The sequence below is a fragment of the Varanus komodoensis genome, unplaced genomic scaffold (genome assembly GCF_004798865.1).
Source record: "Varanus komodoensis strain SLA01 unplaced genomic scaffold, ASM479886v1 scaffold11, whole genome shotgun sequence".
In the NCBI taxonomy this organism is placed as follows: domain Eukaryota; kingdom Metazoa; phylum Chordata; class Lepidosauria; order Squamata; family Varanidae; genus Varanus; species Varanus komodoensis.
In genome coordinates, this window is record NW_025335317.1 from 24,249,531 (window position 1) to 24,317,584 (window position 68,054).

General features: G+C 42.5%; 3 protein-coding genes across 3 annotated transcripts in view; all 3 read left to right on the forward strand.

Moving 5' to 3' along the window:
* LOC123018217 (lysosomal acid lipase/cholesteryl ester hydrolase-like) overlaps positions 1–9,307 on the forward strand; it is a 19,379-nt gene extending 10,072 nt beyond the window's left edge. The window contains exons 6-9 of the mRNA XM_044420075.1: positions 3,313–3,459; positions 5,534–5,605; positions 6,651–6,716; positions 9,017–9,307. Coding sequence (XP_044276010.1) covers positions 3,313–3,459; positions 5,534–5,605; positions 6,651–6,716; positions 9,017–9,307 — 576 coding nt within the window. The remainder of the gene's footprint in view (positions 1–3,312; positions 3,460–5,533; positions 5,606–6,650; positions 6,717–9,016) is intronic.
* Positions 9,308–15,817: 6,510 nt separating this feature from the next.
* On the forward strand, positions 15,818–29,967 carry LOC123018218 (lipase member M-like). The gene is made up of 9 exons (XM_044420077.1): positions 15,818–15,934; positions 17,091–17,208; positions 17,886–18,084; positions 19,349–19,458; positions 20,163–20,299; positions 21,743–21,889; positions 27,778–27,849; positions 28,459–28,530; positions 29,734–29,967. The coding sequence occupies exons 1-9, from the start codon at positions 15,830–15,832 to the stop codon at positions 29,965–29,967; spliced, it is 1,194 nt and encodes a 397-aa protein (XP_044276012.1). The 5' UTR covers positions 15,818–15,829.
* A 5,913-nt stretch (positions 29,968–35,880) lies between these two features.
* Positions 35,881–60,155, forward strand: LOC123018219 (lipase member N-like). Its single transcript, XM_044420078.1, has 10 exons — positions 35,881–36,008; positions 39,185–39,311; positions 45,385–45,502; positions 48,106–48,304; positions 50,141–50,250; positions 50,644–50,780; positions 54,567–54,707; positions 57,390–57,461; positions 59,308–59,379; positions 59,925–60,155. The coding sequence occupies exons 1-10, from the start codon at positions 35,881–35,883 to the stop codon at positions 60,153–60,155; spliced, it is 1,335 nt and encodes a 444-aa protein (XP_044276013.1).
* The last annotated feature ends 7,899 nt before the right edge of the window (positions 60,156–68,054 follow it).

Here is a 68,054-nt window from a genome sequence, read left to right on the forward strand (position 1 = left end):
GCCTCGGGGTGGCTTACAACAATAAATTAAAAAATAATTATAATATTAAATTAAAAATATAAAGATTAGATTAAAAATACAAAAATACAATATAAAATAAGCCGCCCTGGCCAGATGAAATCCAATAATATTAACAGTTAAAATGCCGCTTAAATAAAAAGGTCTTCGCCTGGCGCCGAAAAACAAATGACGGCGGCGCCAGGCAGACCTCTCTGGGGAGCGCATTCCATAACTTAGGCGCCACCACAGAGAAAGCCCTTCTCCGAGTACCCACCCTCCTAATTTCTTTCACGGAGGGTTCCCAGAGAAGGGCCTCTCCCGCCAATCTCAAGGGGCGGCCGGGCATATATGGATGTAAGCGCTCCTTCAGGTAACCAGGACCCAAGCCGTTTAGGGCTTTATAGGTCATCACCAACACCAATATATTAGCATATTGACTCATCATTTCAACATTTTTCTTGTGTGTGTTTAGTGATGGGTAATCACCCACTGCAATCCTCTTTGTAAATATTGAGTTTGAGGTGGGCGGGAGGCAGAATCCTGACTGGATGAAATCAAAGGGTTTATTTGGTCCATAGACCTTTTCACAAATTAGTATAATATTAAAACAATAAGAGTTATACAACAAAACAGAGTCTGAATGCACACTCTTGAAAGCATCAATTAAAACATGCATATATACAATTTAAAAAGGAGATCATACCATTGATCTCCCAGGAGTATCATTTGTTTAATTCCATCCAATAGCCACAGACCCTGGAAAGCAGGTGGTGTAGTTCAAAACAATTTCTAAAAACACAAATATTTCACTGCTTGCTCTGTTTGAACCTTTTTAATGCAAGCCAACAGTTATGATACACAAAATAGTGTAGTTATACAATGGCCCCTAATAGCAGTATGTAAATTACATTCCAAGAAAACATGTTCTGCTTTAGCAACATGTCCTGACCATCAAGGACACAGTCTTCATGTAAATAGATTTTTTTACAACAATTCTTCCATAACTGCTGATGGAGGGCAAATAACACAAGCAGTTATATATGCTCTCCTGGAGTTAACTAAAGCTAGAAGCTGGAAGCAGCTTGCCAATACATAGTCTGATATTGCCTGTTTATACACAGTTTGTCTTTGACTGTGCCGTCTCCAAATGAATATCCAGTAGGCTGCTTTTCATTTGTCACCTTGCCTATATAGATTACATGGTTTTACCTAAATTAGTGATACAGACTCAAATGCTTATATAAAATCCACACACACTAGATATAGTTCCCTTTGAGATGCTTTGGGATATTTCTCCTACAGATGATATTGAAGTATTCCCTGATCTAGGGCTGAACAATCCTTTCTGAAGCAGGCCTGCTCTGTCCCAGTGATATTTTTCTCCATTAATTTGAGTTACTGATAATCAGCATCAAACTTCCATATAACAGATAAAAGGCTTATGGAGCACTATTTTTCTGGATCTGTCTGTGCAATATCTCACTACCTTTCCTATAAAGTGGACCAATTATCACTTTTGTACAGCTGGAGACAATTGGGCCTGCTTTATCTCTGTGGTAAAAGGTTTCCACTATCCTTCCATGTTTTCCTTCAGTAATTCTGCTGGTATACAGCATTTTCAGGTATTTCATTAGATTTATCATTTCTAATTCTGTCACAGATTCTCATGAAAATGAACTCTTCACCTTCTTTTTCTAATAATACTCCCCCTTTTGCTTTGTTTATAGTGTTAAAAACAGAATGGAAGTGACTCTCCCACTGTTGCTGATAGGCAGCAAATACTAATTCCATTCATTCCACAAGGCCCTGAAAACAGTAGACCAAAAAATCCTACTCCTAGTACATGAGGCCTCTATCAAGAAAGACCAAATTTCCTTTTATTTCTCTTCAAGAATTGAGGCTGTATATTCATTTTTCTTTTCTTTTTATATTGCTTTTAAGTTGAAAGGAAGACACTGGAAGTACCAGTTAGATGCTCTATACTGGATAAGGCTCCTCTATAAATTTTAAGAGTATATTTTTCATCATACCAATAATAATCTAGCACTAATATTCTTTCTTTGCTGCCCTGCTTCTTTTGATATAAGTCAATCATATGAAGCAAGTGAATAATTCAAAAGACTAATTTATGGATTCTTTTAGTTCCCTCAGCTCTGGAAAATTCAAGACCACACACACATTTTTGTTCAACTCCATGGCCTATTTTAGGCAGCTTGTCTGTGCCTTCAACTGACCTCAGTGCAGCTGCATGTGCTGATGTTCATGTTGTTATGCACCATCAAATTGTCTCTGACTTATGGTGACCATACAAATAAAAGCCTTCCAAAATGTCCTATCCAGGACAGCCCTGCTTAGCTGCTATTTAATTAGACAATAAATGAATTCAATATTACTGAAGGAAGCTACAGGCTTGTCCCTGCTTCCTTCCAGTACTCCTTTAGCTTGCTTCCTTCATCCTCCAGCATGAACTGACAACACAGTTTGTTTCAGTGGACTGAGATTCCTCAGAATTTTCTAGCAAATGTTTCTGAGATTTGGTTGTGCTTATTATTGCTTAGTGGGTTTGCTTGTTTGTTTGTTCCTCCCAACTAGAATTCTACCTCCCTCCCAAGATCCCTGCTCCCAAATTTGCCAGCCACAATTATGGCAGAAAGGTTTTGGAAGCGTTTTCATTTAGTCCAAGTTCCTTCTCACTCATTTCTTTCTTCCCTTAATCACATTTATTTCATTTTCCAACCCCTTGCATATTTGTCTAAAGCTGGTCTTTATCACATGTTGTAAATTGAATCAACTCTTCCAAAATGCTGATTTTGCCGGTTAAGTCAATGAGGCCCAATAAATGCCAGGCTGCTCAGTGTTTTCCATGAGGAGCTTTCTTTGGCCAGGCAAGCATCCTTGTTTTGTTTTTCTGAGAAGGGCTGCTTTTGTTCCAAACTGGAACATACTAGTGAAAACACATTTTGAGCACTGGCAAAGGAAAAGAAATTGAGAGCCAGTGTGGTGTAGTGGTTAAGAGCATGGAACTGGGACTCAGGCGATCCTGGTTCTAGTCGCCGCTTGGCCATGGAGCCAACTGGGTGACTTTGGGCCAGTCACAAACTCTCAGCCCAACCTACCTCACAGGGTTGTTGTTGTGGGGATAAAGTGGAGGAGGAGAATGATGTAAGCTGCCTTGAGCCCTTTGCAGGAAAAGGGCAGGATATAAATAATAATAATAAAAAATTAATGAAGGGCCTCCTCTGCTGATCAGAAGCCACTATTAAAACCTGATCTAAAGAAATTCACAAGAAATGACGCATTTTTGTTTTACAGAAAATATGGGGCACAAAAGAATTCCAGTTTTTTAGTAAAAGGATGAAAACCATAAGTACTCAGTTGTGTAGCTATCCAGGAATAGACGAACTCTGTCTCCAACTAATTTATCTTTGTGCGGGTTTTAATGATGGAAACCTAAATGTGGTAAGTGAATTGTATGATTTTATTAAAATTCTAGCTAAATAAAATTATCAAGATTCCAAATAACCAAAATAGAAAGCAAAACAAATTACAGTCATTCCAGACTCCATTACAGGGCACTCACATGCAAATGGAAGGCTGAACAATATTCTTAATTGCCAAAATTCTCTGAATTCCACCTGGAAGCTTCATTTATCTTGTTTTTTGACTTCCTTTGCACTCTTTTTTCCAATTCTCTTGAATGAGAACATTGCACATCTCAAGCACAAAAATGCATTTTCTCTTTTTTTTTTAAGTGCACTGAAATACAAACATTTTTGGAAACCAAGACCTCATTTTTGTAGTTGCTTCTGCAACAGGTGTAAATAATTAGTTGAAAGATCAATTATGTTCTCTATCTGAACCACAATTGTTGAATTAAGATCTACAAAGTGAAGTAGTTCAGGCTCCTCCCTATACCAGCCTCATGCCCGTAGGGTATTTTTCTTTAGAGTAAAATAGCAATTGATCATTTCTTTAAAAGTTTAAAGGGTGAATCTTACAAGGCAAATTTCCAACAATTTATTCAGAATTGTTTTAATATATTATTTCACAAGATTGGATTTAGCTAGTGTGTACTTGTAGGAAGTTCACCTAATTCCAACTTCCTTACACTATGGGGTCATGAAATTAATTTTTTTTCTACTAAGTCTGTGGCATACTATTTATGTGATCACTTAGTAATCACAACACACTTATTGATAGTGTCAGATCATACATCTCCAAACAGTAGTGGTACAAATTTTCAGACATTTCAGTATCTGTTTTCTTTGTTATACGTAGTATGTAATGTGATATGTAGTTACTATTTTCTTCACGTTTACAGCAATGGACTGTTCACTTCTTTGCACATACATAAACTTCATTTACACTTCTGTAAGTTGCACCTCCAGTCCATGTTCTTTATTGTATGCTCAGAAATATTTTTTTAAATCTTTTATACAATTTGATATTTTTGGAAGTTAACTTTAATTTTGAGCTTGGTAAAAGTGAGGAGGTTCTTCAAATTGCAGCATTTTACTTACACCATGCTATCATTTAGAGCTGGGGTCCTCAAACTTTTTAACAGGGGGCCAGTTCACTGTCCCTCAGACTGTTGCGGGGGTCGGACTATAGTTTGAAAAAAAAATGACCGAATTCCTATGCACACTGCACATTAAAATAATTAAAATTAATTAAAATTAAAAAATTAATTTAAAAATTCAAAAATGTTTGCTCTGCTCCCACCGACCCTGGGGGCAGCCGCTCGATGGCGGTGGTGGCTCGCCCATTGAAGGCTGTGGCTCTCGCACCTCCGCCGCAAGCCGTGGCCGCCTCATCGAGCCTGGGGGCAACCTTCTATGGGCAAGCCGCAGCCTTCAAGCAGCTGCCCCCGGGCTCAGTGAGGCAGCCACAGCCTGGGGACATGGCTCACATAATTAACAATAGATTTAAAAAGTTATATTTTCTTACCTTCAATCCTCTTTTAGCATCTTTGTCTCTCTGTTCCACCCAACTCTCTTCTGTTTCCCGCTCCGTATTCTCAGTCTGTATATGCATGCAACGACGGGCGGGGGACGGGGGGGGAGATCAGGCACATGAGCAGTCAAGCTTTTACAATTAGGCACATGCACTGGCTCTCTGCTCATTTTCAAAGAATGCCTGCGCTGGCTCAGAGCTTTTGGACTCGCTCGGAGATCATTCTGAGGCGGGCTGGATGAATGAGCATAGATTGAGGACTCATGATTTAGAGCTTCTAATTTGTTGATACTGGAACCTGTGAAATAGCTTGTTCTCTCCCATCCTCTCAGTTATCATTTTGTACTCGTTAAATGCTTGGTTAACAATAAAATATGTATTGTTACTAAATGGCACTTTCTTCTAGCAAATTTTCTCACCTTTCTCACCTTTCAAATTTACTCTCACACACTGCCTCATTTATCACAGCAATCACAAATACAGTATCACAAATACTATAAACCCATTTAGTAATATTTATTATTCATTAGCTTCTTCAGATCTGCCAGAAAAGCACATTCTAAAACTATTGCTTTTTCAGAGTCGAGTAGATACATATTTGGGAATCTATCCTGATTTTTCTTCTGTAAAAACAATAGTTCACTGGAGCCAGGTAATGTTTAATGCTTTTTTTTCTTCTGTGTTTCAAAGGACTATACATAATATTTGCTCTTTGTCTGTAAGATAAATGAATTACACCTGACTTCCCCATCTAGTCTGCCAGTTTCCCCCCAGACCAGAAATTCCATTTTTCAGTACTCTGTAGAGAATAGCTACTACCAGTAGTAATTGTAGATAACAGCTTTTCCTTTCAAGAGAAAGGGAGGAGCTACTGATTCAGGCATGCTTACTTTTGGGGCTTGTCCTGTTTTCAGGTTGGTAGATCAGGAGAGACTTCTACTTTCTTCTGAGTAGATCTCCAGATCTACTATTTGGATGCTGTTTGAAAAAGCTGCTGAGTGATTCAGTCCTGCTTTCTTCTATTTAGTTCTGAGGGATAAGTAAATTAACAAAAATTGAACTTGTCACAGTTCTCCAGATTATGCAACAAAGCGCATTCTGATTCATATTCATAACAGGTTCTGAGGGGTTCTTTATAGTTTGCATGTAAACCATGCATATTTGGGTGCATGTTTTTCCCAGAAGTATGCATCAGTTTTGTGTCTTCTTTGAACAGATGCATTTTCTCCCCTTTATTAAAGTGTATTTGTGTGCAGTTTTCAAAATATGCATTGTGCCTTTTCAAATGTGTGCATAATGTCAAATGTGTTGCCAGTTTATGAAACGTATCACACACTTGGAAATGTATGAACTTGGACCACTGATTGCATCCAAGTCTGCTTTTGGATCCAGGATGTATGAATTGGGTAAACAACATTTGATAGTGAGCTGAAGTGAATTTCTTATACATCCCTATTTCTGAGCAGGTTTAAAATGGACAGTCCACTTTGCTCTTGTTATATGAACTTTACCTTTGGCCCACAAGACCTTTCCAAAGAGAAATCTGGCTCTTGGAAGAAAAAGGGTCTCCTCTGCCTTGTTTTGTGTCTAATATGCAACATCCTTTTTTAAAATTTTATCTTCTGTATTTTAAGTTTTATTTTATTTACCTTTTAAACTTACCAAATGAAATCTATGCATAATTCTTTTCTTTTTAGGTTTCTAAATCAAAAGAATTTAAATATTTTGACTATGGAGCTAAAAACAAAGCGATATATAACACGGTAAGGAAAGTGGCAGTGATCATGGTGATTTGCTGGATATTAAGTTTTCAGATGAAATGAGTGGTTTTGACTGCTGTTGAAAATTCATAGTTAGCATTGCTTTATAAACAGTTTTCCACATCTTGGAGAATGATGCAACACAGAAAACACATCAAAGCAGGAAAAATAATCTGTTGAAATGCTCTTCTAGATGTACAAAATAGCTATCCATGCTCCTTTAGGTCCTGGGCATTGCTTCTTTTCCACTTTTTACTGCACATTGTCCTTCTCTTCTGTAAACTGTCACATGCCTTTTCTCTTAATGACTCTACTCATGCCTACTTCCTCTGTCTCTTTCTGGTGCAACTTCCATTACATTCATTCTCTGTGCGTGTATGTATATATGTATAGGCAAAATCCGATCCAGATGCTGATAGCCTTCTAAACTCAGAGGAGCGCAGGTGTCCTTTGCAGGGTGAAGGTGACGTGGGGGTTGTAAGGAATGAAATCCAAGCAGTGGCGATATGGGAGGCAAAGTACCAAGCAGTAATACTTCATTACGTTCTTGCAAGGGCGGGCGCCCACCACACAGGCAGCGCGCCGTTTTCACACAAGACATTGCTTTTTAGTCCCTTTTCCTGGCTCGCAGACCCTGCCTCTTTTCTCCCATTGGCTGGGTTACTAAGAGTTCACAATCTTCTTCATCCGCCTACATCATACTACCCCTTGATTTGGTCCCCCTCCCACTCATACATCCCATGTTCATGCTAATGAGCCCATTACCTATGAGAGGTGTGTCAGTTATTATTCATAAGCCTAATAAGCGTGCGCACTACTTTCTAAGAGTTCACTAGGTCGTCTTGGCCTTGTAACCATCTCGCTTGATGACCACTTATTTCCCAAATCTTGTAGGAGGATGAGATAGGAAAACAGTCCTTCCTCCAAGCTCATTATGGCTAGTTGTAAGAGGCAATCAATTTCCTGCTCCCTTTGCAAAAGGTGATGATTTTGCCATTGTCCCTCCCCACCTCACCTCACTTGTGTTCTTCAGGGCTTTGATGTAAGAAGCACTAATATTTTTGTTACAACTTTCTACAGGGTTCTATCCTCAGGCCTTTTATTTCACCCTGGCTTCAATCTTCACCTTCCTACTTAGCAACAGTATTTTTTCATTTCTCACAGGGTTGCTTCTGCATCCTCTCACCCTGCAAAGTACTTAGACTGCCAATTTTGACCACGTATCTGCAGTGCTTTGTGGGCGGTGTGGGGAGAAAGAAGCTAAGGCACCCTGCAAATACCGCATGGCATGGCTCTGCCTGTCACTCCCTTCCTGCCCTGGAATGCTCACACTGCCCTGGCTGTGAGGTCACAGTTGTGACCTCAAGAAACAGCCAGCACAGTTTCTTTCTGCACCAGCTGTGAGGTGGGGTAGAAAGTTCTCAGACTGAGAGTCACATCTCTGACCTTAGTCTGACTTTCCAATGCTGGAGGTAGGATCCTAAAAGCTCCTCTGGCTTGTGACATACTATCTAGCAGTCATAGGATCAAGATGTTATTAATTTTCAACATATCAACATTGTTTTAAATGATAATGCTTAAATATTCCTACATGTAGGAAAGAACAATGCAGCTAATTAGGTTCTAACAGGACAATCCTATCCATGGGTGTTCATGGGTGTTAGAAAATTAATGCTTGCAGTGGGGGGGTGGGGACAGCTACAGGACTGGTCAAAACATTTCCTCTGGTTGGGAATGTTGGCACCTGGGAGGGTATGGGAAGTTCCCCTTTGAGTCTGGTGACAAAGCTTTAATCTCAGAAGAGGAGATCCAAACTTGGATTCCCTTTCCCTGCTCCTGCACAAAATCAGAAGGGGAGAGGATGAAGGGCATGGTGTGGGCTGAGCAAGGCAGGGTCTGAATCTGAAGGAGCTAAAGCCCTCCAAGCTCAGAACTATGTTCTCAGAACAGGGCAACATTCAGACCACACACAGCTATTATTTCATTCCTATTGCAACCAGTGGTAGAGAAATGGTTAAGACAATGCAGGAAAAGTTACTGATACTGCTCCACCCTCATTTTCTCCTGTGAACAGTGGACCAACAAAGCTTAGAAAATGTCAACATTCTTCAACTTCAGAGTGTTCTGGTACAAATCCTGGATGTGCTGTCATCTGTATGGCCATGGCATGCGTTCATGTAGCTTAAATATCCTACACCCATACCTTTCACATGGGAATTGTGATGAAATACCTGAAAAACAAGGTTCTTTGTCAAATTGATCGATGAAACTTATTTTCCTATTTTGCATCTTTCCTTCAACAGAGCAACCCTCCATTTTATAAAATAGAAGACATGATGGTGCCAACAGCCATATGGAGTGGTGGAACAGACATTGTTACAACTGCTAAGGATGCTGACCAATTGCGCCTTCGCATCTCCAATTTAGTTTTCAACAAGACTATACCTGAGTGGAACCATGCTGATTTTATCTGGGACACTGAGGCTCCAAAATACCTGTTCCCAGAAGTGCTTAATCTCATGCAGATGTACCAATATAATATTCCTTATCAAAGTGGACATTTCTTTTCATTTTCTGAGAGAAAATGCCTTTAAGATTCCCTTTCTTAATTAAACTGTACTTTTACAACTTGGTCTTCACCACTTGTTTCTTTCTAGTTGATTAAACTGCTGGGAAGGGGAACTGATTTACCAGACACAAGAAAGTTATTAAAAAAAACACAGCACGTAAGAAGGAAAAGCTGCTTTTTGCAGGGGCATTCAGAAATGTTTCTGGTTAAGATCTGAAATGTGTACAGATCCATATCTATATCTGCTCCATAGTGTAATCACGTTACATAACTATGACAAATTATGATTGCTTTTTAGTATGTTTTCAATCCAAAATGCCATGCTTTAAAATGGTGGAATTAGAATTACATATTGCTTTGGATAAGAACATTCTTGACCAGAATTATTTGCAGAAGTATTTGCAAAGTAGGAGCCATTTCAGGTTAGCAATATTATACTGAGAAGAACCCCAAAAGAAAACCAAATATATACACCAGCCATCAGAACAAGAACTCCTGTGACTGCTAAAGACATCAGTGGCATCTATTGAATATCTACCAAATCACTGGAATAATCATCAGCCATTAGGGATGGATGGACACCTGTGTTTTGCAGATTGTGTTGTACCTTTTATGCCACTGTATGCTATTGGAAGGAATCTGTTTTCATGGAAATGTGGTTTATATGAAGTTCCACAAATTTGCATTCCCCTATATGTGCAAATTTTCCCCAAATATGCATTTCTCCCTAATGCATATTTTCATAATTTAGTCTAAGGGGTAAACACATAGCTTTTCGTATTGTTTATTTTCCATATATTCTACAATTACATTTGTGTAAAGTTATGGAAAGTTTAAAAATAAGTCTGCAAGTCCTTGGAATCCAGATGGCTCAGGAAAAGCTTGTCCACTGTAGGATCCATGGCTCAGATTCTTAGACATTCAAGCACACCTGAATTTCAATTACAAATGTTAAAATTAGATCACACGATTTGGCTACTGTAGGTTTGTGTATAATGCTGTCCTGTCCTAGACAGGCCTGCAGCTTCCTTAATAGAAGAAAACTACCAACAATCGCACATTTGGCCTTCCTCTTCTGCTGCACATTTATCTATGCAGTTACTTTGCTTTTTTGTTCTCTTCATTTAAAAAAAATGTAATAATAAGTAAAAATAAAGCTAACTTGACTTCAGGGCATTCAGTGACGTGAACAACTGCAGCCGTCAGGAGCCGCTTGTGCCACAGGTGACCCTCCATGCTTGCTTGTCACCTTCTAAAAGGAAGCTCCTCTGCCTGCCTCTTAATTCTATCCGTTGGTGTCAGGTGCAGTTCAGCCCTGAGAGTAGAGAGAATTGGTACTAATGCTCCAATGAAGCATACTAATACTAAGCACAGAACAGCTTATTTTTGAACATGTATTTATGAATAACTGTCACCCATTGTGATTGCTTTTCAGTACATTTCCAAGCTAAAACATCATGCTTTAAAATTGCAGAATTAGAATTGCTTTGGCTAAAAAGCACCATACTTAGCCAGAATTCAGTATTCGCAAAGTAGGAGCCTTTTCAAGTTAGCAACAGCATACGAAGAAGAAAATAATTATGTACAGGACTCGACTATACAGACTAGCGTGGAGAAGCGTCTCCCTCAAAATATATCAAACTCAGCAAAGAAAAAATATTTAGAAGCCACTGAAATACATGAAAACCCAGTCAGCATGGCTGCAATCCAGCAGAGGCACCATTTCCCAGGGCCTCCTCCAGCATGGTAATGGTTACTGCCTTCTATCCCCACTGCCCTTCCCCTGGCAGGAGTCTCTATTTGATTGAAGTTCCTGCTTGTTCATAATATCATTGCAATCCAGCATGAATAAGAATGTGAAAACATGTAAGTTCTTATAGAGCAGTGGTGGCGAACCTACGGCACACATGCCACAGTGGGCACGCAAAGCCCTCTGTCAGCCCACGAGCCAAGTCGCCCCAGCAGCCGAGCATTGGATAACAGGGCACACGGGGGCCGTGCGCATGCTTGGAAAGGAGTAGCAGCACCAGGAGATGATGTCACGAGCCGCAACTCATTAGCCACGACTCCTCCAAGCTTTTCCATGTCTGGTCAGTACACTGCCAAGGATATATATATTTATATTGCTTGGACTGCCTATGAGTTTTAATACATTCATTTTTATTAACACAAGATTTTAGCTTTGAGTTTTCTTATGTATGAGTTGTTTTTTCTAAACCAAAACTACAGTATTCAGGTTTTATTGCAGTGTTGGCACTTTGTGATAAAGGGTCATCGGTGAGCACAGAGTCCATGGGGACAAAGCAGGCGCTACAGTTGACTGATTGGAGGCTGGGAAGGCCTCGGGAAGAGTGACCATGGGAAACTCTAAGGCAAAACTAAGGGAGGAGGAGGAAGGGAAAAAGGGAAGGAAACCCCGCCGAAAATTCCCCCTCACAGTCCAATGGGATGGTTGTTGTCTCATTGGGATGATCTGCCATACACTCCTGGAAAAGCCAGGGAGGTGGGCCAGACCGGGAGATAGAGGCCCCACCGGGAGAAAGGGAAAGGGAGGAACCGACTGCTCCTCTTCAGGAGAAGCAAGGTCCGGAAGGGATTGTCAGAAATAGACATCCCAGACTAGAAAGAGAAATAGATCAATGCAGAAAGGATGCCACCAGCCTGTCGGGGGACAGTGTCCAGAGAAAAAGAAAGGAGCCAAATGAGAACATGTATCCTTTGAGAAGTAGCACAGTGTTCATATTTCATTAGCATTATCTACTCATACTGCCACCTTCAGTGGGAGTTGTTATATGCAAGTGCATTCTCATTAATCACTTCCTTTATGTGCTTCAACAGTGAAATTTTTAGAAATGACACCTTTACACTAGCCAGGATTTTTCAAAAGATATTATACATTTTGTAGAAAAAATCTTGCTATTAAAAACAAATAAAGGAATTAGGGAACACACATAGAATGCCAATGTAACAACAAAGACCTGAAACATTCTAGGACCTGCCCCACAGATTGTCAAACCTCAGGCCTATGGGCCAGATCTTGCCCACCTAGGTCCCAACCGGACCCGCTAGTGTTTCTCAGGTAGCCAATCTCCATTCCCTTTGCCGCCTCAGGTCCATGTCTTCAGGAGGCTTGTGTTCTCCACCTGAGACATTTCCCTGTTCCCGTCCTTTGTCTGCCTCGTTCCCACAGGTGGGAGGGTGACTGGGCCTGTGGCTGTCCTTGAGCTACTTTCATCCAGGGCCGGGGGAGACTGGCACAGCGGTGGGGAGTGTGTGGTTGTAGGCCTCTCTGTTACAACAACAATTCTGTTATCAGAGTGTGAGCTCTGAGCCTGTCCTGGTTGAGCCAACTCCCCATCATCCTCAGCGTCTGAACTATCAGTCCCTCCAAAACAGGCCATCTCTCATGTGCACCTGGGAATCTTGTCAGAGAGTGCATGCATGCCAGAAATAATCAGGCAGGTACACTTCTGGAAAACAGCTCTGCATCTGTGACCCCCCATGTCTTCCTCCTTGACATGCCCACTCTCCCTTTGCTCTTTTTTCCCCTTTCTTAGTCAAAACTAAGCATTATTTATGCTAGTTTAATTGATTTCCAATGGGTCAGCTCAAATTATAACTAAGTCTGGATCACAACCAAATTGTTGTACAAATTCTCAATTAATTTGAAGCACTTTGAACGTGCTACTCAAAAGTATCATGTAGATGTTCCTTCTTCATACTTGGAACACAATATACCCATTTATTTAATGGATGGCTGAAGTAGTGAAAATTAAGGATATAATCCCAGCAGACAATGGAGGCTTGTTGCAGCAAAGCTTTTCCCAAAGGGACTGTGCCATACCTACATGAGAAGAACAATATATCCATAGACTTCTCTTTGTTTGGTTGGTTGACTTATCTACATCTTTTAATTGTACATTTATAATGTGCCAGTATAATATATCTGCTCTAGAGAGACAGCAAAGCCAAATTTGTTAGAGGCATGGACTGTGAACCTCTTTGAGAGTTAAGTGATACAAAGCATTTCAAGGTGGGTTGGCATTTCTCTCTGCCATATCCTTGATCAATTTGCCCCCAACAATGCCAATCTTCAAACATCAAGTTGTGCCTGTGATCATGTGTATGGAGACACTTGGGTTCTGCCTTGCTTCTAAGTATGCTAACCAGGCAATCAAATGATCATTTGTTTATTTGGCACTTAGATATTTCAGCCAAATTGTGAAAACTGGAATTCCACCATTCTTTGGTTCATTCAGACATTCACTTCAGTTCACATCTTAGTTCAAAGTGTGGAATTAAGTACATTCATAGTAAAATGTCGATGAAGCAATCTTCTCCTCCATCTGTATTTGGATGTTGTTGTTGTTGTTGTTGTTAGTTGCGAAGTCATGTCCAACCCATTGCAACCCCATGGACAACATTCCTCCAGGCCTTCCTGTCCTCCACCATCCCCCGGAGTCCACTCAAGCTCACACCAACTGCCTCAGTGACTCCATCTAGCCACCTCATTCTCTGCCGTCCCCTTCTTCTTTTGCTGTCAATTGTTCCCAGCATTATGGCACAAAATGTGAATCCATGAAACCTTACAAGGTATTTCCCCTGTACTACACAAAGAACCATGCTGGGCAACTGAAACTTCATTCTTCTGGTTACAGATCTGTTGGCATTTGAAAATCCTTCCCTTCGGCACCCCCAACACCTCCCATCTCACTAAAGAGGCTTAAACTTCCCCCTAAATCTACAACAACACATGAGAATACAGGGAATAATAATTGTCAGGGTCTAATTTCCAATGATTTCCTTTCACTATTACTGCCACATGGTAGCTGAAAGAGAATAGGCCATCACTTGATTAACTAAAAGGAAAGAGTTATATGAACACTGTCAACATTGTTTGAAAGGCTATAAGCATCTGGATTGTTATTAAAAGGAAGGAGTTATGTATGATTGGCGTTGCTGATCTGCTGTTTTTTCTTTCCTGTTATAAATAGCAAATATTTCCTTCATCATCTTCCCATTCGAACTTCTCAGCAGAGCAAGTGAATTACACATCAGGTTGGTTTTATCTATCATGTAATAGCTTTATATAGAGAAATGGTGATAAACGATATAATTTTTTTATCATCTCTCTCACTTTCTCTTGAAAACATTTGCATTCAGATTTGAGAGCATTTGAGAAATGAATGGATTTCTACTGGCTAGTAAACAATGATATGGCTTATCTTCTTTGTTCTTTATTCCTCTTTAATTTGATGAGCAAAAAGTTTGAGAAGAGGTTTCCATTTAGAAGAATTACATATTAAGGCTAGGCCCTAATTTGCAAAAATCAACCTCTTCTTCTTGTGGGTAGCATCCATAGATGTATAGATAATGGATAGGGAGATAGACACAAAATAATTCGTGACAATAGCTTAAATTAAGGTTATTCTAATAGTATAAATATCCAGGATTATCTCCTGGTAGATCTTCCTGGTATTGCCTGCCCAGTCCAGCACTCAGTTCTCATGGGGACAAACCAGCTGTTCACAGGATCCCCCAAGCAGGATGGATACTTGATCTCTGCCTGCTTGAGCTCCCCAGCTCCATCCAAGGTCCCTGATAGAATATCAATAAATGGAGGCATGCTGCCTCTGGTAATGGGCATAGCACAGAACCAGAGAGGCCAGTAACCACTGATAGCTTCCTCCTCTTCCCCCATGTATTTATATTTAAAGCTGTCCAAATTGGTGGCCATCACTGCTTCCATAGTGCATGAATTGCATAGTTTAACCGTGTGGTACATGATCAAGTACTTCTTTTGCCTGTCCTAAATCTCCCGCCAATCAACTTCATGGGGTGACCTTGGATTCTGGTATTTTAAGGGAAACAAGCAAGTCTCCCTCTCTATGTTCTCCAAAAGAGTTTGCGAAACCCAGCTTTTATATTCCCCAAACACCTGAAGTGCACCCTTGAAAGGCTTCTGTTGTATACTTCAAAACAGGAAGAGGCACAAGCCAGATAGGGCTCTAGCGGCAAATCTCCGGGACCAGGAGGTGGGCTCCCAATTGTTTTACAAGAGCTGCAACAGAAGGACTCTTCCCACCTAAACAGAGCTGCTGAAATGACGGACGCCCAGGTTAGCGTAGCTCAGCCTGCTTTAATTCTATGTGTGTGCCTTTTGTACCAGGCCCCAGCTGGTGGGTCTTTGGGCTTTTGTTGTTGTTCAGTCGCAAAGTCATGCCTGACTCTTCGCACCTCATGGAAAACATTCCTCCAGGCTCTCCTGTCCTCCACCATCCATTGGAGTCCAGCCAAGCCCACACCCACCATCCCAGTGACCCCATCCAGCTACCTCAACTTCTGCTGTCCCCTTCCTATACCTTCAATCATTGCCAGCATCAGCACTGTACTTTGGGCTTTATTTTACCTTTTTACTTTACTTTACTTTGGGCTTTACTTAAAACAAAGTGCACCCTGTGAGCCTGGCATTTACCCAGCCCTGCTTCAAACAGCCGCTGAAGTGAGAGCTCTCTGTGTCATGTATTAACAGCTACCAAGCAAGAGGATGAGGCCCTTCATTGTTGTGCTGTGCCTGTGCCTGGGACTGGTCCATTCAAGGGAACCCATGAGAACAAAAAGGGCTGTGGATCCAGACGCCTTTAGGAACATCGTAAGTGACCTGTTGCTGTTCGCTCAGAATCATGCATTGAATGCAGTGGAATGCATTGTCATTTCAGTAGCACAGTTTTAAAATCCAAAGGTGTTTTGCACACATTTCAAGGCCCCCATCTTCTAAATTCTTCCTCTCTCTTTGGACCTTGCACGCAAGGGGTGACTTTGGGCCAGGCTCTCATTCCCAGTCTAACCTACCTTACAGGATTTTTATTGTGAAAATAACATGGAATGCAAGATGACTATATGAGCTGCCTTTCCCTTAGAAGAGGGGGGAAAGCAGAATATAAGTGCAATGTAAAAATAATAATAGTGGATAATAACAATTAAAAATAATAAGAATACCGCTTTCTATGAACCATCTTTTTGCCTGGCATATTTTGTGTACTATGATTTAAGAAACTGGTACTCTGTTCTTCCTTTCCCAAAAAGAAGCACTCAAAGCCTATTGCGAAGGCACTCAGGTGGGGCCAGGAAAAGATAAGGAGGGGGGTGCATTTTAATTAAAACAGGTAGGACATTTAGAGTTTTCCCAAGCTTAGCAAGGATTATATTTTTAGGAGCCAGAGACCCGGACCTTAATTTGGGGTACTGGCCACAGGAATAAATAACAGATACCAATCACTATCAAGACATTATCTGCCCTTACTAAGTCAAATTATTCCTTATTCTGAAGTAGCCTATGGTCTCGGGTAGACCCATATGCGACCTGGCCAGCACCAGCCCACTTCTCTTTCTGTTAATGGGTAGTTAACAAAGATGCACAACATGGTGCTGCTGCTCTCAAGATGTTTATGACCCCTGAGAAGGCATGGCCAGTTTAACGGAATGAGACTGGTGAACAGCTTTGTTTTCTTTCATCACAGCTGTGGCTGTGGGGCAGTATAGAAATGAAAGAAATAAAATATTGCTGCTATTATTAATCAAATAAATATTACTAGGGCAGAGTATAGGAGAAGTAGTGGCTATTCATTTAGGATAATGGGTAACACAGCACTTATCCTAACTTTCTATCACTTTCTGAATACTGTGTGTTATTCAGTACTATTGTATATGCTGTTCCAGGCACATCTCCACATGGAATGCTGAAAGAAGAGAGTGAAATAATAGAAATCCTTCCAGAAAAACCATTAATTTTTCTCCCACTCTTACAGAGTGAACTCATTACCAGCAAAGGTTATCCTGCTGAGGAGCATACAGTGGTAACAAGAGATGGCTATATTCTCAGCATGAGCAGAATACCATTTGGCATTAAGAATCAGGGAAATTCAGGTATGATTCCTTAAGAAGAGGCAAAATAGAGAGAAGGTAGATGGAGACAAGTGTACTCAAGACGTGTTTGTTAGCCACATTCAAATCCCATCTTCCAGATCTGAATTGATGTACAGTTCTACTTACAGCAAATTAAATGCTTCAAAAGCTGTCACTCTTGGTCTTTTTCATCCCTGGAGTCAACATCTGATTACACTGGGCCGAGCACCCAAGACCTCAGTTGTGAACACAACTCAGCTAACAGATTACCTAACAATCCTACACATGTGTGAAGGGAAATAAGTCCCACTGAGTTCTGCAGAGCTGATTCCCAGGGAAGCTGATATAGAATTTTCAGCTATTAGCACCTTTTATTTTAATATTCTTCTCCTTGTTTCTACTGTTTAATGAAATGAACGTTTTCAGGTGCCATTTGTGAAAGGGAACTGATGAAGGTATAAGCACCCTGTAGGATATTGTCCTATTACCTCAATTGTCTCAGCTGATAGGTCTTTATTTCAGCTGTAACTGAAACAATTATTAGCATTAACACCTACCCCAATGAGACATGTATTTCAATTTCACATCAAGAGGGAAGGTTCTGAATATTAAATGGGTATCCAAATGATATTTATTCCAGTTCTTTAAAAAATGACATGGAAATATCAAGTAAAGAAATTATTTTCTTCCTTCTCCAGTTATGAAACCCGTGGTGTTTCTCCAGCATGGTTTCCTGGGAGATGGAAGCCAATGGGTCACAAACTTGGCCAACAACAGTTTGGGCTTCATACTTGCAGATGCTAACCATGATGTTTGGATTGGAAACACAAGAGGAAATATATTATCCAGAAGTCACCAACATCTGTCTGTAGATCAAGATGAATTTTGGGCTTTCAGGTATATTTAATCATTGTGAGCTCTGATAATTGCAACAAGAAACACACATTGTTAAATATCTCAAGACATTCTCTGCGTAATAATTGAGGTGCTATCCTTCTATCCTTGTGGCAGAAGGATTGCACCTCAATAATTTAGAAGCCTTTAGGGCAGCAGTCCTCAGACTTTTTCAGCAGGGGGCCAGTTGAAAGGTGCTGGTGCTAGCCACGGGCCGGAAAGGTGGTGCTGGCGTTGTACATGGGCCAGTGAGGGGGGGTGCGTGCAGGCGCGTACACTGAGGTGGGGGCAGGGCATGTGGCAAGGTGAGGTGTGGGCGGGCGGGCATGCATGGGGAGGGGAGGCAGGCGCACGAGGCAGCGGCTTGCTCACTTGGAGGTCGTTTTTTCCGAGCGAGCAAACCACGGCCTCCCTGCGTGCGGGGTGAGGTGGGTGGCGGCGGGCGCCTGCATGGGCGTGGTTGCAGCAGGACCAAATGGGCATGGCAGGCCAGATCCGGCCCCCGGGCCTTAGTCTGAGGACCCATGCTTTAGGACTTGTGAAGAGCCAGTGCAAGGTGAGAGGCATGGCTGCAACCATCTCTTCTACCACCACCCCACACACTTTGCATTTTATCGCCATTCCTGTTCGGGCTGGGGAGATGGAAGAAACCCAATTTCAACTTCAGGGGGAGGAAGTGAGCATAATTGTTTCTGTACCAGCTGCAAAGGGGAGGGCAGCAGTTTGGCTTTTGGAGGCAAAGAACCCAGATGTTGAAACTCCAAAAAATCCTAAGTCTGCCAGTTGGTGCCAGGAGGCCATAGGACCATGCCCTTTAAAATGCAAGAAGCTCTCTTCTTAGATAAACGCATACCCTTTCCTTCATTGTTTCAATCCATTAAGACTGTAATATCAGTGTTTCATAGGACTCCTTACTTGATATCCCTTTGTTTTTTTAAGAAGTATTAAATGCTAGAATGTGATGATATCAACAAAATGGGAAATAACTCAGTTCAGATTCTGAATTTGGCATTTTTAAATGTCTACCCCAATATTTCTTGTCAAGCTTAAATCATGTGCTAGACCAAAGAAGGACTTCTCACTATCCCTCTGCCACTCACCTGACAGTTCCTCCTGCAGTTGTGGGTGAGTGGTGGGGATGCTATGGCTGGAAGAATGCACAACAAATCAGGGAATGCTAACCCAACAGGTGTTCATGCCAATCCAGGTTCTGTGTATTAGCTGGTACCTATTCTGTAGTCAGTGTGTTTGTTTCCTCCTTCTCTAGTTTTGATGAGATGGCCAAGTTTGATCTTCCAGCTATGATCCACTACATTCTGGAAAAAACTGGTCAACAGCAGTTATACTATGTTGGCCATTCGCAGGGCACTACCATAGGTATGTTCCTCAGAATAAATACTCCTATGTCACCTCTGTAATAGTAAAAGCAGTTTAAAGACACAGTCCTATCCAGTGTAGAGAGGGGAAAAGTCCTACATTTCTCAGCATGCCCCTCATAATGCATAATGCCTGTTTCCTGCACTAACATGCATGGAATGGTGCCCTAAACGATTCTGAGTAGCCCATTTTCTCTTTGGTTGAAAGGGTAAAAAGGAAATCAATCTGGACATCTTTTGTAAAACCCAGGTGTCAGCGGAATTGGGGATCTTATGCTGGGCTGATCCTTCCCTGAAGGGCCTAACACCTTTTACTTGGAGATTGCTTATATGATATGAGGCACATTCCATATGAAATGGGTGGAATATGGCATGGAGAATCAAAGCAAAAAGAGGAGAAAATCAATAACATCCTGCTTGATGGAGGGCATGCCTTACCTGGTCAGTTCTCCAAGCCTATGTAATGTTTCCTAAGGCTTTTACATGAAATATGGCCAGCATGGGCTTTAGGCTTAGTTCAGTGCAAAGAGACTCCTATGGTCTACCCCAGTGAATCCCATGTTGAACTAGTTGTAAGGCATGTGGGCAATATTTATGGCTTAAATGCTACTGTGTAAACTAAAGGTTGGACGGGAAGCAAAACTTCCGCTATGTTTTATTCACTTTGTTGAACCTCTTCTGTCTCTGATTTTTTTTCTCCCTCAGCATTCATAGCATTTTCAACAATGCCAGAGCTGGCTCAAAAGATTAAAATGTTTTTTGCATTGGCTCCGGTGACTAGACTTGACCATGCCAAAACTCCTGCAGTAAGGCTTTTTGTGCTTCCAGAAAGACTGCTCAGGGTATGTTTTCCTCTTCCTTTCCATTATCCTTTTGTCCAGATGGTCTGAAACGAAGCTAGCTTCACCTACTACACTCCATTGGGGTTTCTGCATTTCCCTCACTGCATTTCACAGATAGTATTAAAGTTACTATCCTATAGTAAGTCCAGTGGGACTTACAGGTCTTACGTCTGGCTGTGGTGTCAAACACTTTCTCACTTTAGGCACAGCACCTGCTAATATTAGATATTTTTAATACGTAAATAACTGTATCCTTCCAATCTATGTTCATTTCAAATGTTTAAATTATTTGTAGTTCTAACACTATTGGGAAATTTGCATATGGAGTTTTAATATAAAAAAACAGTCAATAGTGAATTCAGAACCCATGTCTTACCAGTGAGACTAATCTCTACTCTCAGCAGTCATACATGTGCTCAGAAACTTCCATGGAGATTACCATGTTAAAGTAACTTGGCATTTATAGGTATGCAATATCTTTAGGATCTGAGCAAAATACATCTTATGGTAATTTTTGTTACTCGTATAGCCACTCACCCACAAAGAAGAAAAAGAGGGCATCAATTTTGATAAAATAGGCATATAACCATGTATGAGTATTTATAATTAAACATGCAAATTGAGAAATGCTATAGTTTAAATTAAAATGAAATGCATCTCACTCTAGTGGGGAAAACTATAACTTGGTGACCTGTGTCTCCTACCCTCTTTCTTATGGTATTTAATCTTTAAACATGGAACTGAACAGTTGCAAATATTTTACTTTGTAAAGGAGGGGCACCCGCATTATGTCTAGTGAAAAGAGCAGAAGTGTCAATCTAAGTAGGCTCACTCTTCCTCTGTGCTCGCCCACTGATGTCTCAAGCCTAGCATGTGAGTTGGTGCAGCATTGTTGTTAGAAAGGGGAAGCTGCAATCCTGCATGTACTTACCTTGGAGAAGGCTCTGTACTTCTCACTCAGATTTATTTCTGAGTTGATATATATATATATATATATATATATATATATATATCAGTTGAGTTGAGAGAGAGAGAGAGGGTTCACCTGCAACATGTTCAGCTGGAAGACTCCAATGAAGTCTCAACTCAGACCAGGAACTTCTTTCTTGTCCTTAGCCAAATCTTTTCAGCCCCTGGTCTCAATTCTACCCAATTTAATCTATTGTATGACCCTAACCCTAATTCTCTACTTGTCTTGTTTAAAACAGCCTATGCCAACCTGACTGCTTAGGGATGATGGGCATTGTAACCAACCAGACTGGATGGCATCAGGTTGGGGAAGGCTAGTTTGGAAATTATAGAAACAATGTAAGAAAAGTACAATATAAAGAGGGGAGGATTTGTCTGCTACTTTTGCATGACAGCAACAAAATCTAGAGGAAATAAAGAAACAAAAAAATAAATCAGATTACTACAACTATCACATTTCTTTGTATTTTACAGTTTATTTTCGGCAAAAGAGAATTTCTTCCCCAGAACTGGTTAGTCCAACGTATTAGTAGTACTGTCTGCGGTCTGGGAGCCGTTAGTACTCTTTGTGGAAATTTCCTCTTCTTGATCAGTGGCTATAATAATGAAAATATGAATATGGTGAGTACTGAGTTCAGATTTATTGCTTTTAACTTTAGGTCATTATACCCTAAATTGGGGAAAGTGGATGCTGTTGTCATGTGTTGTTAACCTCTGATTTAAGGTGCCCCTATGAATGAATGCCCTTCAAAAAATCTTGTCCTTCATAGTCCAGCTCAGTTCCTGTAAACTCAAGGCTGTGCTTTATTTTATGGAGTCAATCCATCTCATATTTGGTCTTCTTCTTCCCTCAGTTTCCATTTCACTATTGTTTTCTCGAGTGTGCCTGGCCTTCTCATTATGTGCCCAAATTATGATTACTTTGATATTGTCATTTTTTGCTTCCAAGAAAAGTTCTGCCTTGATTGGATACAGCACCCCCTTCTTTAACTTATTTTTGGTTCCAGGGCAGGGGTGTGCAAAGAATCTGTTTTGGAGGTGGAATCCACCCAATTTCCTGGGCTTGGCTCACTGGACTCCAGCCTGCTTTCCCATGGCCCTGAGTCCAATTTCTTGAGTGCACGGAGCATTTGAGCCAGAATCACTGGGAACTGAGCCTCCCTTGATTGCTGCAAAAAGTGGCATCCTTCTTCTGCACACGTGACTCGCAGCCTTTCTTTCCACTGCATGAGAGATGCAGAAGAAGGCTGCCGAAGTGGGGTTCCTGTCTGCACACATTCACGGACTTCCTTTCCGTTTGGCTCACTTTCGAAGACCAGGCCAAGCACAAAATGAAGCTCATGAGTGTGTGGAGGGAGAGATTCCAACAAGGTTTGTTCCAACCCAAACAGGTGTCCTTTCTATTCCATATCCTTTAGTCCTCCCAAAAGTGTTCAGAGCAGCTTTCACTTCACTTTCTCAGAGTTTGTCATGTTTTATGTCTTCTGAATATCATTTCCACCCATGCTTTCTTTTCTCCTATCCACTATTGGTCTTTCTGCTTTCTGAATTTAGATTTAAATTTTCCTTGATTTCTTGGATCTTCTGGAAGAGTTCTCTTGTTTTACCTCTCCTGTTATTCTCTCCCCCACACCAGTCATTGTAATAGTTCTTTATGTGTCTAAGCAATAGTCACTGAAAAGTTACATTCAGTGACTATTTATGTCACCTTTGGCTTTTACTTCTCACCTGTGCTTAGCAATTGTGTTTCTTCTGTCATCTATCCAGTCTTTATCTTTCCTTATGCTATAAAAATTGTTATTTGGCATTTTTCCCTAGTAATGTCTCTGGATTCAGTCCACAGTTCTTCCAGCTCATGGTCAATTGAGTTCAGTAATGCTAATTTATTCTTTATGTGTACTTTAAATTCTTCAGGAATGGTGTTTAAGCTCTGTTTTGGCACTATGCTTCTGTTATAGATCTTTTACTCTGGTTTTTTTTATTAAGAGTTCACAGTCACTCCTATAGTTTGCAACTGGTCTTGTTTGGCAAGCAAGAATACAACTTCTTCATCTTCTGATCCAAATTACATATTTGATTTCTGTATTGGCTGCCTCGTGATGTCCATGTATACATCCATCAGATTGGTTACCTGAAGTATCTATTTGCAATAAACAGATTGTTTTTTATTTATTTTATTTTTTATTGTTGATTTTTTTATTGAAGATTGTTGACTTCACAAATGAAGCAGCAGAATGATTATTAGAATTTTGTGAACCCTAGGTCAAATTGTCCCCTAACATTTGATTCTGCTTTATTTCCTACTTTGTGTTCCATTTGTCTGTGATTATCAGCTTATCTTATTTTGGTGCATTATCAATTTACTCTTAAATGCCTGCAAAAACTTTTCATTTCTTCTTCTTTCAAATGTGTTATTGGAGCATAGACTTGAATCATGGTTATGTCAATAGGTTTTCTGAAAATTCTCATTGGTGTGATTTAGTTGGCCTTGATATTATAGCCACTTCATTTCTTCTTAGTTTCATCATTTCCAAAAAAGACTATGTGTTTGTCTGACTGAAAATATCCCAATCGGGCCCACTGTAGTTCACTCACACCAAGCACTATGATGCTTAACTGCTCCCTTTCTTGATTTACATTCTCCACCTTGCCTTGATCCATCCTTCTCATGTTTCATGTTCAATTTGCATGGGTTGTGCAGCATCTGAAATTTCCTTTCACCTCTACACTTCCTTTTAGTTTTGATCTAATCTAGTTTAGATCATCAGCAACAACAGTATTTGTGCTTTTCCTTTGCTCTTCCTCAGTAACTGAGTACCTTCCAAGCTGGGGGTCTCACCTTCTGGCACTATTTATTGTTCAGTTTTGGAACATTTTATCATTTATTTAAAACTATTTTTTACTGTTTCTTTAGTCCAATGACTCACACGATGGTTTACATCACATTAAACTAGTTTGAAATATGGCATACAACACAAGTAGACTAAACAGGCCCCAAGTAAAGCCAATAAGAAAATACCACTCAATAACAGTAAAATAGAATATAAAACGTACTATACTGTCTAATAACAAACATTAAAATCAACGAAATCATATATAAACAAGGCAAGTATAGTATCCTATACAATAAATAAGCTAAAATAAGATATAAAATGTCAGCAATTAAAATCTTGAGAATATAAAGTTTTAGCCTGGCATCAAAAATTTACAGTGTTTGCGCCAGCTGCAACTCTCTGGAGAGCTGGTTCCACAGCCAGGTTACTGCTACTGAAAAGGTCTTTCTCCAAGTAGCCATCTTTCTAATATCTTTCATAGAAGGCTCCTGGAGAAGGATCTCTGATGATGATCTTAAAGTCCAGGCAAGCATGTATGGGAGAAGAAGTTCCATCAGATAACCAGGTCCTAAACCATGTCACTGTAAGTGCCTTAAACTGGACCTGGACTTCAATTGGCAGCCAGTGTAAGTGGTATAACACTGGGGTAATATTCTCATGCCTTTGAGTGCTTGTGAAGAGGTGAGCTACTCTGTTCTGGATCAATTACAGTTTCCAGACCATTTTTAAGAGCAGGCCCACACAGAGCAACTAGTAGGATCACTGTTGCCAGGTCCTGCCTGTTCAGGTAGGCATGAAGTTAAAAAGACCAGAAGCCAATAAAAGGTGCTCCTGGCCTTGGAGCTCACCTGGTGTTTCAGAGTCAGCTCTGGGTTGAGAAGCATCCCAAACTCCAAGTTCTGTCCTTTATGCGGAGTGTAACCCCATCCAGGAAAGGGCAGTTGTCATCCAACTGGATGAAGGACCCACCTACCAACAGGTCCTCCATCTTGCCTGGATTAAGCCTCAATTTATTAGCCCTCATCCAATCCATCACCTCACCCAGACACTGGTTCAGCACTGAGACAGCCACCCCTAGATCAGATGAAAAGGAGTTGAGTATCATTGGTGTACTGATGAAACGTCAACCCAAACCTCCAGATGTTCGCTTCCAGCCGTTCCATACAGATGTTAAACAGGGAAAGCATGCAACCCTGTGGCACTCCATGACACAGTAACCACAGTGTGGAGCCATGCTCCCCCAGCACCACATTCTGAAACTGGCTGGCCATGCAGAAGCAGAACTACCACAAGGCGGTGCCTCCAACTCCCAATCTGTCCAGGCTATCCAGAAGGATACCATGGGCAACGGTACTGAAAACCACTGAGAGGACCAGAAGAACTAACAGTCCCCCACTCCCCACACACACTTTCTCCTGGCAAAAGTCATCATACAGGGTGACCAAGGCTGTCTCCATGTACCCCCCTCCACAGCCACATTTCCAACACAGATTCGAATATTTACTATCTATATGCTTCAACTACACCGGCATTAAGTACCATTTCCATACTAATTTATATTTAAAAAATCCTTTAGTCTTACTGACTAGTAAAATATCCTGATATTATCTTGATCTTCATTACTAATATTCTTTCTCAAGTCTGCTTCCCATATTGCTTTAAGTGGATCGTATTGATCCTGATCTTCTGACAATATCTTATAGATTTTACTTACTGTCCCTTTCATCCGCATACTGTGTTGCTTTTCCTTTCCCACACTCATATCTACAAATGTGATATAATCTCTACATCTGCCTCTTTTCTTTAACTAACCACTTGTCCAACATTCTACCTGAATCACATTAAACCAAGCTATTTTTTTCCTTTCCTGGTATTACTCTTATCTTTCTGCTTTTATTTGTTTTCTCTAACCAGTCTTTTAACTTGATAATTTATTTAGTCTTGAACATTTTTCCCAAAGTTCATCTCAAATTTCATGGAAACCCTTCTAATTCAGTAACTGGATATGATGTTAAAATGAATGGCATGACCTTTTCCTCATACTTGCTCCAGTTTTGCAGTGTACTTTTAAGAAAAATATTTCTTACCTTTTAAATAATATTTTTGTTATCATATTTGAAAAAAAATGTCAAGGATCCTTCTAGTTGAGAAAATTCTAATTTTAATATATTACTTCACTAGGTTGTCAAATAATATCCAGTACATGCCTCACTTGATTTTCTTATATAGCGTAACTTTACATTAGGTTGAAATTTTTTATTTAAATCTTTTGTGATCTACACCATTTATTTTATTTATCCCCATTTTTATCCCCATTACAACATTTATTAATCATCTCTTGCCATTCTTTTATTCTTTGTTATTGTAATTGGGAACCTATTTCATAGAACGCATTGCTCATTCCTTAGAATGCAGGGTTGCCTTCTGAAAAGGAGCAGCGCCGCCTGGTGTTCTGCTGCCCTCAAGGGACAGCTGTTCCGCTTTCTCAGGCTGTAATAATGAATTGTCGTAGTCGCTAACAGTCCCATCCAATGAAGCACCACACGCCAGACGACAACTCTTAGCACACATTGCACCACAACATCCATGAGCATTCAGAAAACTGCCTTCCAGACCTGGTGCGATTGGCGTAGCAAAAGAGGAAGGGCAGAGGACTTAGCCAGGCAAGCGGATCTTCCGTGAAGCTTTAATGAAGCATCCCCAGTGGCTGCGCATAGCTCAGACGCAAAGGAGGCAGGACTGAGGCACGAGGGAACAGTTGAGGCATAGAATGTGCGGGCTCTCTAACAGTTTGTGACCTCACATTTTCAGTGGAACACCCGGGTATGGTTATTAGTCAATATGGACTGAATATGGACTTAGTCAAAATATTCCCAAAAGGTGTGTGGATGTGTCTGTTTCTAAAGCTCCCTTCACCTTTTCCTCCTCCTACCCCCACTTCATATCCATGAAGTATACTCCTCATGAGCCAAATTTGCCGTTTCTCCCACTTCCCACCCCGCTCCAACAGTTAGCCACTGTATAAAAACATGCATTGTGGAGATAGCATTGTGCCCAATAGTTACAAAGCAAGAGATTTTGATGAATCCAATGCATCCTGAATTTTTGTAAAAGGCAAAAAAAAGGCATTTTCTGATTATATTTTGGTACCAGGTCAAAACCTTTTTATTTAATTATCATTTTAAAAATTAACATTTTAACGTTTAACAGTCCCTTTGATTTTGATTTCCATTTAAATGTTTATTGTTACTATATTATTTATTTATATATGTGGTTTTATTGTATTTTGATTTTAAGGATTGTAAGCCATCTTGAGATGCCATGCATAAGGGACGGCATTAAAAAGTTTTAAATAAATAAATGATAAATATATTTTAGAACAATGCATGCATGTCAAGCATACTTTAAACTAAAGGTGCATTTGGGTTGAGTTTTTGAGCAAAGATTTACATGGCAAAATGGGAAGAGAAGCACTAACTCGAAGGATAATTGCATTCTGATCTCACATTAGTCGAGGAAATGAATTTGCCCTGAAATGCACACATGATTTACACTTCAGTCCTTTGCTTTGCTTCCAGGTAAGCATGTCTAGAATTGCATCCCATAATTATTTTCTCTATGCCAAGCATCATATCCTGGTGCAACAAATCTGGGTCTCTTCCTTCCTTCTTTCAGAGCCGAGTACACGTGTATGCAGCTCGATTCCCAGCAGGAGCATCTACCCAGAATATGTTCCACTGGGCTCAGGTATCCTTGCCCTTTGCTATGTTATCAAATATTAAAGGGTTGCACATTGGTGCCACTAAGGCATCATCCCTGGAAAGGCAATTCTCAGAAAGTAAAACCACAAGTGCATTGGTGTGGGTTCTCCCATGTGCAATTCCCCGTTGAGATCTCCTGTGTTGAACAGGTCACTTTTCACTGTCCAAAACAATGAGGTGTCCAGAGCAGCACTCCATGGCTCAGAGTCCTTCAGGTGAAAGAGCACTAGGGAACTCTGGGATCACTGTGCAATCAAACTGTTGATGTATAAATAGGCAAGAGGGATGCGAAGGACGCAAGCAAGCAGAGTGCTGGATGAGGCAGCACAATACCGTTTCAGATAAACACAGACATATTTGATCACAAAGGCATTTCAGTTTCAGCCAATAAAAGAAAGCAGTGCATTCTCTCATTCTATCCCTGTCCCAATTTAAAGAGCAAACTGCTTCTAGTTATTTTGCCGTGCCTTTCTTGAATTCTGACTGATGTTTAATTCTAAAGACTGGAAAGAACAGTAAGTTGCTAAGTATGAGTCCACATTATATTTACTAACCCTTTCTCAAGATCTTTAATATTTCTTGTCTTTGCTCTTAGGTTTACCATAGTGGCCTATTGAAAGGTTATGACTGGGGTGATGACACAAAGAATAAAGAGAAGCACAATCAGGTATGGGAATAGTTATCCACCTCTCAAAAAGCATGGCCTTTGCGAAAGAAAAGCAAGGAGGAAAGTGGACAGCAAAATTTCTGCACAGAACTGCTAACTGGGTCTTAAAAAGGCTTTCTTTGTGCTGATGGCCAGTTCTCCACATGCTTAACAACTCTAGCAGTGCCACTAATCCAAGTCTTTCTTGGACTGCAGCAGTGAGAACTGGGTGCTGCACAGATTGGAACAGGTGCAGAGGAGGACAAGGATGGAAAGACACAAGTCCTGCCAGGAAGAGTGGAAGGGTCTTGGCCTCCCAAGGACCATCCCTTTCCTGCCACTCAGTAACATCATTTGTGGGGTGGAGGGTGCTTGTAGGGAGAGGGTGAATTTAAAGTAGGGTATCCTGCATGTTGTGGTTTTAATTTGCACTGGGGATCTATGTGCATACAATAGTCTCACTGCTTCAAAATGTCCCCCATGTGCTTCAGCAGAACTTTGGAGGAAAAAATCTCACAAATATAAGTCCTTGGTTGGATTCCCCCATTTTACATTGGATCAACTCTATCAATGAGAATGAATTTACTTCTCTCATCCCCAGGAAATGCTTCACAAAGAGTCAGGATATCCTGACAAATGGGGTGCTTGGAATAGTGGCATGGAAACCCTTCAGCCTGCAGGCTGGCTTCAGTCTTGGAGACATAGCACTGCATGGAAACAACTGGGAATTATGCAAAGAAAAATAAATGCCATGATAAAATATTGCAAATTAGAAAATATTGTGAGTTAGATCCAGGACTGGCTTCCATGAGAGGAAGCCACCTTCTACCAGAAGAAAGGCTCTTCTGGAAGGAGGCTCTACTTTCCAGTAAACATTCTCGATTCCTCTCACCCCACACACCATGGCTCACCCCATTCTCATGACTCTCTGTAGTATTTTCAGGACAGAGGAGCTGATGGAGGATGGAGGGAAGCCTACCTTCATTAGCACTGTTGATCCAGCACAAACATGCATCTAGCCCTCAGTAAAGACAGAGAATCATTTGAATAATAAGATGAGAAAAGATAAGAGATCGTTGTAATTCAGACAATGAAGTTTGTGTCAGGTGGAGATATGTATACACACATCTGTTTGCTTTTTTTCTCAAAATATAAGAACATACAGTGACTTGACCTATTTATTATGTTTTTTGGGGGGTGGGGGGCACATTTCTTTTTTCCTAGATCACTCCTCCTGTATATAAAGTAGAAGAGATGGCTGTGCCAACTGCGGTGTGGTCTGGAGGAGCAGACCTGTTCTCAGACCCAGAAGATGTTGCTGTATTGATCCCTCAGATCCAAAACCTTGTTTCCTATAAACACATCCCAGAATGGACTCATCTGGATTTCATCTGGGGCATGAATGCATTTAGTCAAGTATATACTGAAATCATTGACCTCATGAAGCAAGAGCCATAATCCAACATTGAAACGTGGTGGCACGCAACCACAGCTGAATGACCTGCCCTACTAGCAGAAGCTTGTTGATCTTTTCCTCTTCTTCAAGTTTGCAGCCAGTCTTATCTGTGATTACGAAAGCATCTGACCCAGTAACTCTATGGGACTTACTTTCACACAAGTCTGTGTATGACTACAGTCCTTGGGAGAGAAAAAAAATTGTTGCTATATTGTAAATTACTTCATTTGAAGATTCCATGTAAGATGTGGGACAGATAGAGATTCCCTGCTATATGTTGCTTTGTGGTATTTGCTTCCCAACTGTATTTCTGCTCTGTAACAATTTTTAAGGATTCCCTTTCAAATAATTGCAAATAAATATAACAACTTCTGGAGATCTAGATTTTTTACTACAAAAACAGAGCTGTTGCTAACCCAATTCTAAGTCAATACTCAGGTCATGTGACTTTTCCTGTACTGCCTCATCACCTTTAAAAAGGATGTTGTTTGACTTTATTTAGCTTAATTGGCAATTTGCCACTCATATTTGGAAGCAAACTGCTATAGGTATTTTCTATGTTTTCAAGCTAAATTTTTCCTAAGTAAGCCTGTAGTTGGGCAGTTTGATGTCAAATGTTGGTGGTAAGCCACAAATTTTATTTTATTTTGTACTGCCACAGCAACAGTTCAGGCCATTGGTGTAGGGTTGGGGATAGAATTAGCCTCAGATTGCCTGAAGCTATCTAGCCATGCTGTACTTGATGCCCTCATAAAAGGGAATTACATATGAGTACATACAGTACTCAGCCAAAAAAACATGATTTAAAATATTGCTTTCAGTTATCAGAGCACAAGCATCTTTTCTGATTTGTCCTTTCTCTCGTCCCCGTTTATATTCATCACAAAACTTCCACCAGAGCAGAGCTACTCAAAAGCAGCACGGCACATTTCAAATTATGCCTATTGCATAAGAAGGAAGGACTAGATTGTCTTTTTTGCACATGATTGTCATTATGATAACTTCTTGTGAAGCCAGCAGGAATCTTCTGCAAAATACCCAGACCGCCTCTTTCACACACACATGCAGACACGCCCCTCATTCACACAAAGGCATAATCACAATGCAAACATAAAAACTTCAAAGCATAATGAGAATGTTCAAGATGAGAACAGGGATGGTGATGATGATGTTGATGGAGTTGATAAAAATAAGATGTGATATTCTCAGAACCTCATAGAGAAGCAGACTTTGGAACATGGGAACATGTTCTGAAATCCTGATAAATACAATTAAGCATAATTACAGAAATGCAAGTAATGGACGGCATACAAATTTTATAAATAAATTAATTAAGGCCCACAGCACCAAAATTATTTTTGAAATGCAGACAGTGAGACCCCACACACTCCATACATTGATTCTTTTCTTTAAATGCATGCAAGGCTTCACAGCTGATACAAAGACTCCATCCAACAACATATGGAAATCTGCAACACCAGCACCCACCATGAATTGAAAGTTCAAAGAGAAGCCCCAGAAATGCAAACATGTATACTAGTTATTCATCCCCATATCGCCGCCCCACTCACACACACACACAGAGCGCGCACTTTCGTGTTGTGTGGTGGGAAGGAAATGCCCCCTGGTGCAACAAAGAACCCCAATCATCTGAATATGAAACTAGATATTACCAGTCCAGACCAGTGGGCTCTAGGCTACATGATGGAAGAAGGCTGCCCTCCTCACCATGGAGCACCAAAACCTGGCCACCTGAACACAGAGTAAAAGAGCAACCAACCCCATTCTTCTAGCCACTGGGAATATATGAATTGCAAGAAGCACTGACCGACTTTTCAGACATCGCTGAGACCCTGCCAGCTTCCCCCTGCAGTGGCGAAGGGGTTTCCTCGTTGCTCAAAAAGTTTCATATGACCAAAGTTGCTATGAGGCTTGAACGTGTGGCTACTAAAGCAAAAGATCGGTGCTGTGCGGCTGCTTGTAAAACAGGCTGTGGCCATGTGACCGAGGGAAGCTGATGCTGACTATGCTTCTGTCGGAGGAGACCAACATGGCAGCGAGCGTGTAGAAATGCTGCATGGCTCTGAGAGGGCAAGGCCGGAGGTTCGAAGAGCCGCTTCTCTGAGAATGAAGCTGAAGCTTCAAAGGGGGAGAAATGGGGAAGGCAATCCCCTTCAGTGCCACCCAAAGCTTATGTGGTTTACATGCAGTATCAGGAAGCCAAACATAACTTGAGAGAGTTAAAGAACTCGAAAAGGCCACATTGCTGAAGACATTGAATCACTTGCACTTGCAGTTAGCGTTAGGAAATGCCCTGCCACAAGAGGAATGTTGCCCTGGCAGCATGATAACTGTCTGTGGTACTGAGATCCTTGTGCCCTTACCTGGTTTACACTCCAGAAGAAACAAGACTGATCTGCAGTAATGCATTGTAACAGGAAGGTGAGTAACTCTGTGCTAAGCAGCTTGGAACTCTTGTGTCACCAACGGAGCTGAAGCTCTAACAAAAGCCTGTTTGGATTGCAGCTTTTCTTAATTGGACTGGAGTTTCCTTACATTCAAACTTTTCCTTCCACAGTAGCCACCATTTCACAGTCCTATCCACGCCCTTGTGCATCTCATCTCACCGCTACTGGCCAGCAAGCCAGCCCACCTTCTGTCCCAGTGCAGCAATCTCTCAGACTCTATAGCTGTATGGCAGTCCGAGTCACATGATGGAAACCTCACTACTTTTTATACAACTTTATGTTGAGGAGTTGAAGATACAGCAAACAAAAGGCAGGGAGAACCCCAAGGTCATAGCCAGAAATGAAACTCCTTTTTGAACTTGCTGAGTCTCTAGCAACCACACACCTGGCTGATCAACCTGGAAAATATGTTCCAGGAACAAAGCCCTCCTGGATTTTGGTGGAGCCACAGAAATACCTGGATGTCGTTTACACTTCCAGGTATACCAGATAGGTGACAGTCTTGCAGAAAGTCTCTCTAAAATCTGGCCCATGTACTGTTTCCATGCAAGGCATAGCCAAGCTACCCCAAGTTTACCCACCTAGTAAGAAAGAACCTATCAATTCATGACCTTCCCTTCTAAGATGCTGTACAGTAGCAGAAATGGAAAAGACTAAGGATTTTAATGAAACATTCAATGTTACTGTTTTGAGACACTGTGAGAGTGAGATATAAAAGTAATTAATAAATAAACAAACTCAGTCCCTTCTCCAAGCACAGGGATTGGAGCCCATGGTAAAATGTTCTCTTGGATTAGGAGGTGGACCTGTCAGTCACGCAACTGTATGGCCTCCCTCCCTTCTGCATAAGTAGTCTTAGAGAAATGTTCAATTTTTATGAGTTTGGCTAATAAAGCCACATTCAAACTGACTTACTAACAAAGAAACCCACATTGCTAACAAAGCCCCCTTCTAGAACAGCCCCAGATCTGTTGATTTCAGGGAAAAATATCCCTATAGTTATTGAAAATCCAACAAAATGGCAAGTTATTAAAAACAATTGAGGCAATGAAATATCAAAGCATTCAAATAACAGCAGCAAAAAAAAGTGTCTGTTAAGCACAGAACTGTAAAACTGATCAAATACAGGCCAGAATGAAATGCTTTTAGGGACTTTTGAAAAGGCTGGCAGAGGGGATGGGGACAGATTGATTTTGCAGGGAGGAAATTCCAAAGGAAAAAGGGCTAACCCTGCTCCTCACCAAGCTCTTAGCTTTCACTGGTTGCAGGACCTTAAGGCTCAGATAAATACAAATATGTGTTTTTTGTTTTTGTAAGCCATCCAAGGACGTTAGTATTGGACAGCATATAAAAACTTTACATACATACATGTGTGCAAGTGGTTCTTCGATGGGACTCATGTTATTTGAACATCAGACCCAATATTTTATACTTTTCAGGGTCCCACCTTTTAAAAACAGACTTACCATGTGGAACAGGGAACAGTGGGGAGAGGGGAGGTGCCCTGTTCAAGAAATATACACACATCTCCCTCATCTATAAGGAGGTACTGTGTAATTCTTTGGATCCTGGCCATGTGATTTGTGATCTTATTCAGTTGTCTAATAAGAGGGTGCTTACTCTTCCTTCAGAGCTTCCAATAAACACCTGCTTCATCAAGACATCTGAGAAGATTCTTCAAATCAGTTTCTACGTCCTTCAAGAGAAGTTAAAATTCAACTAAGACTTTGGGGTAACATTAGCACATGAATAACTATTTCCTGTGGGAACTCTATCCTGAGAAGAGGAAAGCTGAAAACTGGTCTGGCAGAGTGAGGATCTTGCCCTGGGTAAGTACTTGGTATGTATGTATGTATGTATGGGATTTATAAACTGTGCCAATTGCCCTAAATAGGATTATAGACAGATTTGCTTCCTTCTTTATAAATAAAGGTCAGAAGCAGCAGGAGAGCAGTAATTCAGTTAGCCTTTTCTTTTGGCATTTTAAAAGAGCCATCCTTTGAACATCCTTCAATTTACTAAAAAACAAACAAAAAAGCAGTTGCAATTGTTTCTGAGTACTGGGCATGGCTCCCGTTACAAGGTATTTTGTGCACACGTCTTTCCATCCCAATTCACGTCCATTCCATGAGAAGTGATTAACATTTTTCACAGCTAGCTGAGAATCACAGCAAACCCTACAGAACCAGTTCCATGCAAGCCTGAAGTGGGTTGGATAGCATACAGATGATCTGGCAATTTTCAGAACAAAACCTGAGTAGTCCTTGTTTAGACTTGGAGAGTTACTCAAGCTGTAATCTCGTATTGCATCCTCTTTCAGAGAAAGAAGGGTCAAACTGCATGCTAGATTAATTGTGCTGCATGGAACTAAGCCTGATCCATTTCTGTACTTTAGTGTACAGAAATGTACATATGGTCCCAATCCAGATTAAATCTTCCTCCATCACATATTCTCTTTTTAAAATTGCAATATTCCCCACCCTATCTGGGTAGAAGGGCTTTATTTCTTTTTCCTTTTTGAGAAAGAATTCAGGGGAGAAAATGGACAGTGAATCAGGAAAGTATAATCCTTCCCCAGTACATTAATATGTAGTATGACACTAATTCTCATTGAAGTCAATAGAACTTTCCTTTGAAGTTCAGCTTCAAGCTATCAAAGAAGCTTACCAAATCAGAATGATTAAGCTGAATAAATGATGAATGAGTTTAGCCTGATAGTAAAATAGCAAAACACGACATGGAAAAGATTCTCTGCACGGTGGAACTTCCCAGATGCTGTTTGGTTTCCTGCTGGAGAACCATGGTAAAGACTTTCATGGGAAAAAATGGAAGTATTTTTCTATAGTTAGGAAAACTTGGCAAGAGGATAGTATGAAGGCATAGGGAATTAGGTGTAAAAAATAGGGTATATGCTCACATTATCTTAATATTTCCATGTCTAGCATGTATTATTTGATAATGAAATGTGGTTCATTATGTAATGTAGATACACTGAGATGCTGATCTTGGTTTCACAACCAAGGCAAATGTTGTGCCAAATTTATTATATGGTTATGGGAACAGATGCAAATGCAGATATCAGGAGTACATACATATTCTGTTTTGAGGGTGAAATTTCATTAGGTTTTACCAGTTCACTCTTGACAAATTTCACTCCCCGCCTCCATACATTGAATTAATCTGTAGTAAGACAATCTTATATACAGAATTTTTATTTCTTCTTTAATGATAGCAGACATTAGAGCAAATATTAGCAAATGTGAGGTTTAAAAATGTTGGGGGTCTTTCATTTGTGCAAAAGGAGGTTTTTACGTCTGTGGTCACTTGTGAGTCTGCCTCTTTCCTATATATTCATATTGAAAATAGCTGTGTCAGTTTAATCCTGACCATACACTTCTTGGTTTAGCATAGCATGTTTCCATTCTTCTGTGCTTCCATACTTATTCCATGCTTCTTAAAGGCCTTGTCGATTTCATCCTCTACTTTAGCTATTCTCCATCCAAGGGACTGGTGAAGTGTAGTGAAGTTGAGAATGACATGGATGGCTTCTTTGAAAAGCATGGAATACAAGTCTGGTAGGTTAAACCAGATAATCAAGGTGGTACTTACAAGGGCATTTGCTATTTCAATACATAGTGAATAGGTGGACTTAAAAAGGATCAGTGATGAAAATACAACCCTGACTGCAGGAATTTAAAGACCCAAAAAGTCATATTAAAAACAAACAAACTATGATCATTTGTGAAAAAAAATGGGGCACTCCTTGCATGACACTCATGTGACACTAATTAGGATCAAGAAGAAACTATGTACACTGTTGGAGGTGTTTGATCACCTATCTTAGTAAGTCTCACCACTGTATTTCCCTAATACTGACATATTCTGCTTCTGGGACTGGTTCCAGAATACATAAACCATCCACAATTGGCAGTGCAGCTAACAGGAACCTTTGAACCAAAGTCCAAGACCCTGTAGCCTATGGAGACATAAATGATCTCCCAAAGAATAAGGATGTTGCTGATGCTCTTTTTCTGAATTATATCTTTAAAATATGCTATCCTGTTCTACCACAAAACGGTGCTTATTGTCAAGGAAATGTGTTTCACACCAAGACAGGAGAAAGACTTTTATTCCTGGAGTCATTATGGTTCTATGATTTGAGTTAGGTTAACCTATCAGAATAGTTCTTTTTACATCATCATAAATGAACAGGATTTTAACTGTGTGTGTGTGCTTGCATTAGCATATCAAGAATGTAGATGCAGACAGAAAAGAAGGCATGAGCTTGGTCAGGGGAGGAAAGACATATTATGTCGTTGGTCCAAAACTGAAGTAGTACACATGGCTGTCAGAGCCCAAACACCTGTTGTGTCCGGGATCTGAAATTACCGAAGTGCATCATTGACCAGAGTAACTTCCATGCAGCAGCAGCAGCCCTCCACACTAAGTCTAGAAGTTCACTTTGCTGAGCACTGTAGGGCCCGGAAGAAGTCCTGAGCAGCCCATGGCATGTCCTCCATAGCATGTTCCTGATGCTCAGCTTTTCTTAATATGTTTACAGTGTATGCCATGCTATCCTGGAGAATCTTGGAGAATTTTAATTTGAGTTTTGGGATGAATAAAGTGTTGCACTGCACTAATGTTTGTTTTTTGGAGTGAATGCATGTACTGTACACCTAAATACCATATATGCCCTTGGAAGCATAGGCTCAGGTTACATTGAGTAATATCAATTGCATCAGAAAGCTGGCACAATGAAATCATTCAAACAGATAAAGCAAAGCAATCTTAACCATGTCATTAACTTCAAGATAAGTGAAAGGAAAAGCCAACATGGTGACTACACCTGCAAGGATACAAGGTGTTGTGCATCCTGATTCTGAGGAGGCTTAGACACAAATAAGCTAGCTCCCAAATGAGTTTAGTGGGGCTCTCCTCCAAATACTAGTAGAATCTAATGCATTCCCACTCATTCTCTTATGCCAGCAGGACTTGCCATTAGCACAATGATGAGTTAGTACTTCATAAAAGAACTATAAAAGCAAAGTGGAAAAGCTCATTTCCAGATCAGTGGAGCTGCTTACTGCAAGCGCCACTCAACTGCCGCATTTTGGAAGCCGCCATTTCCCCTCCTTTCAGGTAGCTTTTAGAACCACTAGCTCCCCTTTGCAGCACTGGCAGTTCCCACTAGTATGTGGACAGCATTGGATGCTGCCTAATATATTCAAGGATATATACACTTAATTGGCTGTTGCTTGGCACCTACTCTGTCATTGCAAAGTTGCGATCTCAGCACTTCAAGAGCATTTGCTTCACTCCTACAGAATCTCTAAATGGCACCATGCTCTAGCAGAACAGGGTGAATACACAAGAGGAAATTGTGCTTTCTTAAAAGTACATGTAATCTGTTCCCTGATGTAAAACAGCTCACTGAAAGTGTGGTTAGACACAGAAGCAAAACTGGAAGGTCACAGTGTTGTCTAAAGAACCCATAAGCAATGGTGAACAGAGAATGGCAAGCACACAAGAATGTCTTACGCAGAAAACACAGGTTAAAAGTTTGACATGGAGTATTGTAATCTGTAATTGTAATGCAAGGTCAGTTGAGTCTGTAGTGGTTGCTTCTCTCTTGGGCAAGGGAACAATACCAGTTGTCAGTTGAAATGGGTTCTTCATACTCCAACAACAGAGTGAACTTTTGGAAAACTGAAAGGTGACTGAATTCTTAAAGTAACTAATATCCAATGTAATTGGAAGACAAACAATGTAAGAGAGCAAAATGTAACATTCACACACAATTGTTCCTGCTTTTTATCTCACAGCACATCATGACTACCTGAAAAGAATGACTCTCACACACAGTTATAATGTGGTTGCAATTTTTCAGAACCGAATTAAAACTGTAACTATCATCCCTATTGATTGATTGATTGATTGATTGGATCTTTATCCCACATCATTAGCCACAAGTCTCCCTGAGCAGGTTACAAGATTGAAAGTGTACAATAAAAAGCAATTTAAAATTCACAGTTGATACAACAATAAAAAAGAAACCAAACACTATTATAACTTCACAGAATCTTAAATTTCAGGATCCCTCAAAATTGCTCAGTTCTGATCCAGGGCCAGGAGTTTAACCATGGCAATTAATTTGATGCAAGAATGCAATCATGAAAGGTCTCAAGGTTTCAGGATCATGAGCTACCATACAATCTTTCACCATTTGATTACATTTGAAGAATTACAAATGCATTGACAAGTCTATTTATATATTATACCACCCAACAGCTGAGATAATTGTATTTGTTTTCAAATCATCTAAAATATGTTCATAATCCAGACTGAGATTTTCTCAATAAATGCAAATTCATACAAATTGTTACTCCATTCAAAAATACGCAGATGTTTATGCTTTAGTCAATGATGTGTGTACTCTTTTGAAATGTACACACAGAAATGCCCATTTTCCTCATTCAAAATGTCACTTTTCCCATTCAAACTGAAAATAAAATTTTAAAATAAATAAAAGTTTTAGATAAATAAATAAATAAAACAGATGAGAGAGAGAGAAATGGAAGCATAAGCAAAGCAAATGAAGCTTGAGAACATCGGCAACTTGACAATCCACCCCTAGGTGAAACCTCCGCGTTGGCTTTGCATGTAACCTGAAAGCTTGGCATGCCATTGTTGCTTTAAACCTGCCCAAAACAGACTATGCTTATTAATAACGAACTATGTGTTTTCCATGCAGGATGAAGATGTGGAGTTTTATTATAGTGATCTGTTTCTGCCAAGAGATTTACAATTCAGAAGAATTTAGAACTTCAGAAGAATCTGTGAGTAAGAGTACACTGAATCCTGAATGCTTTTTGACTCCGGTAAGTTAGGCATTGGACTCTTGCAGGCTGCTTCCCTGAAGCTTCCCAGCTTGGCTGACTTTTTAGTAGATCAGGCAGCACAACAAGGGCAACAGGAAGCAATTAAGAGATCAAGAAAGGGAGGGCCCTACTTCATGGATCATTGCCTTGTAGTGGCGAAGGGGCTTCCGTAGCTCAATGAAGCTATGAGCTATGCTGTGCAGGGCCACCCAAGACGGACAGGTCATAGCAGAGAGCTCGGACAAAACGTGATCCACTGGAGAAGGAAACGGCAACCCACTCCAGTATCTTTGCCATGAAAACCCCATGGACAGTACCAAAAGGCAAAAAGATATGACGCCGGAAGATGAGCCCCTCAGGTCGGAAGGTGTCCAATATGCTACTGGGGAAGAGCAGAGGGCTAGTACTAGTAGTGCCAGAAAGAATGAAGCAACTGGGTCAAAGCCGAAAGGACACTCAGTTGCCGATGTATCTGGTGGTGAAAGGAAAGTCCGATGCTGCAAAGATCTATGCTCCATAGGAACCTGGAATGTAAGATCCATGAATCAAGGCAAGTTGGATGTAGTCAAACAAGAGATGACAAGACTGAACATCGACATCTTAGGAATCAGTGAACTAAAATGGACAGGAAAGGGTGAATTTAATTCAGATGACCATCAGGTATACCACTGCGGGCAAGAATCCCTCAGAAGAAATGGAGTAGCCTTCATATTCAATAAAAGAGTAGGAAAAGCAGTACTGGGATACAATCTCCAAAACGACAGAATGATCTCAGTTCGAATCCAAGGCAAACCATTCAACATCACAATAGTCCTAGTCTATGCCCCAACCACTAGTGCTGAAGAGGCTGAAGTTGACCAGTTCTATGAAGGCCTACAACACCTTCTAGAATTAACTCCAAAAAATGATGTCCTTATCATCATGGGGAATTGGAATGCTAAAGTAGGAAGCCAAAAGATAACCGGAATAACAGGCAAGTTTGGCCTTGGAGTACAAAATGAAGCAGGGCACAGGCTGGTAGAATTTTGTCAAGAGAGTTCGATGGTCATAGCAAAAACTCTTTTCCAACAACCCGAGAGAGGACGCTACACATGGACATCACCAAACGGTCAACACAGAAATCAGATTGACTGTGTGCTCTGCAGCCAAAGATGGAGAAGCTCTATACAGTCAGTAAAAACGAGACCAGGAGCTGACTGTGGCTCAGATCATGAGCTTCTCGTTGCAAAATTTAGGCTTAAATTGAAGAAAGTAGGGATATGCACTAGGCTACTCAGGTATGACCTAAATCATATCCCTGATGAATATACAGTAGAGGTGACAAATAGATTTAAGGAATTAGATCTGATAGATAGAGTGCCCGAAGAACTATGGACGGAGGTTTGCAACATTGTACAAGAGGCAGCAACTAAAACCATCCCAAAGAAAAAGAAATGCAAGAAAGCAAAATGGCTGTCTGAGGAAGCTTTACAAATAGCTGAGGAAAGAAAAGAAAGGAAAGGCAAGGGAGAAAAGGAAAGATACACCCAACTGAATGCAGAATTCCAGAGAATAGCTAGATAAGAATGCCTTCTTAAATGAACAGTGTAAAGAAATAGAAGAAAACAATAGAATAGGGAGGACCAGATCTCTTCAAGAAAATTGGAGATATGAAGGGAACGTTTCATGCAAAGATGGGCATGAAAAAGGACCAAAATGGCAGGGACCTAACAGAGGCAGAAGAGATTAAGAAGAGATGGCAAGATTACACAGAGGAACTATACAAGAAAGAGCTTAACGTCCCTGATAACCATGATGGGGTGGTCACTGACCTCGAGCCAGATATCCTGGAATGTGAAGTCAAGTGGGCCTTAGGAAGTCTGAGCAACAACAAAGCTAGTGGAGGTGACAGTATTCCAGCTGAGCTATTCAAAATCCTAAAAGACAATGCAGTACAAGTGCTACACTCAATATGCCAGCAAATTGGGAAAACTCAACAGTGGCCACAGGATTGGAAAAGGTCAGTTTACATTCCCATCCCAAAGAAGGGCAAGGCCAAAGAATGTTCAAACTACCGCACCATTGCACTCATTTCCCATGCTAGCAAAGTCATGCTCAAAATCCTACAAGCTAGACTCCAGCAGTATGTGAACCGAGAACTACCAGAAGTACAGGCAGGATTTTGAAGAGGGAGAGGAACTAGAGATCAAATTGCCAACATACACTGGATCATGGAGAAAGTTAGGGAGTTCCAGAAAAACATCTACTTCTGCTTCATTGACTATGCTAAAGCCTTTGATTGTGTGGATCACGACCAATTGTGGCAAGTTCTTAAAGAGATGGGAAAACCAGACCATCTTATTTGTCTCTTGAGAAACCTATATGCGGGTCAAGAAGCAACAGTGAGAACTGGACATGGAACCACTGATTGGTTCAAAATTGAGAAAGGAGTTTGGCAAGGCTGTATACGGTCGCCCTGCCTATTTAACTTATATGCAGAGCACATCATGAGAAAGGCGGGGCTAGATGAATCCAGTTGGAATTAAGATTGCTGGGAGAAATATCAACAACCTCAGATATGCAGACGATACCACTCTCATGGCAGAAAGTGAAGAGGAACGAAGGAGCCTCGTGATGCGGGTGAAGGAAGAGAGTGCAAAGGTTGGCTTGAAATGCAACATTAAGAAAACCAAGGTCATGGCATCTGGTCCTATCACTTCCTGGCAAATAGATGGGGAAGAAATGGAGGTAGTGACAGATTTATTTTCCTGGGATCCAAGATCACCGCAGATGGGGACTGCAGCCAAGAAATTAAAAGATGCTTGCTCCTGGGGAGGAGAGCTATGGCAAATCTAGACAGCATACTAAAAAGCAGAGACATCATCTTGCCAACAAAAGTGTGTATAGTCAAGGCTATGGTCTTCCCAGTTGCAATGTATGGCTGTGAAAGCTGGACCATAAGGAAGGCTGAGCACAAAAGGATTGTGCCTTTTGAATTGTGGTGCTGGAGGAGACTCCTGCGAGTCCCTTGGACCACAAGGCAATCAAACCGGTCAGTCCTAGAGGAGATCAACCCTGACTGCTCTTTCGAAGGCCAGATCCTGAAGATGAAACTCAAATACTTTGGCCACCTAATGAGAAGGAAGGAGCCCCTGGAGAAGAGCCTAATGCTGGGAACGATAGATGGCAAAAGAAGAAGGGGACAGCAGAGGATGAGGTGGCTAGATGGAGTCAATGAAGCAGATGGTGTGAGCTTGAGTGGACTCTGGGCGATGGTGGAGGACAGGAAGGCCTGCAGGAATGTTGTCCATGGGGTCGCAATGGGTCGGACACGACTTCGCGACTAACAACAACAACAACAAAGGGAGAGCCAGGCTCCCCAACAGATCTCTACTGCATCCAAAGCACTCCTCCCCGGTGAAAAAGCCCAAAAGCTATTGCACAAACCCCAATTTCACTTAGAATTCTTCAGCTGTCTACATAGGACATAGGAATTAGTCAGGATCAAGCAAATACTATTTGGGAGAGCATCTGTTTTGAAGCAGGCTTAAGGAAGGTACATGGCATTGTGGAAGCTCCTGGAAGCATATGAGGCAACAACAGACTTTTGAAGGAACAGGAGAGTGTGGGCAGAAAGCGTTTATTATAAAGGCACTCAAGGTGCATAAACTTGGCATTCGTGACTGTAATGTGTGTAGTTTGCACGCAACTGATAATACATGGCATTAATGGAGTGGCCAGCATGAACATCTTAGGCGGGTGCTTTACCATCACAGGCTGCCAGTCTATGACCAGGCCTAATCCAAAATGCTGGTATTAACATTCAAAGCCCTAAACAGCTTGGGCCCAGGTTACCTGGAAGATTGTCTCCTCCCTGACCTGCCTGGGCCCAAAAACCATTCTCAGCAGTCCATCTGCAGAAGTCCCTACCAAAGGGAGTCCTTCTTGGCTGCCACTGAGAAAAGGGCCTTCTCTGTTATGGCCATGGAATGGCCTGGCTTCTACCCTTTCCAGATCTTATTTTCCCACGGATTTTAGTTTCTGATCGGTTTGGATCCTGTGATCCTTCTAGTTCTTACTCTGGTATTTACTTCATTTAAATGCCTATACTATATTTTAAGGTTTTAAATTGTTTTTCAGTTTTAGTTTAAAGTGCTTCAGGCATTGGGTGATAGAGAAATTTGATAGATAGATAGATAGACAGACAGACAGACAGACAGACAGACAGACAGACAGACACAGCTTCTGCAAAATGTTCAGCCAAAAACTAAGAGCTTTAGGGAGATCTGCATGTACACATTGGAACATCTAGTTCTGCTTTTTCCATGCAAAATATTACACAGAATGAGCCAGTAATGCAGTAACTGCCCACAGTAGCTTTTACTCCTCTCTGGGTTTCTAGTATAATCCTTAGAAATTGTGCTGTCCTGCCATATGCTTTGTCTTTCATATTGTGAATGAATAATCTAATTCTTCATTGATTTTGTCAGTTCCCTTTTTTAATAAATTGTTTGAAAAACAAGCGCTGTACGGGATTTAAGTTCATGATTTCAAGAGATCTTCCTTAATTACCATTAAATCTGAATCCAGTGCTATGTACCTTTGATTGCCTCTCCCCACAAATAGGGAAAAAGTGAAAAATGGAAAAGCCTTGAGTAACTGTCTCAAAACAACAACAGCTAGTTTCATATATGCTTACCCATCCATTGCTTTAAGTGTGCAGGAAGAGTTCTGCCAAGGTGTTCTATGTAAACAGACTTGGACAGTAGGAACCCACCACACAAAGGGAAAGGGCAAGTCCACTGCCTGCAGACTGCCTGGGCTAGCATACCATCCTGCTAGATGTAAAATAAAGCTGTGTGTTAAGTGCCAGATTGGCACAGATTGAGAACAGGAGCACTGGCACAGATGCAGAAGTGCAAACAAAGGGTGAGCCCTCCTTACCTGTGACCGCCCCCCCCCCCCCCCGCCTCCCAACCACAATGCAGCCAGGAAGCCAGAGCCCATTCCATGAACTTCTGCTTTGTTGCCTGCTTCTGCTTGCCAGGACAAAGGGAGTGTATGCAGTGGATCAATAGTTTAATTAATAACGACACCAATCATCTTTCTCCCATTAGAGCTCCTAAGGCAAGAATGAATGTGTGTGTTGGCAGAGGGGGTCATTTGTGGCCTCAATTGTCATAATTACATCTTGTAAGTTTCTGAGTTCATTTTTTCCTGCCCATATTCCTGTCTAAATTGTTCTTTTTACTTAGTGAGAACTTTTTAAAAGGCTATTACTTTAATTAGATGTTAAGCTAGAGCAATTCTATATTCCATACAAAATATGCCATTTAGGGTTTTCATCTCACTCAATGGGGAAAAAAATGACTCCTGCTCTTTATTTTAGTTCCATCCGGTACATGCAAGCTACACATATGCGTCAATTCAACTTTGCAAAAGCTCCAGCTTTCTGCTGGACCATGTGTGAAATGTATCCTATCAACACAATTTGATCTGATTTTAACCCTATTCAGGCATTTGGAGAGGAGTTAAAGTTAAGTGGATATGTTAGTTTCCCTGTTCTCTTTGAGGGCGACTTTTTGAAGAGAACACCACCCTGTATCTGTGAAGGCTATCCATGTTACTCAGAACACCATTCTCAATCAGGTGGAGATCCTGCACAAATACGGTTCTGCCCCTCAAAAATTGCCCTCCACCAGTAGAAAGCAACAAAAAAGTACAAGGAGCGGTGGAGCTAAAATGTGCCTTCTCCTCTCACATTTACTTTAACCCCTGTCTAAATAGTGCTTAAATTTTATTTTATATTGTTAATTCGTTTTACATTTTTAGTGTATTATATTTTAATTGATGTTTTGTGAGCTGCCCCGAGGCTTCGGCGAATGGGGCGGCATAGAAATTTTCTAAATAAATAAATAAATTGCACCATGTTTTAACAGTCACTATATATTGAAAAGTTAGAGGCCATTGGAATGCCCCATGGTGACATGTTCTTGGACCACTTTTAGCGATCATTCCTAACTTCCTCCAACTAAATGTTCCATGTGTGGATGTGGAAAATATCTCCAGATAAACCTATATTTTCTGCCTACAGAGTGGGATTATCCAATATCATAATTACCCAAGTGAAGAATATCAGGTTGAGTCAAAAGATGGATATTTACTTACAATTGTGAGAATCCCTCATGGAAGATATAATGGTGCAAATAAAGGTAATGCAACGAGAAAGGATAAATCGGTTTGATTTTTTGATATAATGAATATGCCATAATAATTGATCACTCAGAGTCTCAGAGTTTTCCTTGAGAATTGCTGAACATATGTGCTACTATCCCTTAAATAGAACCCAAGAGGGCACTTCTGGATAAAAAAGAGAGAAAGCAGACTTGGACAATTATATTAGGGCATTGAATGGATTAAGTTGTCTGCTATACTGATGGGAATACTATTTGACAATGAAATTTGCTCTCTCTCTCTCTCTCTTCCTGTACTGAACTGCAACACATACATAGGATGGATCAGGAATTTCATTGCTATTTCTTCCTATATTCTGGAAGATATAAAGAGTTTTCTTAATCTTTAGAAACATGGCTGTAACTGACTGAAATAGTTACAGTTTCAAAAATGCTTCTGGTACCTGGAATCCAAAGGATAGCTGTATTGTGGTTCTTCCCATATGGTCATGCCAAACATTGCTCTATAATGTCTAAACAGAAAAAGTGGGGAATCTATCAACATTGGCAGAACAACTTTGCAAATGTTGTAAACTCTGGTTCCTTCTACACTTCACATTGTCGGGCCTTTCATTCCATCATTAATGGAATCAGAGTTTGCATAAATACACTGGTATGCATTTGCACAAATTCACACTCCCTGAAAAAGCATATGTGTAAATGTAATTATTTGTGTACATTTTATGACTTAATATGTGTAAATAAATCTAGAATTTTGGGGAATTTTCCAAATGTGAAGTACTGTGTATGCCCTAAGTTAGATATTCATGTTGCATGCACTTTTTCATGCATTTTTCCAACTTCCACAATACAATATATGTCATTACTTTGGCTATTGATAGATGGGGCTTGCCCTCCATCTAGTAAATTCAATTCTATTCGCCTATGGATTCTAGCTAGGTAAAAAAAGAGCAGTTGGGAAATGACATTTGACCATTAAGGAGTTCACACTGAGGGATTTTGTCCTTGCGGAGCCAGGGAGAATATTCACTTGCCGTTGGCAATGTAATAGACGGTGAAGAGAAAATGAAAAGCTAATGCCTGAATATTGAGGTGCTGCTTCTATGTGGGATAGCTGTACATAGCTGGGGAAAAGAGCAGACGGTTGTGTGATGCTAGGAGGTGACCCTAAGATCTTGGCCTGAAGGCATTAAAACTTCACTGTCAAACACAGAGAAACTGTCAAAGCAGCAAGTAACACAATGGTAGGTGTTTTGGGAGTAAGAGGAAGATTGCATCCAAGAGCTGGACTTAGTTCTGAGTGCATTTGGCTGGGGTACAGCTTTAAGAAATTTGGTCTGAGCTAAAATTAGCCATTAAAAGGGTTGCATTACCAGCAGTAGCTCTTAAGGCCTTAAACAGTGTCAAAAATCATTATTTTGAAAACACTAATCCTTTCAAAATTAACTTGTTTAATAATTCATTTTTTCTCTAATGTTGGCGCTCATTTCACACCTAAGCCTCTTATACTAAGTTATTAGGAGATTTTAAAATATTCAGAGAGAATTGGTGGCAGTGAAAAAAGATTGGTTTGTGGAACCGTTGAATTATAATTGCAGAAATATTCCTTAGGTGGAATTAGTGAAAGAGCATTTTCTCCAACAGTGATGAAGGTGCTGGAGAGAAAATTCCCAAAAGGCCTTGCCTGCTGCCATGTTCTTTTCCCATGAATGCCCCTGCAACACACCTGGGCCTCAGAGGCACTTCAGAGGTGGCAGACATTCCTGAGGTAAAATGAAGGTGGCATCACCTCAGAGGCCCTCCTGAGGTAAAATGAAGGTGGCTTGTGACTATAGGTCAGTGATGTCACTGGCAAGAGGCTCATTTTTTGTGCTACCCAGGATAGCTTCTCAAATCATCTGCCTATTCCTTATCTACAGCATCTGGATGATTGACACTGGAGTAGCCAGAGAAATCATTTCACTTTCCAGAATTATTTTGATATATTTACCTTTCCTCTCAGTTTCCTGATACAGAGAAACAACAGCAAAGATTCTGGGTACCAGTTGGGCAATATTTCATAATGGTGATGGAGCCAATGGGATGAGTGCAGACTTAGTCATATCAGTGAACCCGATAGGATTTTTACTCACCAAAAACTGGAATCCCTTGATTTCAGTGTGTTTGTTCCACATAGTGCTAAATCTGGATCTACTAACGTGTTTTATATTATAAATTATCCAGAGTAAACAGGAGTCTGCTGAAAACAATGGTTCAACAGTTTTGTAAAGAAACGAAAAGCATATGTGGCATAAGAATGTAGTATTTCCTGAGCTTTGATCTATCATGAGTTTTATATGAACATTTGTAACATAATCCTTCTTTTGAAATTCAAAGAGAAGTACCCCCCTCCAATTTTCAAAGGAGCACAGAAAATACTCAAGAGGTGTCACGAAGCAATATCTTTTGAACATTGTGACCTGACCCTTTTGAACATTTTAATCTTAATCAGAATTACTACAATTGTTTTTAAATGCTAATTTGACCAGTCAGTTGCTGAGAAATCTTGTTTTCTGCTGTCTCACTGAAAACTGGAAACCTTTACTTAGAATAAAATTGGGTGATCTCATCCTCTTTTACAGATCCACGACCTGTTGTATTTTTGCAACATGCAGCATTTGGAGATGCTTCCCACTGGATTTCCAATCTGCCCAACAATAGTTTGGGCTTTATTCTAGCAGATGCTGGCTATGACGTTTGGCTTGGAAACAGCAGAGGGAATACCTGGTCTAGAAAACATAAGACACTGAGCCCAAAAGAAAAGAAATTCTGGGAATTTAGGTAACAGAACACACAAATGGTGAGACTTGGTGGGCAACTGATAGCATCTTCTGTCGTTATATTTATGAAAGTGACTGTCCTGTGTGTCTAGGAGTGAAACTAGAAATGGTTAGTGCTCCTTGCTCTCCTGTTTATATATAAAATGGAGAAGGACTTGTGTTGCACCTAAAGCTGAATGTAAGCATGACACCCATCAACAGTAGGCATGGTTGGGCGCCTGCTGAGAGCCAACACCTGCCCTTCACTCTTGCCTACTTAGTCACTGACTCTCTGCTTATCAAGTAAGCTAGGAGTAGCAATGATGAGGAACAGTGTGAGGAACAGCAGCAGCTGGGGACTCTGATGGTGAGAAGGTAGACACACTGAGGAAGCAGGTTCACTGAGGTTGTCTTGCTTAAGTGTCCTCGAAAGCCAGCAGCCAGAACCACATGTAGGTGAAAGGTACGTAATTCTGGCCCACCCTTATTTTAACTTGCCAAGCTCCATTTTCATGTTCCATTTTTCAATTGCCAAGCTCCTTGTTTTGGGCCATTTCCTTCCAGTTACACAGCTGGGTTAGAACAAGCATGATAGCAGTGACAGAGTGCCACGGAATAGTTGGAAGGAAGTGAGGGGGTTCAGTTCCCCCCATCCAATTGCAGCTTTCATTCTACAAATACACAGACCATGTGTGCGTACGTGAGCTGTGGCAGAACCTGCATTGGGGTACAACTTGTTTCTCCCTGGGGCCTCCTCTCTATTCTATCCCACAGTGATCCTGATATAGAGCACTCATTTCTACCACTGCAATTAAGGAGAAAAGAGTTGTGTGCGTCATTATGGAGTGGGTGGAAAGAAAGTTCTTTCCCTTCTCTTCCAGAGGGTATCATGGAGAGGAGCAAGGAAAGAGCAATTTGCATCAGGATTCTGTGTGTGTCCGTGCATGGATGTGTGGGTGGGGGGAATACACATGTATGCACTTGTATGCACTTTGTGTGCACTTTCTGACCCTGAAGTCAGCATCAAATTCAGCCATCAGGGACAAAACCTTGTGCACCCTGGAGCCTATGTACGTACCTGGCAGATCCATAAGCAGCAACACATAGATTTTCTGATATAGTTTGGCCCAATGTTGGTGTTTTTTTAAATCAGAATTACTCTATGATGGCAAAGATTGCCTGAATTAATAATAACATAATTCTGTAATGACTTGTGTTTAAATGACTTGCATTTAACTTTGAGCTAAACTAGAATAAAATGAGAACTACTCTTTATTTGTTTAATCCTATTCCTATTTCTCCCCAAAGGCAGTGCTTCACTAACAGTTATACCAAGAGCAGTTCTAAATGGTTACTTGTTGATTACTCTTGGGGCAAGCACAGAAGTGAACTGAAAGAAGCAGGTGCAAAGGAGGGGGAAAATGCCTCCGGTTATGAATTAAGCAATCATAGTCATTATGCCTGCATATACCAGTGGCTGGGAAACTTGGGTGGAAGGTTCTGTTGCACTAACAGCTGGTTAACCGCTGGGCAAACAGGAATGATCAACTGCCAGAATGAGAGCAGGGGGATATTTCCCTCCTTTCCTATCTGCACCAAGGAAAGATGGGGTGTGCATGTCTGGGTGGCTCCGAACCCACTACAACATCATGATGCATCCCATGTTACATTGCACTTCTCTAGTTTGAACATAGCTATTGCAAGAAGGGTAAAAAGAGATTATTTCATTTAATTAACCCAATCTGAGTTTTCCATGCATATGTTTTCCTGCATTTTTGCAAACATTTGCATATGCTTATACATTAACTCTAGCACAGCATTAACAGGTCTTTATACATCCTTGTGTTTATACCTCCAGTTTCCATGAGATGGGATACTATGACATTCCAGCAATCCTGTACTTCATCCTGAATAAAACCGGGCAGCAACAATTGTATTATGTAGGCCACTCCGAAGGGGCAGCAAGTGGTATGTTATAGAATGCAAAAGCTTTCAAAAGAACATCCCAGGAGGCTGCGGGGAAAGTTTCCCAAAAAGATATTGGGAAAGTTCCAGTCCAAAAAGAAGCAAAGACAATGGAAAACAGTGCATTTTTAGCCCTGACATACAAAAATAGCAATGACAATATGAGAGGCAAGGAAACCAATGCATTTCCCTCCATCCCCTCCCTACCATGCAACAAACCTTTCCCTTTTTCAGCAAGGCTGCTGACATTCTGTTGTGCAATAGAGTCCTATAGGCATTAAGGCTCAACAGGAATGCCGCATGTGAGGTGGTGGTGGACATCTTTGACAGCTGGAAAGGCTTGCTGCAGAAACAGCTGATTTCTTTGTGGAATGAGCATCTAATTTATTTCCTCAGGTTTCGTGGCATTTTCTACTTGGCCAAAACTGGCAGAACGAGTAAAAGTGTTTTTTGCATTGAGCCCAGCAACAACAATAACATATGCTACAAGCCCTTTACTAAAACTGTCAGTGTTCCCTCCATGGATGTTTCACGTAAGTCTTTCTGCATTCAAATTACATTACCAATGAATGTAGCAGGTCAATCATCCACCTCTATTTATTAATTTATTTATTTAAACATGGATGCCGTACTGTAGCATACTTAAAAATTGCTTTCATGTATTTAACTAAAAGCATACTAAAGGAAGCTCCACTGACTTAAATGGGACTTATTCTTACATACAGTATTTATATACTTGTAGCCTAATGCTACAATATTAAGCATACTTTCTGAGTTAAATCCCATTGAAATATGTGAGGTTTATTCCAAGTAAGCATGCATAGGATTGTATGGTTAGACTGACAACTTATCTATCTCTCAGCTCTCTTTTTCATGCCTCTACAACTACTATTATTAATGCTGGAAATAATAAAAATAATTGTATAGCTTAACCCACCGGACGCGGCCTGGGGCTGGGTGGGCTTGGAGCTCCCTCCCCCCCTCAACATCTGCCGCGCTCCGCAGACTGGGGTGCGCCAGACGGGCGCACTGCCGAGCCGGGGGCCAGCTGACGCCGCTCCCGCGGCCATCGCTGGGCCACCCTGGGCACGGAGGACGCCAGGGCCATGCCAGGCCTGCCGCCAATGGCACAGAGGAGGGCACCACCATCTTGCCGCTGGATGGGTTTCCGCGCCCCTCCCTGCTCCCCCCCGCCGGCGCCGGTGAGAGCAACACCAGATTGGGTCAGGGCACGCGGGCAGGCACCGGCTTAACCCACTGGACGCAGCCTGGGGCCGGCAGCCTGGGGGCGGCGGCCAAAGGGCGGTGCCGCCGTTTGTGGCTGTGCGGGGCTGGGCTGGTGGGGGACTAGGTTGGTGGGGGGAAGTTTAATTTTGTATTGGGGGGGGAAATGGGGAGCTTTTGATTGTTTTTAAAGTTTTATTGTATTTTGTTTTTATGGAGTCGTCCCTGGCCATGTCGACGTTTGTGTTTCCTGGGAAGCGTGTGGGCGCCGCCATTGAGGTGGTCATGGGCAATGGACGTTACAGCAGTGGGGGCTTAATGTGTCCGCATAGAAGAAGGAGGGACAGATGGCTGACACCTGTCCCTCCATCTGGTTTTGCCCCCAGCCAGAGTGTTCCAGGTAGTCTTGTCAACCGCCCCTCGGGCCTGACGGTGCTGCTGCTCAATGCCAGGTCGGTCCACAATAAATCTTTCCTCATCCATGACTTGATTGTGGATGAGGGGGCCGACCTGGCTTGCATAACGGAGACCTGGGCGGGAGGGGGGGGATGTTGCCCTCTCTCAAATGTGCCCGCCCAGGTATCTGGTTCAGCACTGTTCACGCCTGGAGGGAAGGGGAGGGGGGTCGCTTTGGTTTACCGAGCCTCCATCTCCCTCATGGGACTTCCGGTCCCTTCGAGGCCAGGGCTGGAGTGCCTCTACTTGGTGTTGGGCGACCGAGACAGACTGGGGATTCTGTTGGTGTACCGTGCACCCTTCTGCCCAACAGTCTCCCTGCCTGAGCTGACAGAGATCATCTCGGACCTGGTGTTGAGGACCCCCAGGATGTTGGTCCTGGGGGACTTCAATCTCCATGCCGAGACTGGTCTGACTGGGGCGGCTCAGGACTTCATGGCCTCCATGACAGCCATGGGGCTGTCTCAACATGTCACCGGCCCAACCCATGAACGTGGACACACTCTGGACCTGGTTTTCTCGATGGGGCAGGAAGAGGGTGGTCTGAGGGTGAGGAATTTATGTCTGACACCCCTGTCATGGTCAGATCACTTCCTGGTGAGGTTTGTGCTCGAGAGCGGCCTCTCCCTCTGTAAAGGTGCGGACCCGATTGTGTGGGTCTGCCCCCGGAGCCGGATGGATCTGGATGGATTCCTGAAGGCCCTGGGGGAGTTTCCGGCTGACAAGACTGGTGCTCCTGTCGAGGCTCTGGTCGAACTGTGGAACGGGGAGATGACCAGGGCTGTTGACACAATCGCTCCTAAGTGTCCTCTCCCGCTGGGCAGAGCCCATTCTTCCCCTTGGTATACACCTGAATTGCGGGCGATGAAGCAGGCTGGGAGACAGCTAGAGCGTAGGTGGAGGAGATCACAGGATGAATCTGACCGAACACACTTGAGAGCCCATTATCGGGCCTATGCTGTGGCAGTGAGGGTGGCGAAAAAGAAATTATTTTCTGTTTCCATTGCCTCCTCAAAATGCCGTCTGGCGGAGCTTTTTCGAGTGGTGCAAGGCCTGGTTCGTCCAGGTCCTAAGAAAGATCTGGTTCCACCCTTGAAGGCCCGCTGTGACGACTTTGCCAAGCATTTCAGGGAGAAAATCGCTCAGATTCGTCACGAGCTAGACTCTACTAGTGACTCAGAGGTTTCTGGGGAGATACCAATGCCGCCGTCTGGTCCAAAATTAATGGATGAATTTCCGTTGTTGCGGCCTGATGATGTGGACAAGGTGCTTGGACGAGTATGTCCCACCACTTGCCTATTGTACCCTTGCCCGTCTTGGTTAATAAATAACTCCAAGCATGGGATTGGGATCTGGATCTTGGAAGTGGTTAACACTTCTCTGAGGGAGGGTCGGATGCCTGCCCCTTTAAAGGAGGCGGTAGTCCGACCGGTCCTGCAGAAAGCGTCACTGGATCCAGAGATGGCCACTAATTATAGACCAGTGGCCAAGATCCCGTTTCTGGGCAAGGTGTTGGAGCGGGTGGTGACGGGACAACTCCAAGCTCTCTTGGATGAAACTGATTATCTGAACCCATTTCAGTCCGGCTTCAGACCCGGGTACGGTACTGAATCTGCCTTGGTCGCCCTGTACGATTACCTGTGCAGGGAGAAGGACAGGGGGAGTGCGTCCCTGTTGGTTCTTCTGGACCTCTCAGCGGCTTTCGATACCATCAACCATGGTATCCTTCTGGATAGGCTAGCGGGATTGGGGGTTGGAGGCACTGCTTTGCTGTGGTTCCACTCCTATCTCAATTCCAGAAGGTGGTACTGGGGGACTATGGCTCTGCGCCATGGCAGCTATGCCATGGGAGTTCCCCAGGGGTCCATTTTGTCCCCTTTGCTGTTTACATCCAGTGGGCATCTCCAGTGTAGGAGAGCCCACAAGCTCCCTAGGACACTGGTTCCATGATTGTACTGCTGTAACAGGAAGTTTTTCCTGATGTTCAGCCAGAATCAGCCTTCCTGTAACTTGAGCACATTATTCCGTGTCCTGTATTCAAGGACAATCAAGAAGAGAACCTGTCCCTCCTCTGTGTAATAGCCTTTCAAGTACCAAAGGAACACTGTCATACTGTCCCTCAGTATTCTGTTTTCAAGGCTAATGAGTGCAATTTATTTATTTATTTGTTTATTTTTTGATTTATATCCTGCCTTTTTCCTACAAAGGGCTCAAGGCAGCTTACATCTCCTCCTCCATCTTATCCCCACAGCAACAACCCTGTGAGGTAGGTTGGACTGAGAGTCTGTGACTGGCCCAAAGTCACCCAGTTGGCTCCATGGCTGAGCGGAGACTAGAACCCAGGTCGCCTGAGTCCCAGTCCCATGCTCTTAACCACTACAGCACACTGGCTCTTCTTGCAGTCTTCTTGCAATTCTTGCAGTCTCTTCTCCCAGGGTTTTGTCTGCAGCTTCTGGATTGTTTTTGTTGCCCTCCTCTGAACCTTTGCTGCTTTCTTAAACTGTGGTGCCCAGAACTGGATGCAGAACTCCAGATAATGGAAAATATAGAAGGGCAGAGCAGAAAATGCATACTGGAAGTCAAGGCATGGACTGATACTTGCCTTAGTGATAGCTTATTACAAATATTGTATATTTCAGGTTGTATGTGGCAGCAAAGGAATATTGCTGTACCCTACCCATCTGAGAAAGCTATTAACTACATTGTGTATGTATTTCCCTAAATATTGTGTTGATATGGTGTCCTTCGTCTGTGGAAATAATATGCCCAATTTAAACATGGTAAGTGGAAATCTTTACTTTGTAACCCTAAGGAAATCTGAGTCATGTTGGAGTTTAGGTTCAGTTAGCCTGTGGGTAGCAGGGGATAACATTCCCTGGGAATGGGCCTCCCTGATATTTTAAATAAGACCAAGTTGAATTCTACCAGAAATATCAGGGGAAAGACTATGATTTCAATTCTCTTTAAAGTGCTGGTACAACAGAGGATGGAGATTTATTTACTTGGTTCATAAACTGCTCACCTGATAAATACTCTTGAGTTAGTCATGATCTCAGACCCCCCACCCCAAACAATTGGGAAATAGCATCCAGTACAGCTGATGGATTTATCAACAATTTAAGATAAGAAACCATGAAAATAGAGATTAATTGTCTGCTAGAAGAGAATGTTTTTAGCCTGCCATCAGAATTGCTAAAAGGGAGATGCCAGCCAGAGCTCCCTGGGAAGGGCATTCCCAGTGGAGGGATGCTATAGCCCCTCGCAAGGGGGAGTGCTCATGGCAAACTTCTGTCCATAGTTCTTCAGGCACTCTTTCTATCAGATCTAATTCCTTAAATCTATGTGTCACCTCTATTGTATATTCATCAGGGATATGATTCAGGTCATACCTGAGTGGCCTAGTGCTTTTCCCTACTTTCTTCAATTTAAGCCTAAATTTTGCAACAAGAAGGTCATGATCTGAGCCACAGTCAGCTCCTGGTCTAGTTTTTACTTCTCCATCTTTGGCTGCAGAGCACATAGTCAATCTGATTTCTGTGTTGACCATCTGGTGATGTCCATGTGTAGAGTCGTCTTCTGGGTTGTTGGAAAAGTGTTTGCTATGACCATTGAATTCTCTTGACAAAATTCTACCAGCCGGTGCCCTGCTTCATTTTGTATTCCAAGGCCAAACTTGCCTGTTATTCTGGTTATCTTTTGGCTTCCTACTTTAGCATTCCAATCCCCCTTGATGATAAGGACATCATTTTTTGGTGTTAATTCTAGAAGGTGTTGTAGGTTCCTATGTAGTATTGATCTTTAAAGCATCAGACTCACTTTTCACCACCAGATACATCTGCAACTGAGTGTCCTTTCGACTTTGACCAAGTCGTTTCATTCTTTCTGGCACTACTAGTACTAGTCCTCTGCTCTTCCCCAGTAGCATATTGGACACCTTCCTGCCTGAGGGGCTCATCTTCCGGCGTCATATCTTTTTGCCTTTTGGTACAGTCCATGGGGTTTTCATGGCAAAGATACTGGAGTGGGTTGCCACTTCCTTCTCCAGTGGATTACGTTTTGTCAGAGCTCTCTGCTATAACCCGTCCATCTCGGGTGACCCTGCACGGCATAGCTCATAGCTTCATTGAGCTACACAAGCCCCTTCGCCACGACAAGGCAGTGATCCATGAAGGGGACTTGCCCCGTTACTGCTTGCATTTTACCATAATTAGACCATCAGATCCAAGTTGCAATGAATTCCTTGAAGTGGCTGTGAAGCTGATTCACAGTTGCCCAAGACAAGGCAAGGAAGGAAAACCTTTCACATTTGCATCTCATGTCATGTTTGAATGACATAGCAGTGAGTCCCTGAGAAGCGGCACCAGTGCTTTTTTTGTCATAGAACGCACCAGAACGGAGTTCCGGCACATTTTTCAACAGATTTTCCAAGTTTTAAAAGTAACTTTTGAAAATTTGATGTTTGGTCCACGTGGATTTGAATTGCCCCGTCGAGCACAGCAGGTCGGCGGCAAAATCATTAAAATGGTGTATGTGGGCTGCTTGTGTGTCGAATCTAATGCATGTGTACCTTGTCTGCACTGGTTGTGATGACGCTGCTCGGCTTGTGATTGGTCGTGTGGTCGTGCGCTGAGTGCTTACTGTGGGCGGCGACCGTTATGTTTCGTTACACAACTGACGTGTGTGGATGTGTGTACAGTGATTGACTATGTGCGAAAGATAAATAATTTCATGAGTTCCGGCACCGTTTTTCTTACAAAAAAAGCACTGAGGGGCACCCATGTAAAATGATAACATTAAAAGAATTAATTGTGTTGAATAGAAGCCACATAGGCACATATTCTCTGTATCTTTTTTATTTTGGTGTCCTAATTATTAGATGTGATTTTAGCTGTTAAGAGGGTTCTAATATCTTTCATAACCTGAGAAATCGCATAAACAATGTGAAGTCCATGTGCACATTAGATACCATAGAATGAACCATAAAATCTTTAGCCTCACAAGTGAGCTAGTGTTATCTGGCTTTGCCATATGGGAGCAATCCACCCCTTCTCCCCACACCAAAACCTTATTGGATCCTCAAAAATGGGTTGCAGAGCCAAATTTTGCTCAAAGAAGGAGTCAGTGGAACAGGAGTCAGTGGAGCCAGGCCTCCCGCTATGAATTCTTGCATTGCTGTTTCAGCCTCTGAACTTGAGGCAAGCAAAGCCACGGTGCATACAACAAGCCTAGGATGATATTATGATCACTGACCTGTGTCAGCCTGTAAATCTCTGCACTGAGATCTGAACTATAAGACGTCTAACACCGAACAGCAGAGGTAATATGTACAATAAACCTTAATGCAGTAGTAACATTCTAGAACATGATAAGATCACTAGATTCCAAAAAGATGCCTTCTAATTCTAACTATAGAACAGAACGTAGTCATTAAGGTAGTGTGATGAATATCTGCTTTATTTCAGAGCCGAACGGATGTCTTTATAGCACATTCTCCTGCAGGATCATCTGTGCAAAATACCCTTCATTGGATTCAGGTACAGTGATTCTTTGATTTTTTTCTTTATTCATTATGGGTTGAATCTAGATTTAGCCATATTTTGTAAGACCCACTGAAGTCAATAGTGCTTATGTTACTCACTAATTTCCATGGATAAATGCCCCAATTTCCTCCTCGTTTCAGCCCAGCTATGTACGTTTTCTTGCTCTCTAAGCCCTACTGGTGACCAGGGTGTAGTTCTTTTGCACTGGCATCGGGGGGGGGGGGGCATGAGGTGGAGGGGTGTTTGGAATCTCATGGCTTCAGGTTCGTGGGATTTCAGAGCTGGGACTCTAAAGAATCTTACAGTCTCCCAGACAAGCTCACGAGGCCTTAGGATTGCATCTAAGAGTATCATCTCCCTGTCTATGTTACTAAATCCCACCTAGTATGGTTGAACCTGTGCTGTAATAACTACTTGCTACCTATCAGCCAGAATTGCAGTCAATATTTTAATGCCTACATTAAATAGCAAAACAGGTTGATGGTTGGTACAGTACGGGTGATCTTTCCCGGCTTTGTAATCACTGTAATATAAGCATCATTTAGTAATGATAAACAGGAGCCCAAGTCAAAAATATGATCGTAAGGATGCTGAAGTTTTGGAAGTAAGAGGCTGGAAAATGTTATGATGATTGCCCATGATTCGTAGCCTGCTTTAATAATTTCCTCCATACACAAAGGTACCAAAGGTGCACTGCCTTTCTAAGGAATCTAACCATGGAAGGTCAACATGAGAAAAAACAAGCACCCATACCATATGACACAAACTAGAGGTGCACCAAAGCTTGGCCCTCTCGGAAAGTGAGCTTAGCCAAGAGGAAATCTGCAGAGGCTCACAGAACGAAGGCTGTGCAACCAGCAATCCTCTTCCATGTCCCATGCAGCAGCGCAAAGCTACGTAGGTTGCTGCACATGGTGCAGGAGAGGGATGCTGCTTGCACAGCGTTCACGCAGGGCTCCATCCCTGCTGAAGGTTGCACAAGGGCTGGGCTTCCTCGCCGGGAACTCAGACTCATGGCTGTGTCAAAGCAGACTGGAGTCCGGGGAGCCGGCCGAGCAGGATTCCCACCCCCAAAACAGATTCCTCATAATATAAGCTTTAGCTGAAGGAGACTGAGGAGCCATTGGCTGCATTCCCAAGCCTTTGCTTTCCCTGTAGCCGTGATTGGACTCTGCTCTGAAAAACAGCAAGCAAAGAGAAATAGAAAGCAAAACCACAGCTAGGCTATTGCAAAATATTAAGATAGCATGGCATCTTGGGAAGTTTTTAAAAGCAGAAAATCTGGCAAAGCCCAGACAGTGATCTGATCTCATCACCGTCTTTACTGGAAGTCAAGTGTGATTTTTATTATGTGGCCTTGAGTGTGGTAGATATCTAGCCTCAGAACCATTCAAGGCTGCCACCCCGATGCATAATTGCAGCAGTTACTAGTTCTTTTCTTTCAATGAAATGCTGCATGTAAGATGGTGTATTTGGTCCCATTCTTATACTATACTCTTATTTGAAATGAAGCAACCTTTTCTACAAGAAGATGATCTACCTAAGCTATCTTGAATTGTATTTGCAATATTACATTGCTTATTGTAGATATCACTAGAATATCATATGTGAGGCATTTAAGATATATGAAATATGCTATTGGTTCAATCCAGATTAAGCTTGTCAAGCATAGGTTCCATTGACATCAATGGGACTTAAACAAGTCATACCTTGTTTCATTATTTTGATGGGACTAACACACAGCTAAATTAATCTGGATCCAGTGTTATGTAAATACTAATTCTTAATCTGTTAATGACATTATTGTTCCATTTATAACTATACACTATTTAATTAATAGATTTATAATACAAAGGTGTTCCATGCATATGACTATGGCATTAAGGAGAAGAATATGGAGAAGTACAATCAGGTAGGACAATAAATTGATTATTACGTAAAATTCATGTTCTACTCTTGTAAATTTGAAATCAGAATTTCAAGTCATTAAATCATTTTAGGTGTCTTGTTCCAAATCATGCAGATTGGGAAGAAATAATGTTGGGTTAATAGACAGAGGTATGCTTGTCTCAAGCTAAGTGTACATTTTCCTGTACATTTTCTACTGTCCTTTGTTGTGTGTTTAATTTTCAGACATTTACAGTGTTTGGACATAACACTTGTTTTTGGTAACGACAAATCTATTCTTCCTATTTTACTTGCTGGTTTGGCAGGGTTCTCATCACTATCATTAGCAGGATCATTATCCACAACAGAGATCTTTTTATATTTGCACACTACTGAGGTAATCGGACTAAGGAGGATCTCTTGTAATGTCACAATTCTCTCTTTTCCTGTTTTAAGTCAGCTACAGACATTTCTGGAAGATTTTTTTTAATAAACATGTGTGAAGATTTTTATATTGTCATACTTTGCACCACTAATTGTTCTCAAGGGTTTTGTTCTTATTGTCCCCAGACAACTCCTCCTGTATACCAGATAGAAGATATAAAAACACCAGTTGCAATATGGGCTGGAGGGAAAGACTTAATTGTACAACCAAAAGATGTGGCAATGTTACGGGCACGAATCAAGAATCTCATTTATACAGATTATATTCCTGAATGGGAACATGTGGACTTTATTTGGGGACTTGATGCAGCTAAACGCATGTACAATCATATGATAGCAATCATGAAGAAATATTAATGCTCATTTTCAGTGGAAGGGCGAAGAAGGCTGGAACAGCTGCAGGATACCTCATATCCTGACTACCACAGTCTCGTCTCCTCTCTACTGCTTTGCATCCACTCTGAGGTCAACTTCCTGACTTCAGAGAACAGCTGGCACAGTTCTTTTTATACTGCTTGCAAGGGAGCAGGGGAGGGTTTCTGAGTTCCAGTCCCCAGCTTCAGTGTCAGGGCACTGTTTCTGACCTCTAGGCTTTGAATCTGAGCTATGCTATGGCCTCCCAGATAGTGTCTAAGGGCCATGGGAGAACGCCTCCAGATTGCTTAGGTGACGATGACACTTCCTAGTACCCGTTGTTTCATTCCTTAAAATGGTGCCGACCTTGTTGATTATTAATAAAGCTATGGGTTGAGAATGCACTTTGTGTGATTATATTATTATTGTACAAGATGACTAAACAATATTGCTTCAAATCTAGTAAGTTTCATTTTAGGATTTCTTTCTACTTTTATGTTTTCTGATTGATCAGAAGAAAATAAAAAATAGCTAAGTCCTCTGTTATTTCCTCAGACTTGGGCAGGAGATGGAAATGCATGTGACAGATTAGGCAGCAAATATTGATCAATTAGGGAAAAAATAGGAAATGCTTAATATTGTAGGGCCACTGTACTGCCCTATGTTAAGGCTGAGTTGGCTGAAACACATTCCACAATTGCAAGCAAAAACTGTGGAGCAGATCCTATGCCTTATCCTAAAAAAAGAAATAAGAAAGAAAGAAACCAATGGAAAAATCTGAAACAAGACTGGAAAGGTGTTTTTGAGCCTGATCCATAGCAATTTTGAAGTACAAATTTTTCTCCCATAAACTTATGCACCAAGCATAACTGCATAATTTTCCTTCATATTGCTGACAGTTGATTTCATTGATTACATTTCTCTACTGCCAAATCTTCAGTAATGCAGTAAATGAAACAAAAATCTCCCTGGTTGTAAGAAGGTCTAGTGTGTGTTTTGTTCCACAGAAATGTTAGGTGGTTGTAGGTTTTGAAAAAAGACTCGTTTTCTCCCCAGTTCAGGGTATTAATTAATTCTTGTGTGCAGCACTAGAGAAAGAGTGTGTGGTTACCGGGGCCCTTCCTCAATTGGTTCCTTTTGTTGCTTGGCCGCTACCTTCAATCCCATAAGGGAATGAGCTACCAAGTTTTTCTCAAAGGGTCCCAGTTATAGGGCTGCCTCAAATTTACAAAGACCAATCCTCTTTTGTTGAAATAGGTTGTTTGTATCTTCTTTCAAAAACTAAAGCAAAATTCTTGGAGTAGGAGCACACTCTAGTCAGCTGCAATGACTACATGGGGCTGCCCTTGAAGACTGCCAGAAGCTGCAACTTGTGCAAAATGTAGAAGCCAGATTAATAACAGGAACCAGATGGTCTGAACATGTAACACCAATTCTGGTGCACTTGCATCAGCTGCCTTCATTGTTTCCAAAAACAATGCAAGGTGCTGGTTTTAACAAATAAAGCCCAATGGAGTTTAAAACTGTAGCATCTGACAGAAAACTACTCCTAACTGCAATCTGCCCAGCCACTCTGAGCAAAAACTGGGACCTGCTTCTGTTTGCCATCTCCATGGGTTCCTTGGTTGGTCAGAACGAGGAGAAGGCCCTTTTCAGGGTGGCTTCCCAGTTATGGAACACTCTGCCCATTGAGGCCTGCCTGGAGCCAATCTTAATATCTTTTCAGTACTAGGTTAAGATTGCTGTCTACCACAGGGAATTTAATTGGTTTAATATTATGTTGGAGGTATGACAGCTACTTAAATAGATTTTATTTAATCTGTAAGTTATTGTGGCTTTTTAACATTTATTTTAAATATGGATTTTAAGATTTGCATTGTAAAGTGATATTTTGTTGTTGTTGTTGTTATTCTATATTGTATTTAAGTGCTGTTGTAAACCTCCCAGAAAGCTTTGGCTGTTGGGCACTATGGAAATGTAATGAATGAAATGGAATTTCATCAGTATGAAGGCACATTCTTCTGAGGCACACAGAGAGGGGCAACAAGACGGGCAGTGCTTCCCCATTCAGGGCAGTGCCACCCAGCCAATCAGCCCTGCTCCTGCTCCAAAGATCTCTGGGGGGGGAGGGAAGAGGAGCTAGGAAGTCTTTTTTTTTTAATAAGTTTTATTCTTAACAACCCTAACAGAAAAGGAACTAAAAAGTCATTGCTCATCAAAAACATCAGACCTACCGGGTCAGCCCCCCACATTTTTTCTTTTTATGTTAATCTATAAACATATTTAAATCTATGCATAGTCCCATATCTCTAGCCAAAAGAGTCCCAGGTCTGACAGAAGTCTGTATCTTCTTTCTCCTTCAGAGACAAATTCAATCTGTCCATTTCAGCACAGTCCAAAAATTTTTTTAGAATCAGTTTGTCGGTAGGTGGCTCTTCACTCTTCCAGTGTTGGGCAAATGCAATCCTTGGGAGGTAGGAAGTCTTTGACAGCTCTGCCAAACAGAGGCAGCCATCTGCTGTGCGGACTAGTCACTTGGTATATGGGTCTCTTGTCCTGGGGTTCCTACCATGCTTCGCGTTGTGTTGGCTGAGTTCAGATGACACCACAGTCATGGTACAGAGATACCCTGCTGTGTCTTTTTATGGTTGATTGCCATAACTAGACCCAGACAAGCAAGTGTGGAGTTTTTTAATTGTTGGTGGTTTGCCGTGTCATGCAGACCCAGTCAGTGTATCCGAGCCTAACTTACCTCACCTAGAAGCAAGTATCATTTGAACACAGTGGGACTTAGGTAAGGGTATAGGAAGAGCTATGCTGGATCAGGCCAAAGGTCCATCAGTGGGGCATTCTGTTCACACAGTTGATGGGAAACCTACGAGAGGACATGAGTGCAGCAGCAGCGTCCCACCAAGTCTCCCCGCAACTGGTGCACAAAGGCACGCAGCCTGTGGTACTGGAGGTAGCATGTATCATTGGCCACTAGTCCTTATGGAATGCTACCAAGCCCATCTCCCAGCCCAACTACCCTTTCTTGGATTATGTTGCTCAGGAAGCTGGGGAGGGGGGAACTGTGTTCCATAGGGCTGCCCTGAGAATGAGGCAGCACAGCAAAATGCATGCTCCCCCATCACCTTAGCTGCCTGAGCCTCTTGCTCCAAGGCATTGACCAGGAACATGTCCCACTGTCAGAGCATCCCTCCAAGCCAGCCCCTTCGGCTGCTGCCCAAGTGGCTTCCTCCCAGCTAGAATCTGGGAGCCAGCAGATCTGCTCAGATGGATTTCCCTGAAAATGTGGTAGCAGCACAGAGTAGATGAGACACTGTAGCCTCCTGCTCCAGAGATCTCTGAGGTAGGAGGCAGGTGCCTCTAACTAGCTTCCCTACCTTCTCCATTGCACATCAGGCATAAGCCCTGTATGTGCATGGAAGAGCCTTTGACAGCTGTGGCAAGCCAAACGTGGCTGTGGTCGTGGCTGACCAAGAGAAGAGCCTCATTCTCCCCAGGGGTGTCCCTGGGATATAGAAACATAGAAAACAGAGCGAGTCAGAAGGGGCCTCCTGGCCCATCTAGTCTGACCTCCGGAACCAGCCGGCTCCGCTCACGACATGCCCACCATGTGGACGTCCAGCCTATCCTTGATCACCCGCACCGATGGGGCCTCAACGACCTCTTGTGGGAGCCCATTCCACACCCTCGGGGTCCTGACTATCAGGAAGTGCTTCCTGGCATCCAAATGGAACCTTGGCTCCTGGAGCTTTGCTCCATTGGAGCGCGTTCTGCCTTCCTCTGCAGGGGAGAACAGGTCTGTACCCATCTCCATGCGACATCCCCTCACATACCTGTATGTTGCCAACATATCCCCTCTGAGTCTCCTCTTCTCCAGCCTAAAGAGACCCAGTTCCCTCAGTCTCGCCTCATACGGCATCCCCTGCAAACCGGCCACCAACCTTGTGGCCCTACGCTGCACTGACTCTAACCTGACTATATCCTTTCTGTAATGAGGGGCCCAAAACTGAGCACAATACTCCAGTTGCGGGCGCACTAGAGTCATACAGAGTGGTAGTAATACCTCTGTTGATCTAGAAGCCACACTTCTGGTTATGCAACCAAGGGTGGAGTTCGCCCTCTTGACCACCGCATCACACTGCTGACTCATGTTTAGCCTGCAGTCAACCAGTACCCCGAGGTCCCTTTCACAAGTGCTGTTCTCCAGGCCACTTGTCACCTAACCTGTACTTATGACAGCTATTCCTATGCCCCAAGTGCAAGACCTTGCACTTATCCACATTGAACGCCATCCTGTTGTCTCCTGCCCACTTCTATAGTCTGTCCAGATCCTTTTGGATCTGGAGTACCTGCTTCTCAGTTGTGGCCACTGCTCCAGTTTTAGTGTCGTCTGTGAATTTGATCAGCAGACTGTTCACCCCTTCTGCCATGTCATTAATGAAAAGATTAGAAAGGATCGGCCCCAGAACAGAGCCCTGGGGGACTCTGCTTGTCACTGGCCTCCATCCCGATGATTCCCCACTAATGGTTACCTTCTGCTTTCAGTCAGTCAACCATGCCCTAATCCACCAGACAGTGCTTTGGTGTATCCCAAAACTCCTCAGTTTCTCCACCAGAATATCATGGGGCACTTTGTCAAAGGCCTTGCTGAAATCCAGGTATACCACATCCACTGCATCCCCTCCATCTAGCCATCGCAAAACCTTGTCATAGAATTCCACAAGGTTTGTCTGGCAGGACCTGTTTTTGCAGAAGCCGTGTTGTGTGGCTGTCAGCCTCCCTTCCCTGTCTAGCATCACTAGATCTCTCTCTATTATGAGCATTTCCATTGTTTTTCCTACAGTGGACATAAGGCTAACTGGTCTATAATTCCCCATGTCCCTTCTACTACCCTTTTTGAAAATTGGGACCACTGATGCCACCCTCCAGTCCTCTGAAACTTCACCCGTTCTCCACGAGGCCTCAAAAATGGAGGCCAGCGGGCGTGAGAGAACCCCTGCCAACTCTCCAAGTACTCTCGGGTGTAACCCGTCAGGGCCTGGCACCTTTGTAATGTTCAATGCCCTGAGGAGCCCCTCGACTTCAAGGGGGGTGACTCTAATCAGTGCCCCTAAGTCCCCAGCCTCATCTAATCACCTATGCGGATATCCCCCGTCCTGCTTTGGGGAGAACACAGAGGCAAAATAGTCATTTAGCATCTGTGCCTGTTCCCTCATATCAGTCACTGGATCTCCTTCCTCCTTATTTAGTGGTCCCACCACTTGTCTCCCTTTCCTCTTCCTATTTACATGCTGAAAGAAGCCCTTTTTATTGCTCTTGATATTCTTGGCAAATCTCAGCTCGTAATCAGCCTTAGCCTTGCGAAGAATCCTCCTGCAACAGGCCTCCTCCTCCAAGTATACCCTTTTGTCTATTTCCCCCAGTACCCATTTCCTACGGAGGTTCTTCTTTCATCTAATCCCTCTAACCACCTCCTTTTGCATCCATGGCGGTACTCTCCTCCGCCTCCCCACTTTACTAACTAAAGGTATCGTCAAGGCTTGTGCCTCCAAAACCTCCCTTTTGAGTGCCATCCACCCCTCCTCAACTCGCTTACCTTCCAGTAACCTATCCCAGGAGACTTCCCCCAGTCTGGCCTTCAGTTGGCCAAAGTTGGCCCTCTTGAAGTCCCAGCTTCTAGTGCTCGACCTGCTGCACGTCCGCAGTCCCCTGATCTCAAAGCAAAGGATGGAGTGATCACTCGCATCTGAAGCTCCCCTAATCTGTACTTCATCTATCAGCTCCTCCCTATTGGTCAAGACCAAGTCAAGGATGTTTCCCCCCGTTGCCTCTCAGACCCTCTGTGTGAAAAACGCTCCCTCAATAGCTTCTAGGAAGTGATGTGACCTGGTTGTCACCGCCGAGTGAGTCTCCCAAGTAACATCCGGGAGACTGAAATCTCCCATAATTACTGTGTCTCTCCCCCAAGATATCCTTAGAATCTGGCCTATCAGGACATCATCCAGGGTCTCAAGTTGACCTGGGGAGCGATAACATATGCCCACTGTCAGGTCTCTTTCCCTGTCAAAACCCCTAAGTTTCACCCAGACTGCCTCTGCCGAATCCCCATCTGTGCTGCATTCTATCTCACTGCATCCTATCCCTTCCCTGACATATAAAGCCACGCCCCCACCTCTCTTTCCCTTCCTGTCCTTTCTAAAAAGGTGATACCCTTCTATGTTCTCATTCCAGACTTGCCTTTCATCCCACCAAGTTTCTGTGATTCCCACCAGATCATACCCTCCTATTCCTAGGAGAGCTTCAAGCTCTTCCTGCTTATTACCCATGCTCCTAGCATTAGTGTACATGCACCTCAACTCCTTCCCACCGCTTCCTTCCCTTGGAGTTCCCAGCCTCCTCCTTCCTCCCTAATACCTGGCCCCTCTCTGCAGGAGTCCTGTCAGTCCCTGCAGTATCTCTGAAACCCTGCTCCCAGAGCCCTGATCCTCCCCCCACACTTGCCCAGTGCAGACACGTTCCTGGGGGGCCTGAACCCCCCCCCCCCGGCTCAGTTTAAAGCCTTCCGGACGAAGCTCGCTAGAGCATCTTCAAAGGACCTTTTCCCCATCCTCATGAGGTGTAACCCTTCCCTTGCCAAAAGTCAATTGACAACGAGTGCCGTAGTCGAGGAACCCGAAGCGTTCCTTCTGGCACCACACCCTAAGCCAGTCATTCACCTTGGAGGCCCTCCTGTCCCTTCCTGGCCCAAATCCCTGGACAGGTAAGATTGATGAGAAGGCCCCTTGGGCCTTCAGCTCCCTGAGTTTCTTCCCTGAGGCCTCAAAGTCCCTGGTGGTCCCAACCACACCCTGCCTGGCCACATCGTTTGTGCCCACATGGATCACCAGGAGTGGCTGGTGACCCCCGGAGCGAACAAGATGCTCCACTCTGTCCTTCACATGCCGGATGCGTGCGCCTGGCAGGCAGCAAACCTCCCTTGTCTCCAGGTTGGGGCAGCACACCGCCGGCTCAGTGCCCCTCAGCAGGGAGTCCCCAACAACAATCACCCGCCGCTGTACCTTCCCGGTGCTCGTGGGCAGCCGTGCCCTGGCCCTCGCCTCTCCTGCAGCGGCCCCCTTGCTGCCTGATGTCCCAGGCTGGGGTCCTGCTGGTCCCCCGAGGCCTCATCAGCCCCAGCCTCCCCAAGTGGAGAGAACCTGTTTCCCAGCTCCAGATTGGTGCCAGGAGAAGGAGGAGGCCGTGCCGGCCTCCTCCTCCTGTGGGTGACATACCTCCATGTCTCCGCAGCTGCTTCTCCCGTGGCCTCTCCCTCAACCCTCTGTCCAGAGGGGGCTGCTCCTGGGGGGCCTGGAGAGCTCTCTTGGCCCTCAGGCACCTCACCTCCTCTTCTAGCAGGGTCACCATCTTGCACCAAGGGCAAGTGTATCCCTGCCTCTCCTGGGGGAGAAGGGTGAACATGTCGCAGCTCTCACAGAGGACAGCAACACCTGTGACTCCCGCCAAGGCCATCTCCCGGTCTGCCATTGGGATCCCTTCCGAGACCTTACCTTGGTCCCCTGCCTTGTTTGTCCTGCAGTTCCTTTCACTTGCCCAGTTATCACAGACGAAAACCCACTCGCACACACACACAAGGATAAAATAAACTTAAATTTAAATTGGAAGAAAAACAAAGCACAGTACAGCACAGCATAGCACAAACAAACAAACAATCGAACCTCTGTGTCTCAGGGAAGGGAATCTCCGAACAGCCCGTGCCGCAGCCAAGGGACGCAGACAAGGGACGGCGCCCCACCCCTCTGCTTCCTCCTGGCCGCTCTAGCCTCTCAGGCCCCGCCCCCTTCCTCTCCGCTGCTCCTGGCCCTCTGCTCCCCTGCCCAGCTCCTGCCTTGCCTT

Bases quoted from the DNA above. Each gene is read 5' to 3' on its own strand.
- LOC123018218 (XM_044420077.1), top strand. From the start codon at position 15,830: ATGAGGCCCTTCATTGTTGTGCTGTGCCTGTGCCTGGGACTGGTCCAT. The intron at 15,935-17,090 runs GTAAGTGACCTG...CCACTCTTACAG, and splicing joins CAGACGCCTTTAGGAACATC to AGTGAACTCATTACCAGCAA. The intron at 20,300-21,742 runs GTATGTTTTCCT...TGTATTTTACAG, and splicing joins TTCCAGAAAGACTGCTCAGG to TTTATTTTCGGCAAAAGAGA.
- LOC123018219 (XM_044420078.1), top strand. From the start codon at position 35,881: ATGCTTCTTAAAGGCCTTGTCGATTTCATCCTCTACTTTAGCTATTCT. The intron at 45,503-48,105 runs GTAATGCAACGA...CCTCTTTTACAG, and splicing joins ATATAATGGTGCAAATAAAG to ATCCACGACCTGTTGTATTT. The intron at 54,708-57,389 runs GTAAGTGGAAAT...GCTTTATTTCAG, and splicing joins ATATGCCCAATTTAAACATG to AGCCGAACGGATGTCTTTAT.